Source organism: Muscardinus avellanarius (genome assembly GCF_963383645.1).
Source record: "Muscardinus avellanarius genome assembly, chromosome: 10".
NCBI lineage: Eukaryota > Metazoa > Chordata > Mammalia > Rodentia > Gliridae > Muscardinus > Muscardinus avellanarius.
In genome coordinates, this window is record NC_137796.1 from 27,689,395 (window position 1) to 27,761,483 (window position 72,089).

The window sequence follows — 72,089 nt, forward strand, 5'->3', positions numbered from 1 at the left end:
AGGCATTTGAGATTGCATTTATAGGGTGAGGATCCCTTGTCCAAGATGTATGGGACCAAAATATTTGGACTTTGTCAGACTTTAGAATATTAGCTTATACATAATAAAACATCTTGGAGATGGGACCCAAGTAAAAACAGAAAATTCATTTATGTTTCACATGCACCATGCACATGTAGCTGGAAGGTAATTTTATACTATATTTTTAGTGAGCCTGCATTTTTTGTTTGTGTGTGTGTGTGTGTTTGTGGTCCTGGAGATTGAACCCAAGGACATTCTACCTCTGAGCTACACCTCAAGACCTATTGTTTATTCTTTATTTTTTTGAACCAGGGTCTTACTAAGTTGCAGAGGGCCTCACTAAGTAGCTAAGGCTGGCTGCGAACCTGGGATCCTCCTGTCTCAGCCTCCCAAGTACTGGGATTACAAGCATGCGCCACCATGCCCGGCTGTGAGCCTGCGTTTTTGACTGTGATCCAAAACATGAGGTCACTCAGGTGTGGTGTCATATGCCTGAAATCCTAGAACTGGGGATGCTGAGACAGGAGAGATGCAGTTTCAAGGCCAGCCTCAGCAACTTAGTGAGATCCTGTTTAAAAAAAAAAAAAAAAGTCTCAGAGTGTAACTTGGAGGTAGAATATTCCTGGGTTCAATCCCCAATTCAAAACACAAACAATCAAACAGTGATCTCCCCGAGGAACGTGTGTGTGTATATGTGTGTGTTACTTAAGTGGAGTGCAGTCAGCTGGCCACGAACCTGTGATTCTCCTGTCTCAGCCTCTCAAGTACTAGGATTATACACATGTACCACCATGCCCAGCTCCCCAGCCCTCTTTTATTTTTTATTTTGAGGCAGGGTCTTACTAGGTTGTTGAGGCTGGTCTCAAACCTGTGATCCTCCTGTCTCAGACTCTCAAATACTGGGATCAAAGGCATGTACTACTAAGCCTGGCTCATGATACATATTAAAGATAGTGACACAGACTTTATTCAAAGCGGGCCATGATGCCGGGCGTGGTGGCGCACGCTTGTAATCCCCGTGCTTGGGAGGCAGAGACAGGAGGATCGCGCAGGTTCGAAGCCAGCTGCGTGTGCTGGCTTTAGGAGACCCTGTTTCCAAATAAAAATGTAAAAATAGGTCTTGGAATGTAGCCCGGAGGTAGAAGGGCTTCCAGGAACCCCAGTACCACCAAAAAACAAACAAAAAAAAAAACAAAACAAAAAAAGTGGGCCATGATGATAGGTATTGGGATCACTGCGCTGGAGTTAAACAAGCAGGGAAGAGAGACTGGGCTCAACTCAGACTCTGACAAGGACATGTTGGGATTTATAACAATGAGCTGGCTGGGGGTCAACAGATGGAAAATTCCTAAGGGGAAATATCAGGAATAGGGGATTTCTGGCTGAATATGCTTAATAAAATTATTGTTGAAGTCAGTCAAGGAGATAAGATGCCAAGGTAGTCAAATACCAACTCAACTGATTTAGCAGGATATTTGCTCAAACTTGATTCAAAAAGAACAGAGAGAAAGTTCAAAATCAGGCTAGTCGGAAAGGACTCAGGAGCCTGACTAAAATTTTGGTCAAAAAGCCAGGTATGCTGCCAGGCATGGTGGCGCACGCTTGTAATCCCCGCGCTTGGGAGGCAGAGACAGGAGGATCGCGCAGGTTCGAAGCCAGCCGCGCGGGCTGGCTTAGGAGACCCTGTTTCCAAATTTTAAAAAAATGTAAAAATAGGTCTGGGAGTGTAGCCCGGAGGTAGAAGGGCTTCCACGAACCCCAGTACCACCAAACAAAAAACCAAACAACAACAACAACAACAACAACAAAAGCCAGGTGTGGTGGCACACACTTGTGAGGAGTGCTGGCAAAACTGAGTAGTAGCTGTGGGATTAGACTCTCAAGGAAAGAGTGAAGAGATTCGAAGAGTGTGAAAGTTAGAGATAAAAGTTCTTCCTCCGGAATATGGAGGCACCAAAGCAGTTCTAAATGACAAAGATTATATCTTATTTAGAGATGGTGGCATTCTTTTTTTTGTCATGTCATTAATTTATTTACAAACATCTAGTATGCTGTGAATTCAAGAGTTTGATCCATTTTCCAAAGAGACTTCACGTCTATAAACATTGTTCTTATCTAAGTGGACACATCAAACATCCTTATTTCTTAAGCACTTGGTGTCTTACTATAAAGCAAGGTGCAAGAAATCCAGAACCAAAGTATAAAGACATCATAATCAGTAACCACCACTTGTTTTCCGCTGAAAATGGCAAATTCTTGCCCTGGGCCTTCCTCATGGTGGCTCCGGCGGACCACGGAGGTGGTGAACCTCCGGACACTTTGGCCCAACATGGTGCTGCTGCAGGCTCTGCAAAAAGGCCACCTTGCACCAAGTCTCTTTCCACCGACCTTGCTCCTCGGCGCACAAAGGCAGAAAGGGAGATGGTGGCATTCTTGAAAAGTAGGTAGGCTGAAATAAATCTCAGTTGAGATGGCATCTTGTGAATCTGCCCATTCCACTGAAGTTCTGAAACCTCTCAGCATGTAAATAATTTCCAAGTCTCTTATAATAAACGGAAGATAATCTAGGGACACCCTTTTCCCTAAAACTTAGTTTCCGTGTACTGGTATAAATATTTCCAAATAAAATATATAAATGAAAAACACAACGCAATCTATTTGATATGGTTTCATTGAACTCACTAAAGTGTCGGCAGAGTTGTGTATCTTCTGGAGGCTCTAGGAAAGAATCTATTTCCTAGGCCGCTCCACATTCATATATATTCTTTTTGTTTTTATTTTTTGGTACTGGGACTGAACCCAGGGACATTCTATCTCTGAGCTACACTCTTTTTATTTTTTTTATTTTTTATTTTTTGTGCCATACTGGGGATGGAACCCAGGGGGGATTCTACTTCTGAGCTACACAACCAGCTCTAATTTTTTATTCTTTTTCTTTTTTGTGTGTGTGTGTGGTACTGGGGATGGAACCCAGGGGCATTCTACCTTTGAGTTACAGCCCTAGTCCTGTTTTTTTATTCTTTATATTGAAACAGGGGCTCACTGAGTTGCAAAGGGCCTCACTGAGTAGCTGAGGCTGTCCACGAACCGAGAGCCTCCAGTTTCATCCTCCCAAATGCTGGGATTACAAGTGTACCTGCGCCACCACTCCCAGCTTTATTCTTGGTTTTGAAACAGTATCTCATTAGATTCCTGAGAATCTCCCTAAATTGCTGAGGCTATCCTTGAAACTGAAATCTTCCTGTGTTTGCCTCACAGGTACTTGGATTACCGGCATGCACAAATTGAGCAACTATTTAAAAATCTTATAAAATTTTTCTAATCAACAAAAATGTCTTATAATCACAATCTATTTAACTGTTTTCCTAGTTTGGGATGATAGAGGTTGTTTTACATTTCTGTAATTAAAGATAATGATTTTCATGATGCACATCTTTGGGCCTTTGGGGGGATATATTGAATAAAAAAAGCATTCAAGAAATGGACTTTGTGAATTCAAACACAGAGCGACTCAATCTGTCCCTGTCACTGGAGTCTTATTTTCTCCATCTGCAATAAAGGGGGTCCTCACAATAGCTCCAACCCCATGTTTTTATTAAACAGTTTCATCATACAATTCACTTTTTTTTTTTTTTTTGGCAGTACTGGGGATGGAACCCAGGGGCATTCTACTTTTTTTTATTCTTTATTTTGAACCAGGGTCTCACTGAGTTGCAAAGGGCCTCACCAAGTAGCTGCGGCTGTCAGCGAACCTGGTTCCTCCTGTCTAAGCCTCCCTAATGCTGGGATTACAAGCATACGCCACCATTCCCAGCTACAATTCACCTATTTAAAGTATAAATTCAAGCAAGGTGTGGTGGCACACGCTTGTAATCCCAGTGCTTGTGAGGCTGAGACAGGAGGATTACGTAGGTTTGAGGCCGGCCTCAGCTACTTAGTGAGGCTCTCAGCAACTTAGTGAGATCCTGTTTCCAAATAAAATACAAAATAGGTCTGGGAGTGTAGCCCAAAGGTAGAAAGCCTCTGGGTTCCATCTCTAGCACCAAAAAATGAATGAATGAATGAATGAATGAATGAATGAATAAATAAATAAATAAGTAAGTAAACTGTAAATTCAGTGGTCTTGAGCTGGGCGTGGTGGTGCACGCTTGTAATCCCCATGCTTGGGAGGCTGAGACAGGAGGATCACACAGGTTCAAAGCCAGCCTCAGCTACTTAGTGAGGCTCTCAGCAACTTAGTGAGACCCTGTTTCCAAATAAAGCATAAAATAGGTCTGGGAGTATATCCTGGAGGTAGAAAGCCTCTGGGTTCCACCCCCAGTAATACATAATAATAATAATAATAATAATAATAATAATAATAATAATAATAAATAATAATAATAATAATAAAATAGAGCCGGGCGTGGTGGCGCACGCTTGGGAGGCAGAGACAGGAGGATCGCACAGGTTCAAAGCCAGTCTCGCTGGCTTAAGAGACCCTGTTTCCAAATTAAATATAAAAAATAGGTCTGGGAGTGCAGCCTGGAGGTAGAAGGGTTCCATCCCCAGTACCACACACACAAAAATAATAATAATAAATAAATAGATAGATAAATAAATTCAATGGTCTTTTAAGCTTTGTGAGATTTTTGCAAGATTCAGTGTTATTGAACACAAAAGTTGTCCTTACTAATAATCATTCTTTGTTCATAAAGGTTATTATGTTCTTAGGCTAAATTCTGTTTTGTTTTGTTTACGTTGCCCTGGGCTCAAGAGATCCTTCTGTCTCAACCTCCCTTCCAAGTAGTTTGGACTACAGGCACAAGCCACCCCATCTAGCTCAGGCTATGCTTTTAAGAAGCAGCAATACAGGGTTGAAAACCTGTCAACTTCTCAAACATTTTGGAAATAGGTCTTGTTGAGAAAGGTGGTCCCCTGAGGTCTCTAAAATGTACTTGTTTTAGAGGGAGTGTTTAATGTTGGGTAGAAATTGGGGGCAGAAGAGGAATTGGTAAGAAATTGTTGGCTTCTACATAACCCCAAATTACACTCCCAAAGTACAGCATACTTGGAGTAACTAAGGGGAAGTCAATACTGCTTTGCTGACACTCCCCGCCCTGTAACCCAGCCCCTTTGTATATCCAACTGAAACTCCTTCAGCTCAGGCTGCAAAGATACCATCTCCATTGCCCATGGTAACACCCCCTATGCCGGCTTCATGGCAGGCAGGAAGGAAAGGTAGTGGGTCCCTGCCAACTCTGTGGGGTACCCAACCTACGTACCGACAAACCATAAAAACATACTCTATGTGGCTGTAGGAGGACTGGTTGCGGGCTTCAGGGCTGAGTTAGTGAAGTGTTAGCCAAATCTGGAGTGTGTTGCACCAGAGTGGTGTGTGGGTGAGTCCTCGGGCATCCCGCAGGTGTGGGAGCAGGTTACGTGAATGGGTGGGGTTAAGTGGGGAGGATAACAGGAAGGGGCAGGGAGCGTGGGGGGCGGGGGTCGGAGGTGGGCCAGGGTGGAGGTGAAGGATGGGGCCCCAGCCGGGGTTGGACATAGTAGTCAAATCAATAGTCTGGAATCCTTTTGGGAAGGGGGTCATGGCCTCCTTTAAGAATCTGATATATCTAATGCACAAATAAAAAAAAGTAAATAAAAACAACACACACACACAAAAGAATCTGATGTGTGCTAAGAAAAGAACATGTGCGCGCTAACCCACAAATGTTACACACACTGTGCCAGGGGTTCCTGGAACCCAGGAACCTCGTCCAAGGGCGGAGATTAAGATCTCTGGTCTGAATTAGCTCAGAAACTTGTCAGAAAACAATCCAATGAGCCAGGAGTGATGGTGTGCGCCTATAATCCCAGTAGTTGGGAGGCTGAAACAGGAGGAGCCAAGGTTCTATCCAACTTCAGCAACTAAGTGAGACCTTGTTTCAAAATAAAAAATAAACCGGGCGTGGTGGTGCACACTTGTAATCCCTGCACTTGGGAGGCAGAGACTGGAGGATCACACAGGTTCGAAGCCAGCCTCAGCTACTGAGTGAGACTCTCACAACTTAGTGAGACCCTGTTTCCAAATAAAGTATAAAATAGGTCTGGGTATAACTTGGAGGTAGAAAGCCCCTGGGTTTCCTCCCTGGTACCACAAAAATTAAAATAAATAAATAAATAGACCTTATTTCCAAATAAAAAATTATAAAATAGGTCTGGGAGTGTAGCCCGGAGGTAGAAGGGCTTCCAGGAACCCCAGTACCACCAAAATAAATAAATAAATAAATAAATAAATAAATAAATAAATAAATAACAAATAAATAAATAAAGCCAGCCATGGTGGCGCATGCTTGTAACCCCAGCATTTGGGAGGCTGAGACTGGAGAATCGTGGTTTGCAGACAGCCTCAGCTACTTAACTTAGTCAGGCCCTCCTCAACTTAGTGAGACCCTGTTTCAAAAAAATAATTAATAAAAAAAATAGGGTAGGGGGTGTAGCTCAGAGGTAGAATGCCCCTGGGTTCTATCCCCAGACCCACAAAATAAGAAAGAAAAAAAAAAGAATAAAAAATAGGGCAAGGGGAGTAGCTCAGAGGTAGGATGACCCTGGGTTCCATCCTCAATACACAAAATAATGAAATAAAAAGTAAAATAGATCTGGGGGTATAACTCAGAGATAAAATGTCGGTTCAATCCCCAGTAATATACAACAAAAAAGAAAAGAAAAAGAAAAGAGAGAAACAATCCTATAGTAGTTTTACAATCTTGAGAATGTTTGGTCTTTTAACATGAAAGAAATTTACAGAAGTTGGCAGGTTTAGAAATTAAATTACAGCGCTCACTTATTCCATAAATGCTTTTTTCTTCTAGCTTTTATTTTGAAAATGTCCAAATCTACCAAAAAGTTGGCAAACTCGTGTAATCTTCAATTATAATCACTAGCTGACCCTCCCCAACTCCCAACAGCCTATTTTCCCCTTGAATGATCGAGTGAACTTTATTTTATTCTATTTTTTTGTACTGGAGATTGAACCCAGGGGTGTTCTACCTCTGAGTTACACCTCCAGTCCTATTCTGTTTTTTATTTGGAAACGGGGTCTTGCTAAGTTCCTGAGTCTGGCCTTGGACCTGCAATCCTCCTGTCTCCATCTCCCAAGAACTGGGATTACGGGAATGTGCCAGAACCATAAGAGTAAGTTGCAGATACTAGGAAACTTCATCCCTAAACACTTGGCACATGACTCCTGAAGTCAAGGGATTCTCCTGGATAACTGCAATGTCCTGATCACACAGAGTCTAACACTGGTACAATACTATTGCATAATACATATCCTATATTCAAATCCCTCCAATATATCATTCTGTTATCTATATTCTTTCTCTCCCTCCCTGTTCCTTCCTGCTTTTTGAAATCTAGACTCCAGTCCAGCATCATATATTTCATTTAATTATATCTCTCAGTCTCCTTTTATCAAGAGTACTACTCCGGGCTGTTTTGTTGTTCTTACCTAATAACATTTTTTGTGTGTGTGTGGTACTGGGGTTCCTGGAAACTCTTCTAGCTCCGGGCTACACTCCCAGACCTATTTTATACTTTTTATTTGAAAACAGGGTCTCTTAAGCAAGGCTGGCTTCGAACCTACACGATCCTCCTGTCTCCGCCTCCCAAGCGGGAGGATTACAAGCATGCACCCGGCCTAATAACATTTTTTGAGGAGCCCAGGCTGGCTGTTTTGCTGACTCCCCACCCCCGCCGCCGAATTCGAATTTGTCGGATTGTGTCCTCCTGATTTGATTCGGGTTAAACACTTTAGGCAGGAATACTACATGGGTGAAGTGTTCTCTGTGCAGCTCCTCAGAGGGACATTTGGTGCCTTACGGATGATACATTTGATTGGTTTGTAGGGTGGTGACGTCCGGGTTCCCCTTCGTAGCCAGCAAGTCATCTCTGGGATAGCACTTATTCCCCAAAGACCTCCGACTGTGGCAAACGCCGGGTGAACCAGTGTTGAGCATCCAGCATCTGGTTCTCAGGCTGTTTTTTTTTAATAGGAGAGGGGATAAAAGATAAAACCAGGAAGCAAATCATGTCACACTACGTAGTTGTATGGAGGATGTGCGTAGAGAGTTGAGATAGAGAGGTATCAGTTCTAGATAAAGTGACCTTAAGGTGCGATGTGAAAAGGAAAAAAGAGTTGGCATGGGAAGGTGCAGGCGTCCCCTAGCCAGGCTTGAAAAGAAATGTATGGTGGTTTCAAGAAGGGAAAAGTTAAAGAAGGGAGTCAAATAATAATAGCACGAACAGTCGGTATCTTAATACTGAACACTCTTCTCCGTGTTTCACATTATTTGCCTTGTTTAATATTCCATACCGTCCTGTGAAGTAAATGCTATTTACAGGCTTTATGCCACCCAATCTGCCCTACAGACAGGTTAATTGGCCTAAGGTCTCCGGCTTGTAAGCTTGCAGAGCTGGGATTCAAATCTGGAGAAATCTGGCCTTTGCTCTTAGCTGTATGAAGGAGGAGGAAACAAGGCCTCATCTAGAAAACAGACCGTGAAAAGGGACTGAGGGGATGGTGATGTAACTTGCCCAGTGTGCAGGAGGCCTTGGATTCCATCCCAGGTGCGGAGGGTAGGGAAAAGAAAGGATATTCTTTAAGCCAAGTGTGGTGGTCCAGATCTGTAATCCCAGCCCTTGGGAGGCTGAGACAGGAGAATCGCACAAGTTCGAAGCCAGCTTCAGCTACTGAGTGAGACTCTTGGCAATTTAGTGGGACCCTGTTTCCAAATAAAGTATAAAATAGGTCTGAGTATAGCTCGGAGGTAGAATGCCCCTGGGTTCCATCCTTGGTACCGCAAAAATACATACATACATACATACATACATACATACATACATACATTGAAAAAAATACAAAGGTCTGGGGCTGTATGTGGCTCAGTCGTAGAACCCTCCCGGGTTCAATCGTCAGTAACACACACAAAAAAGAAAAAGGACTGGAGTCAAAGCAACCTGGGCTGAGAGAGGAGCTTCTAATAATAATAATAAAGGATGTGGGGTGGGAAAGCAAAATAAAAGAGGCGCCCAGACCAGCAAAGAGAGAAGAGTGTTCATGTCCAGAAGGCAACAGCAACAAAACGGGCCAGGGGCGTCAGCCGCCCCATCCTCAGTCAACTCCCTGGCCTGCTCTGTGTCTTCAGGTGGGGCTGCCCATCCTCGTGGGCACAAACTTTCGTTCACACCGTATTCTCCGTCTCACAGCATCTCCCTACAATGACTTCTTAGTTACAGAGGGAAAATGAGTAACTTAATAGTGGAGCAACCTGACCCGCTCCAGCCGAACCAAGTGACCCGAAGGGAGGTTCGGAGGCTCTCCCGGAATGTGGGGAAGGGAGTATGGGGGACGGTGAAGGAGGTGGGAGGCGCCTGATGGGGTGAGAACGGAGCCCTCCCGGGGGCCGCGGGGGCGCGCAGGGGCCGGGGCGGGCGCGCGCGCGGCGGGCGTGGGAGGGGCCGGGCGGCGGCGGCGGCGGCGGCGGCGCGGTCCCCCCGCGCGGCAGGGGGCGCTGTGGGCCGGGCGGCCCCGGGCGGGGCGGCGGCCGCTCCTGGCGAGCGCGGCCCCTTTTCCGGGTTCCCTCCGCCTCCTCCTCCTCCTCCTTCTTCGCCGCCGCCGCCGCCGCTGCCCCTTTCCCGGCCGGTGGCCGCCGCTGCCGGGGCCGCCGCCGCCGCCGCCGCCCGGGGCCGCGAGCCGAGCGGAGGCCGCCGCGGAGCGCGAGGCCGCCCGCCCCGCCGGCCGCTCCAGGGCCGGGCGGGCTCCGCCGGCGCCCCCCGCGCCCCCTGCCCGCCGCCCCCGCGGCCCGGCCTGGCGCGGACGCCCGCCGCCGCGCTCCTCCGCCTGCTCCCGCCGCCCGCGGCCCGCCGCCCGCGCCCGCCGCCCCGCGCCGCCGCCCTCTGCGCCCCGCGGCGCCCCCCGGTCCCGCCCGCCATGCCCGGCCCGGCCGCGGGCAGTAGGGCCCGGGTCTACGCCGAGGTGAACAGCCTGAGGAGCCGCGAGTACTGGGACTACGAGGCTCACGTCCCGAGCTGGGGGTAAAGCCGCCCGCGCCCGGCGCAAACCGCACTCGGCCCGCGACCGCCGCCCGCCGCGGCCCGGGAGGGGGCAGGCCCCTCGCCCGGCCCGGCCCGGCCCGCCGCCCCCCGCCCGGCCCCGGCCCTGCACGCCCCTCTTCCCCAGGACTGCTTTTTTGCTGGGGGTGTGGGGAGAAGCGGAGGGTCCCGGGACTCGGCCCTGGAGGCGAGGGAGCAGCCCTGCCTCCCCACACTTTCGGGTTTCTATTGGGGTGGGAAGTCAACAGCTGTCCTCTTGAGCTATTAAAATTCTCAGCCTTTTTAGTTTTCTGAAATGAGGCTGGGTGGGAGGAAATTTTTAAAGGCGTCCAGATTGTCCAGACAGGCACCGGCTCCCCTCAGGGAGTGAAGTGGAAGGCAGGTGTGTGAGCCGCGGGCAGAGGGACGCCCTCTGCGCCCCACGCCCCACCCCGGCATCGGCTCGGAGCGCTGCCTTCCTGCCCCGGTCTCCCCAAGTTAGGAGGGAGCAGCCGGGTTGGGAGCTCCGCAGAGTGAAGGGCGCCCAAGTTTACGTTGTGGCCTTTCATTTAAGGAGTGAGTTGTGGCATGATGTGTGGACACGTCCAGAAGCTTTGATTAATGGAAACGGCCGGACTGTGTGTATCATGGGCATAGGCTTGGTTCATCTTAAGCCCTGGTATTTATGTGTGTCTCTTACCTTTCACAGTAATCAAGATGATTACCAACTGGTTCGGAAACTTGGTCGGGGAAAGTATAGCGAAGTATTTGAGGCCATTAACATCACCAACAATGAGAGAGTGGTGGTAAAAATTCTCAAGGTGAGTGTCCTCTGAGTGGCATGTAACACTTATTTTCCACAGGTCAAAAGGACATAAACATCCCCAGCCACTTTCTAGGATGAGCAGTGCAGGCTCTTAGTCTGTGTATCTGTGGGATGCGCCTCCTCCACTCCGTCCTCCTCCCAACCCATTTTCCTGTGAACTTTCAGCCTGGTCTCAAATCCGAGCTTGTTCAGGAACATCCTTGTTCTAAAGTATAAATTATGAGTTCCCAAAACAATTCCACAAGGGTTCTGTTTGTGACAGAATAGATAGGTATTCAGAAGAAAGAAAGTTCTTTTAATTCCATCAGTCCATGGGCTCCTGAACATGGTGTTTGTTACTCTTGGTGCTCTGAGTTATTCCAGAAAGTTATTTTTAAAAAATGGAGTGGCTTAAAAGATAAAGTTTGAGGTCCAAATGAAGAGAAAAATTCTTCAGTGGATAATCATTTTTATACTTTCCTTTTTTAGCAATAGTTTCAGATAGGATGGTTATAGAGAACCACTAGTGTCAGGAGCCTTGTTCGGTGGCCAGTGAGCCGTTGTTTCTTATCAGCTAGTAAAAATGAAATTTGGAGCAATAGAAGAGTACATTTTTAATCACTAAAATAATAATTGGAACAGAAAACTCTTAAGTGTCTGGTGGAGTGGTTTGATAATGACATGCCTCTTGTTATCTCAGATGAAGACATGATCTTAATGAGCATGAAGAGTTGGATTAATTTTCCTTCAGGTAACTGATTGTGTACATTGTATTATAAGGTGCACTAAAAAGTCATCCTTAGAATCTGATGGCAAAAAAAAAGAATTTGTGCTTTTCTCATTATTGCCAGATCGTTTAAATTGTGTACATGTTATTTAAGGGAAAGCTTGAGAAAAAGAGAGTGATACAAGTACTTTTACATGTACCTGATTTCCACTGTGACCCTCTTGAGGCAGTTCTGTGGAATAAGAATATGGGATTGAAGAGCTCTTATGTGTTGGGGCAGCTGTGCAGGTGGCCATTTAATGTGAGAGGATGTATAGGCGAATGCATTCTGTAAGTCACCTTTCAGAAAAATGACCAGTGCCATCACTCAGTACCATCCAGCCTAGTGACAAGGAGTAGAATTGCAGTACAGAGAATAAGGGATTTTCTGTGCTGTCAGAAACTAGGGATGAAAAGTGGGCAGTTGGCCGGGCGTGGTGGCACACGATTATTCGGGAGTTGGAGATTGGAGGATCACAGTTCACGGACAGCCTCAGCTACTTAGCAAGGCCCTCGCAACTCAGTGAGACTCTGTTTCAAAAATAAAAAGACAAGCCGGACGTGGTGGTGCACGCTTGTAATCCCCGCGCTTGGGAGGCGGAGACAGGAGGATCGCGCTGGTTCGGAGCCAGCCTCGCTGGCTTAAGAGACCCTGTTTCCACATAAAAAAGTTAAAAAATAGGTCTGGGAGTATAGCCCCGTGGGAGTGTATCCCGGAGGTAGAAGGGCTTCCAGGAACCCCAGTACCACCATAATAAAAAATAAAAAGACAAAAAATAGGGCTGGGGGTGTAGCTTGGAGGTACAGTGCCCCTCGGTTCCATCCCCAGGACCTCAGAGGGAAAAAAACAAAACAGTGGGGAGTTGATATTGATGATAGAGAGTTTGAGTCTGTTCTTTCCTGAATGGATTGTACTTAAAAGGTCTCGGTTGTGTGTGCCTGTGTTTTAAACACAATTATTTAAAAGAAATGGAAATGTTGTCTCCTTCAGAAATGTTCCCTGAGGAAACTATATATAATTTCTTTATGTATATAACTATAAATGTTCTTAATATAAGCTCCTTTCATTCTTTCTAAGAAGTGAGCAAAATACACATTGAAGTTAGGAATATCCATATTCCACCACTGTACATTCAAAAGAATGCTGACTGTAAAGCAAGTACAGGAAAAAAAATGCCTACATTTTTGTGCAGTGGCTGCATGTTCCTGTGGTATCTTTGTTAAAAGGAATAGCATTCAAGTATATGTATAAATACCAGTGTGTTTGCTAAGGAGAGCATCACTTTGCTCTAGTAATCCCTGTAAAGAACTTCATAGGTTTAGTTACTGGACAGTGTTTCCTGTGCTCTAGAGATTTCTTAGCGTATGTTTAGGTAGCTCAGCAAGAAGGCTGCTGCAGGTTATCTTTACATTGAAATGACCCTTAGCCAGATAATGCTTGTTTTAGTGTTGGGTTGTAGAATCTTTTTTTCTTTTTCTTCTTAGAACTGGGGAGTGACCCAGGGCCTCACAATGCTAGGCAAGTGCTGTACCATTGAGCTCCATCCTCAGCCGTTTTTATTTTTTTAGTTGAAACAGGGTTTCACTAAGTTGCCAGGGCTGGCCTTACATTTGTAGTCCTCCTGCTTTAGCCTCCAAGTAGCTGGAATTCCCCACCCAGTGCCAGGACCCAGGACAGATTGTAGGCTCTTAATGGTGAGCACAGAATAGGTTTCAATATTCTGGAATGAGACTTGAGAGGCCCCTTTGATGCTCTAGTTAATGAAGTGTTTCTAGTTTCTTTCCATAATGCAGCCTAAATCACTGTGCTTCCACTGATGAAAACTGTACTCCTTTATATTTTTAAAGCCCTGTGTTATTTCTTTCTAGGATTTATTCCTGTTTGAAAGATGGGGCAAGAAACCACAAATAGTATTGTTGTGTGTGTGCTTTTTTTTTTTCTCTAAACTGGATTAAAAGTAGTATTTTTTTTTTAAAGAACAGCATCTACTTGTTCAAGTAAGTATCTTTTGAACTTGTTCAAGTAAGTTGAAGCTATGACTAATATCTGCTGTTGTGGTGTTTAGTCATAGGAAAGTAAGTCCTTAGCAGAGTACCAGATTCTCCTTTTGGAGGAATATAAGAAAAAGTTTCCTTTTCATATACTTGTATTTCAGCTGCAGGAAGGAACTTAATATATCAAAGTGCACAGAGTGACCGAGACAGAGCGCATTCCTGAGGATGGACTGTCAATAACATTTCATGTCAGTTTTTTCCAATTGTGAATTGGTTGGCTGCTGAGCGAGCATGGGAGAATTTTATTTCATTTAATTTTCATCTAAGATTTCTAAGGATTTTATTGATCAAAGTTTTTTAATTTAGGAACTAGTAAGGAAAATTTTACTGTCTTCAAGTGATACTCAGAGTCTAAAATCTTGAAAGATATCTCCCAATCAATAAAAAAGTTATATCTTTTTCTGACTGAGATTGTTTTGAGAAGAAAAAAGAAGAGGGAAAATGGTAAGGGTTTATATAGTGGGCCAGCCAAAAAAAAGCTACATTAGTGTCAAAAGTTTTGTCTTTTGGTTTGAAAAATCAATTTCTCAGTTTCTTTGTAGTGCCTCTTGTAGGAAGGTGTACATAGGAATAAAAGCATTTGGCCATTTGGGGCAGCTTAAGAGCATTTCGTGAACACTCTCTGTGCATGGATTTCAGTGTTTTTTGGGGTCCTTCAGATCTTTCTAATTAAACTGTTACTTCCTGAGTAGAGGTCAAAAGTAATACTACTGTTTAGAAAACAAATGTACAACCCGGGTATGGTGATGCAGGCATGAGAGAGAGGGGGAGAGGGAGAGAGGGGGAGAAGGAGAGAGAAAGAAGGAAAAGAGAAAGCAAATGTACAGTGAATTGAACTGGTGCTATATTGTCTTGGAAATTCTCATATGAAGCTTCCTGTTGGTGGTATTGTTTTGTAAACAACTTGACTATCCATTATTTTTCCCCCAGAAATTTTTGAGCTTAATACACAATGGTATTAAAATTTGTTTTTAATGTGTTTAGCATATTTGCAGATTTATTTATTTATTTATTTATTTTTTGTGGTACTGGGGGTGGAACCCAGAGGCTTTTCTACCTCCAGAGTATACTCCCAGACCTATTTTATATTTTATTTGGAAACAGGGTCTCACTAAGTTGCTGAGAGCCTCACTAAGTAGCTGAGGCTGGCTTCGAACCTGTTCGATCCTCCTGTCTCAGCCTCCCAAGTGTGGGGATTACAAGTGTGTGCCATGACGCCTGGCAGCATATTTGCAGATTTTTAAAAATGTTGTTTTAGTAGGTAGTGTTGATTACAGATCCTTGTTAGCAGCTCCAAGTTAAGCTGGTGATCTTTTTTTTCTTTCTCCCTTGGGTTCTAGATATTGAATTCAGGGGCATGCTACGCCCCCAGCCTTTTTTTTTTTTAATTTTTTTAATTTTTTTATTTTTTGTTTTTAGAGTACTGGGGATGGAACCCCAGGGGCATTCTACCTCCGAGCTACACCCCCAGCCCTATTTTTATTCTTTATTTTGAAACAGGGTCTGAGTTGCGAAGAGCCTTGCTCACTAAATAGCTGAGGCTTTCTGCAAACCATGATCCTTCTGTCTCAGCCTCCTGAATGCTGGGATTGCAAGCATGTGCCACCATGCCTGGCAAAAAATTGTGTGTTTTTTATTTGTTTTTCTTTCTGGTACTAGGGATTGAACCCTACCTAATCTCATGTATGCTAAGCAAGCAGTCTACCACTGAGCTACATATCTACCCTATTTTTTATTTTGAGACAGGATCTCACTGAGTTGCTGAGGCTAGCATCAAACCTGTAATCTTCCTGTCTCGGCCTCCTAAGTACTGGGATTATAGGTGTGTGCCACTGTGCCCAGCAATTGGTAGTCTTTATGTTTGTCAAAATGCTGGTAGAATTCTCTTTTGTTTCTACTTAACTTTCATTTGGGCATGTGTACCAAGATATCTTCCTGAAGCAGCACATTAGTGGTATTTATATTTTTTGTTAGTTCTAGCTTTCACAAATGTCTCATAGTATTAAAGTAATTAAAACAGTATTTTAAGTATTAGTAACATTAAAAATAATATGAATGTTAAAAATTGTGTGAACTAGTCAGTTCTGTTTCTCATATTGAGGTTGAAATGGGTCACAAGAGTATAGATGTAGTGCGCCACCATGCCCATGTGTATTTGACTTGATGGACTATACAGAAAGGATCACAGAATATTTGTTAAAGTCAATTAAGTTATTTCTAATGGTTTTGGTTTACTCTTCTCAAGGTAAGTACTTGCCTTTGATAGGTTGCTAGTTGAAGTGTAGAGTAGATACAGAGCCAGAAAATTTTAGGTAGGAGTTCTGTATGAAGTAGTCAAAGCAACATGTTTACTACACAAGACAAATGCTGCTTTACTCTTAGTTTGAATCCTCTGTAAGCCATGTTTTGATGCTTTTTTTTTTTTTTTTTTTTTTTGGTACTGGCGATGGAACCCAGGGGTATTCTACCTCCGAGCTATGTTCCCAGCCCTCTTTTTATGCTTTACTTTGAAACAGGTCTCACTAAATTGCAGAGGGCATTAAGTGGCTGAGGCTGTCCTCCAACCTGCAATCCTCCTTTCTCAGCCTACCAAATACTGGAATTACAAGCCTGTACCACAGTGTTGTCTCTTGATGCTTTTTTAACCTATTCAGTGCCTCTTAAGTCTCATCGTTGGATTCGGGCTTGCCAGATTTGGGGGCTTGTAGTTTTATCTCTTAATATATTATAGTTTATTCAAGAGTAAACCATGCATGAAAATAATACCTTGATATAGAATGCCCATTCTTATGTGTAGAGCAAGGATCCAGATAGTTTTTAGGGCCTAATTTTAGGATCTGTCATGTCATAGAGTTTTGGGGTTTGCAGTTTTAGCTTTTCTTTTTTCTTTTCTTTCTTTTTTTTTTTTTTTTTTTTTTTGTGGTACTGGGGATGAAACCCAGTGGCATTTTATCTTTGCGACCCCCCCCCCCATGGCCCTATTTTTTTATTCTTTATTTTGAAACAGGATCTCACTGAGTTACAAAGGGCCTCACTAAGTAGCTGAGGCTGCCTATGTGATCCTCCTGTCTCGGCCTCCTAAATGTTGGGATTACAAGTGTGTACCACCATGCCCAGCTCAGTTTTATCTTCTTAATATATTTATTTAGTTTATTCAAGAGTGAACCATGTGTGAAAAGAATATCTTGATACAGAGAACCTATTATGTGTGGAGCAAGGATTCAGATAGTTTTGAGAGCCTGATTTCAGGATCTGTCATGTCATAGTTAGGGTGGTATAGTGTAGGACATTCTGAAGGAGAGCAGATCTGAGTTCTAGAACTAGCTTCTTCATTTATACCCTTGGACTGTTTTCTTATCTGTGAAGTAGGGAATCATGAAATAAATGGGTAAATAAATGATAGTGTTGTAATGATCCAAAAAATGTTTTCTTTCCTGCAAGAATGTGACCCAGGAAGTAGACTACCTGAATCAAATGTCAATTCCAACATTTAGGAGTTCTGTGTCATTAAGCAGTTCTTTAAATTCTCTACACTTCAGTGTCTTCAGTAAAACCGTGTTAAGTATATTAATGTTAAGGATCAAGTATGCTTATGACAGTGCCTGGCACTGTGAAAGCAGCACAGTACAGTGTAATAACAATCTTGCATTTGGACCAAAGTGAAGGGTTTTAGAGGCAGAGCCAGTAGTGGAAAGGGATGTATCATTCACTTGATGAAATTTATTTCATGCTTTGCCTTTTTCTCACAATATTTTTGTTATGGTGAAATACATAAAGCATAGAACTTATTATCCTAACCATCTTTAAGCATAGTGCTTTGTAACATTAGATGCATTCATAATGTTGGGCAGCCATCACCACCATCCACCTGCATAACTCTACTCGTTCTTGCACTGGAGGTCCAACCCAGGGGGTTCTACCTCTGAGCTACACCCCCTGCCCTTTTTATTTTGAAACAGGGTCTTAAATTGCTTGGGTAACTTGAACTTAGGATTCTCCTGTCTTCGCCTCCCAAGTACTTAGATTACAGGCATGCACCACTGTGCCTGGCTAACTCTTCTCATCTCGTAAAACTAAAAGTGTACCCATTAAACAACAACTCCCCAATCTTCCCTCTGCTTAGCTCATGGCAACTGCTCTACTTTGGTCTCTATGGTTTTGACTAGTGTGAATACTTCATAAAAGTGGAATCATAAAGTGATTTATGACTTTATGACTGCCTTATTTCACTTAAGGCTGAATAATATTCTAGTGTATGTATACATCACATCCATTCATCCATCAGTGGGGTTGCTTCCACATATTAGCTGTTGTGAATAATGCTGCTTTGAACATGCATGTATAAATACTTCTTTGAGACCCTGCTTCACTTTTTTTGAGTGTATATTCAGGTGGGATAGCTGGATCATAAAGTAATTCTATTTTTTATATTTTGAGAAACTCGGCACAATGGCTGTACCATTTTACTTTCCCAACAGCATTGTGAGAGGGTTCCTTTTTCTCTACATCCTCACCGGTATTTGTTATCTTCTGGGTCTTTTGATAGCTATCCTCATGGGTGTGAGATGATAGCTCATTATCATTTTGATTTCATGCCTTGCCTTAAATTTTAAAAATTTTTTTTAATCCTGAGAATAAACAGTTACCCTCAAGGAATGGTTTGTGTAATGGGAATGATGAGTCTTAAAAGATTAGCAGAAAAGTTGCTGTGAATAAATAATATTGCTCAGGTAATATTTGGGTTCAGTATAGTGAGTTTCAGAGATGCTACCCAGGTAATAAAATAAATCCCATCATCCAGGCCAAACTTTCTTCCAACCACTGCTATTGTAGTTCAGTGCAGGTGATGAAATTACTCTTAGGCTTGGTTTGGTAGTGGAAACCAAACTCCTAATGTGGAAGTTAGGAGATACATTCCTGTCTGTCTTGAATTTATCAATCCATTTGTGCTTGGAAAGAAATTTAAATGAGCCTGTTTTAATATTTGCTGGAAATTAAAGGTCTGGGAAAATAAATAGGACAGATTGCTGAATTTTTCAGCCTTCATCTCTCTAAGCCTGCCACTAAATTTATATATATATATATTTTTTTTTCGGGGGGCGGTACTGGAGACGGAACCCAGGGGCATTGTACCTATGGGCTACACCCCCAGCCCTATTTTTTTTAGTCTTTTTATTTGTGAAACAGGGTCTCACTGAGTTGTGAAGGGCCTCACTAATTATTTACTTATTTATTTTGCGGTACTGGGGATGGAACCCAGGGTCATTCTATCTCTGAGCTACACCCTCAGCCCTATTTTTTATTCTTTATTTTGAAACTCACTGAGTTGCAAAGGGCTTCACTAAGTAGTGGAGGCTGTCCACGAACCCAGATCCTCCTGTCTCAGCCTCTCAAGTACTGGGATTAATTACAAGCATTTGTCACTACACCCTGGGCTTGTTGAACTAATTTTAAACATCGGATTAAGTGCCTGTTATATCTACTTAGGCACTATTGAATTATTGAACTTTCCACAAGAAGATAAAGCAATAAAGTGGAAAACACCTATAATAAAAATCCAGGAGCCAGGTGTGGTGGAGCACACTTGTAATCCCAGCATTCTGGAGGTGGAGACCGGAGGATCGCAGTTCACAGACAGCCTCAGCTACTTAGTGAGGCCCTTTGCAACTCAGTGAGACCTTATTTCACAAATTTATATTTTATTTAAAAATGTTTGAATGTTGGTAAGTAAAAACAGAAAAAGGCTGGGTGTAGTGGCACTCGCTTGTAATCCCAGTACTTGGGAGGCTGAGACAGGAGGATCTGGGTTCGTGGACAGCCTCCACTGCTTAGTGAAACCCTTTGCAACTCAGTGAGTTTCAAAATAAAGAATAAAAAATAGGGCTGAGGGTGTAGCTCAGAGATAGAATGACCCTGGGTTCCATCCCCAGTACCGCAAAATAAATAAATAAGTAAATAAAAAATAAATAAATATTAAAAAATAAAAGAGGAAAGCCGGGCGTGGTGGTGCACACTTGTAATCCCAGCACTTGGGAGGCTGAGACAGGAGTATCACACAGGTTCGAAGCCAGCTTCAGCTACTTAGTGAGGCTCTCAGCAACTTGGAGACAGGACACCCTGTTTCCAAATAAAGTATAAAATAGGTCTGGGAGTATAGCCCGGAGGTAGAAAGCCTCTGGGTTCCACCAAAAAATAATAAAAAATTAAAAAAGGAAAAAGTACTTTATTCTTGAATTACTTTGAACAAGTTTCTTATTTCCAATAGCTAGAACTAGTCTCCATGTAGGCAGAAACCTGACTGCCTTCCCTGTTTGCCTTTCCTTCTCTCTTCTCTTCCTCTCTCCCTCCTTTTCTTCCTTCTTCCCCTGCTTCTTTATATTGGAGAGTGAATCCAGGGGCATACACCCCCATTTCTTTTTACTTTTTGTTTTGAAACGGGGTCTTGCTAGGTTGTGGAGAGTCTTGGTACATGGCTGAATGTACCATGTACCTCAAAACTGCAATTCTCTTATCTTAACCTCCCAAGTAGGATTACAGGCGAGTGTCACCATGCCTAGCTTCTTTTCTTTTGTCTTCCTCTTTCTCTCTTTTTTTATTTTCAGAGTTAATGTGCAGAAAATTATAAGTATTTCTTTCCCTTTAAATATTTTCCTAGGTGTAAGCTAAAATTAATTTATTATTCAAAGTTGGTTTAGTACGTGTGTGTGTGTGGTACTGGGGATTGAACTCAAGGGCATTCTACCTCTGATCTACACCTCTAGCCGTTGGTTTTTTTTTTTTCCTTTATTTTGAAACAGGGTCTCACCGAGTTGCAAAGGGCCTCACTAAGTACCTGAGGCTGTCCTCAAACTGCAATCCTCCTGTCTCAGCCTTCAGAATGCTGGGATTACAAGCGTGCACCATCATGTCCAGCTGGTTTAGTACCTTTAAAAAACTTTTTACCACTTTACCTTCTAGACTAAATTAAAAAAAATTTTTTTTTTTTTTGGTTCGGAAAACAGCTAAAAGCTATTTAGTTTTGAGTCTTTTATTTATTTGTTTATTTTTTAATTAATTTATTTGGTGGTACTGGGGTTCCTGGAAACCCTTCTACCTCCGGGCAACACTCCAGACCTATTTTATATTTTTATTTGGAAACAGGGTCTCTTAAACCACCGAGGCTGGCTTCGAACCTTGTCTCTGCCTCCCAAGTGCGGGGATTATAAGCGTGCAACACCACGCCTGGCCTTAGTTTGAGTCTTTTAAACAGATATTCCCTGAATTGAAATAAATGAACCCTAGGTGAGAGACTTTTTATAGCATACAAGATAAAATGGTGAGATTTTTGTGGAAACATTTTTTTCATTTTGTATGACGAATGGTAAATGGTTGTAAATTCTAGGCAGGCAGAGGATCTCTATTTCTATAAAATTCATAAATTTTGGTTTTTTTAAGTCCTGACTTTTTCTCTCTTGTTCCATTTGTAGAATTAAAATGGCCCCTTTCACCAGCTCTGTGAGCTATTTGGTGGTTAGCTTCCAAACCTTTCTCAGGTCACAGGAATAAGCAGAGGCTGAAGGGTACCTACCACCTGCTCTTGATGCTCTGGAGGACAGTGTCATGGGCTGTAGGCCACTTTCCTTTTTATAGTTTCTTGGTCTTTTGTCAGCATATGAGGACTCTGACTCTACAGGATACTCTTGGACCACTTCAGAAGTGCCCTGCTATTTCCAGTCTGCTTTGGGTAGTTATTCAACATGGGAAAATTGGGCAGTGCCTCTGTTGCTCTGTGAGTTACCTTTAGATACACTGAAGGATAGTTTAATCTTAACAGGTTGTCCAGAAGCAGCGCACTGGCCTGGCCTGTTGCTGAGTAACAGGAGAGCAACAGAAGGCCTGTGTGAGGCAATGTCATACAGGCAACTTACTGAAGGGCTTGCCCTGTGAGGAGCTAGGGCACTGTTGGGATTAGAGAGGTTCTTGGTGTGTCGGTTGTCTAGCTCGGGGCTTTCTCCCTATTCCCACTCCTTCCAATCTGTAGCTGTTTTCTAGTGGATGACAACTCTAGAATTTTCTTATATTGAAAAGCTTTCAACACATTGGTAGCATTGGCTGAATTTATACATACAGCAGAGCCAGCTTTTGTTTTTCTTTTAACTTCTTGACATAATTTCAGACTTAAAGTTGCAAGAATGCCCATGTAACCCGGCGTGGTGGCGCACGCTTGTAATCCCAACATTTGAGAGGCTGAGACTGGAGGATCGCGGACAGCCTCCGCTACATAATGAGGCCCTCTGCAACTCAGTGAGACTCGGTTTCAAAATAAAGAATAAAAAAATAGGGCAGGGGGTATAGCTCGCTCAGAGGTAGAATGCCCCGGGTTCCACCCCCAGACCTGCCAAAAAAAAAAGAATGCCCATATATCTTTTACCCAAATTTCTCAAATGTTAATATTCCTCAAATATTAACATTCTTCTTTCTCACTTTTGTTATATATATTCTGTATATTTGTGTGTGTGTGTGTGTGTATATAGTATATTTTCTATACTTTGAAGCACTTAAAAGTATGTTGCAGTCATTCCCAGGTATTTTAATGCGTATTTCCTTTAAAATAAGGACAGTTCTTACATAACCTCAAAAGTACCATATTCAAAATCAAAATTAGCTTGTAATCCCAGTACTTGGGAGGCTGAGACAGGAGGATCCCGGTTCATGGACCCTCAACTACTTAGTGAGACCCTCTGCAACTTAATGAGACCCTGTTTCAAAATAAAGAAGAAAAAATCGGACTGGGGATGTAACATGGAGGTAGAATGCCCCTGGGTTCAATCCCCAACATCACAAAGAAAAAGGAAAAAAAATCAGAAATTGAAGCCAGGCATGGTGACACACACCTCTAATCTCAGTACTTGGTAGGCTAAAACAGGAGGATCGCAGATTTAAACCTCAGCAACTTAAGTGCTCCTCCCTGTTTCCAAGTAAAAAAAAAAATAGGGCTGGGAGTTCAATACCCATTAAAATACATACACACACACACACACACACACACACACACACACACACACAAAATTAACATTCAGTGTTACTATCTAACCTGTAACCTTCATTCAAATTTGCCAGTGCCAGTTTTATTTTTAATGTTTTTGATAGCAAAAGAAAGTCATATCATGTGTTGCATTCAGTTGTCATACTGGAACAGTTGCTCAGGCTGTCTCGTGACTGACATTTTTGAACCTTAAGGGCTAGTTATTATGTAGTACTCTGCCCTCCCGTGACTATTTTTGATCAGGTTGTACAGTGCTTCATTTTCCCAAAATACTGAGCTAACTATTATGAAAAGGAGACTAAGGAATATGGTTCCTAAGTGGAAATGACAGGAGACATAGCAGCCCAGCCTGCTGCACTGGGAAGCCTGGCAGAGTGGAGAGGGGTATTGTTCTGGCAGCTGGTTTGAAAGACACAGCTACAGTGCAGTCCCGCAGTGGAGTACGCTGTTATAGTGATGTGGGTCCTCTGTTTCATAGTCTTCTTCCTTCCTGTTTTGTTGATTGTTCCAAGCTGTATCTCAGTGACCAATAGAAAATGGCAGTTTCTTTGGCATATGTATATGTTATATCCCCCGCCCCAACTCCACAACCAGCCTTTTAGATCTTGGTTTATCATTTCATAGCAAACCCATTGGCTTCTGTGCCTGTGCTATTAAAATAGTGTTTTAGTGATTTAAAAAAAAAACAAACAAACTCCTTTTCATTAGGTCCCTCCCCTTAGCCATGCTTGGGAGCAAAAGCATGGCGGTGAGAGGTATGGCCTGCAGACTCACTGACCAGATTTGATTCCTGGCCTTGCTTCACTGTTAGCACTGGTTTTGGCCAAATAGCTCCACTGTGCTGACTACTGTGTGGAGGTTTTTTAAAGCTTAAATTTGGCTTATTATTAACTAAAAATTTGCAAGTAACAATGCTATCATTTGTGGAGCATACTTGATTGTTATACACATCTCTTTTTCAGAACTACTTTTATTCTTCAGATTCTTCAGCACATTTTAGATAGGAAATGGTATGTGTAATGCAAGTATTTCTGATTAAAATCTTTTATTTTTCTATCCAGCAGATTGATAGCTTAGCAGATAGCAGAGGTTTTCAATCACTGCTGCATTGGATCAGTTTTCTCCTTTTCTGGTCCAGCCTCTTTTAGGAATGGGATCTGTTGTGAAACATTATTGGCTCTGCTGATTTCAGATTCTAGATATGAAGGAAATGGGAGTGGTAACAGGGAAAGGAGCCAGCAGCTGGGAAACAAGTTTGTAACTTGATGTCAGTGATCTTCACTCCTGGAAGGCAAAATTACATGGAACTCGTTGGAAGAGCAGGTGTCTCACTGTTTTGTTTTAGTTTTCCCATTTATGAGTTCACGATGCACAGCTGTTACAGATCATATCCCTTTCCATTTGGCAGTTATCTAATAAGCAAGCACTTATTTTTAAAGTATGACTTGGGTGTTCAAAAGTTTTAAGTGCCCTAGAACCACTTAGAGATCTAGACACATAATATACAAGTCTATAAATTGTTGAACTTGATGTTAAAGGTTTTTTATAGGGAAGCCCATTTTATCTCAAGTTTTTCTCTTTTAATTTAGGTATGCTTTCTGACACAGCACAGTGTACAAGATAGTGTACGATCCATATGATTGGCATATATTGTTTTAAAGTTATATTTATTATATTAACTTCAGAAGGAGTCTCACTTCTGGTTACTCTTGTGTATTTAAGCCAGTGAAGAAAAAGAAGATTAAACGAGAGGTTAAGATTCTGGAGAACCTTCGTGGTGGAACAAATATCATTAAGCTGATTGACACTGTAAAGGACCCTGTGGTAGGTGCCTGGTGGCTGGGGAGTGCGCTAGCGGACTGGGGGAGGGGGGTGCTTAATGCACAGAGCCTCAGATAATAATGTACAGTGAGGATGGTGGCATTGTAATTTACTAGTGACAAAAATGATGGCCCAATCATAAGATAGCTGCCACCACTTTTGTGGGATCTTGCAGTACATAGAGAAAAGCCCTGCCCCAGAATTGTTACTTCATTATTTTGATTTATTTTGATTTGCTGAGTAGCTCCCGGCTTTTGTCCCATTTTTGAAAGCTTATTACTGCCAGTTTGTATTATCTTACCTCACTCAAGCCTGATGTTTGAAAATCTGGATTTGCACAAGAAGAGTATCTCCTCGTGGACACTTTTCTTAGCTGAGTGGGTCCTAGCCCACCAACTTGAGGAAGAAGTCTCAGTCTTTCTCATACTAGCCTTTCATTTCACATCTACTATTAAGGCTTTTTAATATGGAGACAGTTTAAAATTTTTTTTAACTAAAATAGTTTTGTTAAAATGCTTAATTTTTAGCCATTTAGTTTTGTGCTGTTTAGTTTTATTTTTGATTGGCTAAGGTTGCAGACCCCCCTCCATGCACATGTACTTTTGTACCACTTCCTGTCTCCTTTCTGTTCTCCCAGCTGTACTTTGGCTATTTCCCTGCTTTCCTCCATGATAGTTTTTAGGTTTAAGAAGTAGGTCTGCTTCTGTCTGCTGAAGACTCTCTTGTAGTAACAGTAGCTCACATGCACTTGACTGCTTATAAGAGGCCAGACACTATTCTAAGTGCTTAACAACTGTGTCACATCATTTCATCCTCACAAGTCCAGGGAGGTACTGTTAATTGTAATTGTCTACATGTACAATAAAAGTAAAGTCTGCAGAAGGTTAAGTAATTTGCCTAACATGGTATTGTTGAGGAATAAGGACTTTTCTTTCAGACCCTGAAAAGACAGGTGATAGTTATGCTGGATAGTATCTGATTTGTCATTAAAAATATATTCCATTCTGCCTAGCACAGTTACACACACATACACCTGTAATCGCAGCTATTCAGGAGGCTGAGATAGGACAATCACACGTTTGAGGCCAGCTTGGGCAACTTAGACCTTGTCTCAAAATTTAAAAAAAAATTTTTAAAGGGCTGGAGGTGTACTTAATGTTAAGAGTGCTTGTATAGTGTTCTGATCTCAGTACTGGGGGTGCTGATGGGGGACCTTCATAGCTCAGATTTATTTAATAATGACTAGCCCTGGACTGCCTAAGATTTGAAACTGGACTACATAAAAATGAGTATGTTAACCATTTTAAAAGAATACCATATAAAGCTGGGCGTGGTGGTGCACACTTTTAATCCCAGCACTTGGGAGGCTGAGACAGGAGGATCGCATAGGTTCGAAGCCAGCCTCAGCTACTTAGTGAAGCTCTCAGCAACTTAGTGAGACCCTGTTTCCAAATAAAGTATAAAATAGGTCTGGTAGTATAGCCCAGGGTAGAAAGCCCCTGGGTTCCACCCCCAGTACCACCAAAAAAAAAAAAAAAAAAAAAATACCATATGTTTAAGCTGGGCATGGTGACACACACTTGTAATCCCAGTACTTGGGAGGCTGAGACAAGAGGATTGCAGGTTCAAGGACAGCCTCAACAAGTAATGAGACTCTTCAAACTAGGGAGATGCTGTTTTAAAATAAAATAGGGTTGAGGATATAGCTAGGAGGTAGAATGCCCCCAGGTTCATTCCCTAGGACCATACACACACACACACACACACACACACACACACACACCCCAAAAACAAAACCAAAAACTTATTACTGCCAGTTAAGCATTATTTTACTTAAGTAAACCTGTCATTTGGAAATCTAGACTTGCACAAGGAAAACATTTTTTACTCATTGTATTAAAGATTATAGTGCTTCTGAAAATCGATCATAAGATTTTGGGGAGCATGTCTGCTTCTAAGATGATATCATCTTTAATGTTCTCTAGTTAAGGCAGCAATTTCACAATATAGCTTATTGATAATTTCACAAATAATTGACTTTTTAGACCCTTGAAAGACCTATAAAAATTCTGTCAAATGCATCTTGCTTAGCCGGGCGTGGTGGCACACACTTGGAATTCCAGCATTCGGGAAGCTGAGACCGGAGGATCACAGTTCGCGGACAGCCTCAGCAACTTAGTGAGGCCCTCCGCAACTCAGTGAGACCCTGTTTCTGGGTTCCATCCCCAGACCCTCCCCCCCCAAAAAAATGCATCTTGCTGGCTAAACCTAGATGAAAATATGTCACTCCTTATGTAGTCGGCAAATTGGAATTCTGCTGAGTTCAAGTCTTCATATAACTATTGACGGGTTTGTCAAGGCCATTGGCAGGTTGTTCAGAGAATATTTTCCTTTAAAAACTTTATTATGAAAAATTTCAGCCATTTATGGAAGTGAAGTGAATAATATCATGAACCACCTGCATATATCACCAGCTTGAGCAGTTAGTCAGCCGTAGCCAGTCTTGTTTCCTCTATGCCCTACCTACTCTCTCTCAACACATACCAACCTGTTATTTGAAGTAAATTGCAGACATTATAAAATCTTAAGAAAATACCTTCTTAACAGGCTGTCCTTTTTCATCTAAGTGGGATTTAGGAATAGACCGCTGTGCCATAAGCAAATTTTTTTTTTATTACTATCTGAATACCTAAAAAGTATTAATATTCTCTCTTGCAGTCAAAGACACCAGCTTTGGTATTTGAATATATCAATAATACAGATTTTAAGGTGCGTATACTTTTTCTTTCTGCCGTGGGGTTGATGGAGGGTGGAGAGGTAGTGATAGTACTGTTGGAACACCAGTACATAGGGGTATCAGGGATGTCAGTGAAAATAGGGGGGGAAAAAAGATTCTTTATAGCACGAATACAGGATGCAGAAAGTGGTTGGGTGCTTGCTTTTGGTGAAGTTTTTACCACCCTTTGCCTTGCTTACTCTAGGAGTAACTGCTAATACCTCAGCTATAACACTTGTTTTAGTTAGTGTGTATTTAGGTGCATGTTAACTTTGATTTTCATAAGAAATATAACATTGCTGACAAGGAAGGATACACTGATAAAAAGCTCTTGTGAAAAAAGTAATATGTGAGACCGTAGTTGTCAAATAATGAGAACACGTTCCTAACACACCGTACAAAGCAAATGAGGCTGAAAACCTAGATAAGAGTCACTGCTGTAGAAGAGGTGTGGTACATGCAGGAATTCCAGTACTTAGGAGGCTGAGGCAGGAGGATTGCAGATTTACAGTCAGCCTCAGCAGCTTATCGAGGCCCTCTGCAATGTAATGGGCCCCTGTTGAAAAAAAGAAAACAGGAAAAAATAGGAGGCCCTATCCTGGGGTATTTATGTTTTTTTTAATTTATTTATTTATTTATTTGTTTATTTATTTATTTGTGGGGGGGTAGTGGGGGTTGAACCCAGGGGCATTCTACTTCCGAGCTACACCTCTAGCCCTATTTTTTATTCTTTATTTTTGAAACAGGGCCTCACTAAGTTGCTGAGGTTGGCTGTGAACCTGTGATCTTCCTGTCTCAGCTTCCCAATTGCTGGGATTACAAGCGTGTGTCACTACCCCTGGCTTTTTCCTATATTTATAATGTGTATTATTTTTAGATTTTGAAATGTCATTTAAAAAACATAGTTTTAAACTTCTTTCATGAGCTGATTGACATTGTTGTTCAGACACTTAAACCTTAACTTCTGATAAGGTTTTTGAAGTTAGGCGTACTAGTATAAACCTTTTTTAGAGCACAGTTTGGAAATCAGTATACAATACAAACCAAAATATTGATGTTGATTTTTTTCAGGGGCATTTAGAGGACTTTTAGGTAATTGTAACTGGCGGTAATCAGAGACTTGTGATTTTGTTGTGATAAAGGCTAAGACAGCCAAGTCAGCCATTAAAGATGCTGGTATAAGGAGTGATGCTTGGGATGAAAATGAAAGCGCCTACCCTCCACATTTTAATCTCTTAGGTAACCACCCCAGAATAAGGCTAGGGAAAATAGTAAAACTAAAAGATATGTTTACTTATAAAACATAAGAACTAAGCTTTATATACAGTATAGTACACGCTCGTATTAATGTGACTCCTTATGGATCATTAGTGACCGCTAAAAAGTGGGATATAAGTCAGGCATGGCAATGTACACCTGTACCTCAGCTACTCAGGAGGCTGAGATGAGAATCCCTCATTGGAGGACAAGCCTGGGCAACATAATGAGGCCCTGTCTCAGAAAAAAGGGGGCTGTACATTTTTTTCATTCAGCAGCCCTGCAGTGCTTAGCTGGTAGAATACTGTGCCATGTGTGAGTTGGAATGTGTATGCCTGTTTGAGGGAACCAGACTGGCTTTTATTAAACCAAACATTTTCCTAATGCAGAAGTTTGAAAGCTGTTCTTAATAGAGAATTATTGTGCAGTTCCCTAAGTTTTAAATACCTATGCTTCATTAATGTATTTTACCAATTGTCTGTCTACGTATGTAAATTTTCACTTCAGCATTTTGTGTTTCTTAAAAGTGGTATCTGCCTGGTTGAGGTAATGACATGCTGTTGATCAGTTACAGGAATTTTAATTGCTTGGGAAAATTAATTGTATTTCTCTGGGGTCTACCCTCAAAGGGATGTTTTGAAGAAAACATACACTCTTGAGTAGGTTTCTTTAAAAAAGATCATGGAAATCAATGTATTTTGAGACTTAAATACCTGAAGAAAAATCATTATTTTATACTCCCAATTTATGAATTTGCTAGAGTAGAGAATACTAGGTAAAAATTTATAATTTCTTCAGTTTTGAAGAGATTGTTCCAGTATCACTACTGAGGCCATTTCCAGTTTTATCTTACATGATTTTCTTTTTCTTTTTCTGGAAGCTTTTAGGGTTTTCTCTTCATTCCCAGTCTTCTGAAATTTCACAGTGATGTCCCTTCCTATGGATCCCTTTCATCTTTTGCTCTGTGTACTTGCTGAGCTTTTTCAATCTAAAAATTCATGTTTTTCCATTTGGGAAGAATATTTTTAATGTTCTTTGATTTTCCTTTGCTTTTTTCTTTGTTCTCACTTTCTAGAACTCATTCAAATGTTAGATTTTATATCTTAGAAGTCCATTTTAGTCTCTGAACTTATAAAAAGTGTCCTTTTCTTTTATGTTTTATATAATATCTTCTGTTTTCTCACTGAGAATATTATATTTTCTCTATTCACACCTTTTCTGTATTTTTCTTCCAGATTTGTGAGTGAGTGAGTGAGTGTGTGTGTGTGGGGGAGGGGGGGTGAATTGTCTGAAATGTCCTGGTTATTGAGTGCTCATATTTTGGAGTAGTGCTCTGCAGATCGGTCAACTCCTGTCTCGAGGACACATGCTTAGCTGCTGGCATCTTAGTAGTCACAAGTTGAGCAGAGCGGACTTTTCATGTCTCCTGTTTTCAGTGTGGTGGTTTAAAGCCATTTTCTCTTGTCAGCTCACTGTTTACTTTCTTTCAGCCATATCCTGAGCCTTTCTGTAGCCCTTCAGTTTGAAGCTGGGCACTTCTGGACCTCCTTTACTGTTGGCAGAACTTTCAGCTCGACATGTTTCTCGCTTTAGAGTGTGCTCTCTCCCGCTCTTAGTTGGTCATTATTCCCCAGTCCTTTTATTGTTATTTTAGGGGAGCTTCAGGTAGAAGCAAGTGTTTGATCAGCCACATTTAAATGGAGATCCCCTTTGAATGTTCAAGCCATGACATTTTAGTCAACTTAAAAGATTATTAAATATCATTTAGCAGATGTGTATTCTGGGAAAGCAAATATTGCTAGGGAAATTACTTTTTTCCCCCCTCAGAATAGACAGGCCACAAATGGCAATCAGTTGGCTTAATGTCCTAATGTTCTTGAGGCTTTTTATTTTTTCCTGTCTGTCTTATTAGGAAAGTTTGTTTTTACTTTTTATCTTTTTCCATAAGAACAGAGTATATTAACAACTGGTTTTAAGATGTCATCCAGAGAGTATCCCTGGCATAATATCAGGGTGAATCAATGGTGATACTCTTGGGTATGTAGCTCAGTGATAGAGCTTTTTTTTCCTAGTATGCATAAGGCCCTGGGTTTAATCTCTAGCACTGAAAAAGTAAAAATTGATGAAGCATGCAGTCCATTTCAGTAAATTTATAGGCATAATTAATCATCAATTTTATGTATATTTTAACTTATAGAATCTTCTAGTATGAATATCAAAGTTACACAAACTTCATAAAATAAATTGGGTAGCTTTTTCTAGTTCTAGTCTCTGAAACTGCATACAAGATAGATAAATCTGGGTGTCTTCAAGGGTGGTAGAAAGACTGAGCCATCTGTTCCTTTTTTTTTTTTTCCTGGTCTGGGGATGAAACCCAGGGGCATTCGACCTCTGAGCCACACCCCCTGTCCTGTTTTTTGTTTTGTTTTGTTTTGGGTTTTTTGGTGGTACTGGGGGTGGAACCCAGAGGCTTTCTACCTCTGGGCTATACTCCCAGAACTATTTTTTTCTATTTTATTTGGAAACAGGGTCTAACTAAGTTGCTGAGAGCCTCACTAAGCAGCTGAGGCTGGCTTCGAACCTGTGTGATCCTCCTGTCTCAGCCGCCCAAGCGCTAGGATTACAAGTGTGTGTCACCACGCCCGGCTCCTGCCCTGATTTTTATTGTTTATTTTGAAACAGGGTCTTACTAAGTTACAGAGTGCCTCATTAAGAAGCTGAGGCTGTCCATGAACCGCAATCCTCCAGCCTCCCAAATGCTGGGATTACAAGCATGTGCCACCACTCCCGGCTTCATCTGTTCCTTTTTAAAGCATACTATAGGTTCAGTATTTATCCAGGTTTTCTATCTCTAGTCTATTGGTGTTTCTAAGGTTATTCACTTTAAATTATATTGGTATAAGCCGGGCGTGGTGGTGCACGCTTGTAATTTCAGCGCTTGGGAGTCTGAAACAGGAGGGTCGCACAGGTTTGAAGCCAGCCTCTGCTACTTAGTGAGGCTCTCAGCAACTTAGTGAGACCCTGTTTCCAAATAAAATATAAAATAGGTCTGGGAGTATAGCCCAGAGGTAGAAAAGCCCCTGGGTCTCACCCCCAGTACCAATAAATGAATGAATGAATGAATGAATGAATGAATGGGTATAAAGGTATTGGTAGAATTCCTTTAAGACTTAAACACTTAATATATACCTAGTTAGGCTTTTCTTTACATTTTAAATATTATCTGTGCCTTTTCTTCCTTTGTGTTTGTGGGTTTGGGGATGAAACCCAGGGGCATTCTACCTCCAAGCTACACCCCTAACCCTGTTTTTATTCTTTTTTGGAAACATAGTCTCACTGAGTTGCAAAGGGCCTCACTAAGTAGCTGAGACTGTCCACCAAACCGGGATCCTAGTCTCAGCCTCCCCAATGCTGGGATTACAAGTGTGTGCCACCACACCCGGCTCTTTCCTTCCTCTTTTAAAAAAAATAGATTTCTCTTACCAATCATTTCAAAGAATTTTTTGATTTGTTGCTCACATTTCTTTTGTTACTTTTTCTATTTCATTCTTGGACTTCCACTGTTTTCCCTGATTTCTTAAGTTGAAGTCAACTCACTGATGTGTTTTTATATTTCTTGATTGATAATATATGTGCTTATGTTTCTACAACCTGAAGCATCACTTTAGATGCATTCTGTGGTTGTAGAGATCACCCCTAGGTAGTTTTCAACTTAGAAATACAGCTTCTAACTTTGAGGATTATATTTTCTTCCCAAACTTTTTTTTTTTTTTTTTTTTTTTTGGTGGGCTTTGGGATGGAACCCAGGGGTATTTGACCTTCGAGCTACACCCCCTGCCCTATTTTTTATTCTTTATTTTGAAACAGGGTCTCACTAAGTTGCAGAGGGCCTCACCAAGTAGCCTGAGGCTGTCCGCGAACCGCGATCCTCCTGTCTCAGCCTTCCAAATGCTGGGATTACAAGCGTGCGCCACCAGGCCTGGCTTTCCAGACTTTTTACTTCAAAAAATTTTTGCTGAATCATCTTGAAGTTGCAGGTGCCATCTTGAAACTTCAGTCCTAAATATGCTTGCCTATATATCCATAATACTGTTAGTACATCAAGAAACTTAATATTCAGAGTATAAGTTCATCTAAGAGTCCATATCAAAAAAAATTCTAATAATCATTGCCCCAGTAATATCCTTTGTAACTGTATTTATGAATATGATCCATTTGGGGTTTCAAAAAATTCTTTTTATTGTTGATTTGTAATTTGATGACATTGTCCAGAGAACATGATCTATTTCAGGTTGAGCATCCCTAGTCCAAAAATCTGAAATACTTCAAGATTTAAAACTTGTTGAGAAGCTGGGCGTGGTGGCACACACTTGTAATCCCAGCATTTGGGAGGCTGAGACTGGAGGATCACGTTTTGCAAACAGCCTCAGCTACTTAGTGAGGCCCTTTGCAACTCAGTGAGACCCAGTTTCAAAATAAAGAATAAAAAATAGAACTGGGGGTGTAGCTTGGAGGTTGAATGCCCCTGGGTTTCACACCCCCAGACCCACCCCCCCAAAAAAATTGTTGAGATATGATCATGACATTAATGACATGATTGCACAAGTAGAAGATCAAAAACCACACCATAAAATTTTGTTTCATGAACAAAATTATATAAAATATTTGTAAAATTACCTCCAGGCTCTGTATAAAGCCTAGATGAAGCGTAAGTGAATTGCATAATTAGATTTGGGTCCCATCACCAAGACATCTCATGAGATGCAAATACTACAACACTTTTGATCCCAAGCATTCCAAATAAGGAGTACTTAACTGTATAATGTTGATTATTTGAAATTTAGTTCAGGCTTGGTGGCAACTACCTATAATCTCAGTACTTGGAAGGCTGAGACAGGAGGATCACAGGTTCAAAGCCAGTTTTGGCAACCTAGTGAGGCTCTCAGCAACCTAGTAAGACCATTATTCCAAGTAAAATAAAAAAGCAAATGCCAGGCGTGGTGGTGCATGCTTGTAATTCCAACATTTGGGAGACTGAGACAGGAGGATCCCGATTTGTGGATAGCCTCAGCTACTTAGGTCCTTTACAACTCAGTGAGACCCTGTTTCAAAATAAAGAATAAAAAATAGGGCTGGGGTATACTTCAGAGGTAGAATGCCCCAGGGTTCTACCCCCAGTACACCACCAAAAAAAAAAAAAAAAAAAAAAAATCAACCTGAGGGTATAGCCCAAAGGTAGAATTCCTATGAGTTCAATACTCAGTACCATAAAAAAAAATTGTTGATTTGCTTTGTGACTTTGGTCCATGATCATTTTTTATACCACACTTGCTATTTATTTAGTTCAGAATCTTCATACCCTGAGTCATTTTTCCATTATATATTAATCAGAAGAACAAATGGACTATAATTATAGATCATTAACATCGTTTTGCTATTTCCTTGTAAAGCTAAGAAAATATGGAACATTTTCAGGAGATTTGTTGTAGTGCATTTGTCCCATGAAAAATTTAGTTCTTGCCGGGCGTGGTGGCGCAGCTTGTAATCCCCGCGCTGGGCAGGTAGACAGGAGGATCACGCAGGTTCGAAGCCAGCCACGCGCGCTGGCTTAGGAGACCCTGTTTCCAAATAAAAATGTAAAAATAGGTCTGGGAGTGTAGCCCGGAGGTAGAAGGGCTTCCAGGAACCCCAGTACCACCAAAAAAAAAAAAAAAAAAAAAAAAAAAAAAAAAAATTAGTTCTTTAAATTTCTAGAAATGTTGGCCTTGGTTTTGGATCTTGGGAGTTACATGTTAGCTAACAATATCTAACCTTGGTGACTATAGCCTTAAACTTTTCACTTTACATCTATCTCCCCACTTTTTCTTCTCCCTACATAGGGAGCTCTAGAATTTCTAGACATAAATTGAGTCGTGTATATGAGGGGATGCTCACGCTCTGTGCTGGCCAAGTGTTCATGAAGCGTGGAAGGCTCCTGAATGGCAGTCATGGGGATGGGGTGTGGGGTCTGGCTGGTTGGGATGCAGCGGTACCACCTGGTGTTTGAAGAGCTCTGTGTGCACAGAAGTGTGGCCCACTGGTGGGCATTCCGTGGCTGCTGTGGCTTTGGAGCCAGGAGGCTCTATGCCTGATGATCAGGTTGCAGTGTCTTCCACTCACTCCTCAGACATTGGGAGTTTATTGAAAGGCCCATGAAATTTCCACCTTGGACCCTTTAGAGTAGTCCTGTGAAAGAATGATTTCTGATGAAACACCATTGTGTTTAAGGCTTTGTAGCCAAACTAAGACTGGTAAGTAGTTTCTTCCCTTCATGAACTTCTTGGAACCGTAGGCTTGTTTTGTTTTTGATAAGTCACTTACTTGCCAAAATGCGAGCAAAGCTAACTTTCTGCCAGTGTTTTCCATTTTCTGGTTAATAATTTTGTCTACACCTGGAGGGAAAGTATAGGTCTTGTCAAGTTTCCCTCTCTACTTTGTCATGGATTCTTTTTTCTTGGAAGACAGTTTCTGTCTTATTCCATTGACTGTGGTATACATTATAAAAACATGCAGGCAGAGGATCACCATGCCTAATGAGGAATAAAGCATGTGCTGTTCTTCCTATGAAGGCTTAGAATATGGTTAGAGAAGCCGGGTATGGTGGAGCATATTTGTAATCACAGTACTTTTTTTTTTTGGCTGTACTGGGGAAGGAACATCCTCAGCACTACCTTATTCTTTATTTTGAAACAAGGTCTCACTAAGTTACAGAAGCCCTTACAAGTTGCTGAGACTGGCTGGGAACCTGTCTTAGCCTTCAAGTATTGGGATTACAAGTGTGTGCCACCATCACACTTGGGAGGCTAAGGCAGGTTCATGGCCGGCCTCAGTAACTTGTGAGGCCCTTCACAACTTGGTGAGACCTGTTTCAAAATAAAGAATAAAATAGGGTGTAGCTTGGCGGGAGAATGCCCCTGGATTCAATTCCCAGTACCCCCCCACACACACACACAAACACACACACTATGGTTAGAGTTTAGGATGGATAAGGTGGGTATAGTGCCTGTTGTAGAGTGGACCCATGGCATACTTAGGGTGGAGAGAGTTCAATGCCATGATTTGGCAAGTTGGTGACCACTATTAGCTGCAGGACCCAGTTCCTTCATCAATATGTGTGGCACCTCACACAGGGAGTGTGGAGATGGACCCTTGGAGTGAAGCAGCCTCATGTTTACAACAGAGAATTTACCTTGCGAAGTTCGTGCTTCTGCCAGTATGAAAGTGAGAAGTGTTGATTCAGGGTGCTCCTTTTTTAGTGTCCTGTGACTGCCCCACCTGGAGAGCAAATGGCTTGAGGGGTTCAAAGAAGGAAGAGACCATTGTGTCTGGTGAAGAAAGCAAATGGGGTGGAAATGACATGGATTGGGTTTGACCTGGTAGGTGGAAGGGAGGCAGCAATCTCAGTCTTTGGATGGCCAAAGAAAGGGATTCCTGGAGGCCAAGCTGAAACTGGGAGGTTTGAATCTTAGGCCCAGGGGGCTAATTGTTGCAAATATCCTTTGTTTCCTACCCAGAAGCTCCTGAAAAAGAAGGGTGAGCGGCTGGCAGTCATCCAGGACTTTGTAATATGTTAAGTCCAAGCACTTTAATATAGCTGATGTCATTTGTATTAAACTGATATTGTTGGAATAGCTAGAAATGTTGGCAGTCTAAGAACATTTTTATGTCTTATGCTGTTTACACAGATGCTTGGTATAGATACCCATGATAGGAGAGGAAAGCCTTTCACAGATAAAACTCCAAATAAAATAGTCCATATTGGTTTTCTGGAAATAAAATATTTCAGCCCTCTCAAAAGCTTAGAGGATTTGATCTTTGCTCTTTCATGGGCTGTTGACTTGATTTTTGGTTTACCAGTATCTGTGTGAGATCTCCTTCACACCCAAGATGGTATCTCCAGCCTGCATCTGCATATTCCTGCTGTGGGTTGGTGTGAGAGCTGGCCAAGAAGTCCGTCTTACAGAACAAGAGATAGTAGGACACAAACCTGAGGTTTGGTTGTTCTGGAGCTGAAACTCTTCTGAGCAGAAGTAGTGGCTTGTTTGTGTCACTGTGCTTGAGTGCAGTTCACGCCCAACCAGGGTCAGCCACCATCACTGGGGCAGAATCAAGACGCCGCCTGCATACTGGCCTTTGCTTGTTCATTCCCTGAGCTAGTAGCTGTCTGAGGTCAATGAGGTCACATGTTCTTATCAGCTGGAAGGGAGAGTGCCCCTACCTAAAAAGGGGAATAAAAGTGGAAATGTGACCTTTACCTCTACACACACACACCCACGCATGCATGCACTCACATGCTCATACACACACACACACCAACAGTTTTTTTATTAGTTTCTTTGATGTCATTTTTGCAGATACAAAAAATATGGATGTGTGGTCCTATTTTCCCCCTTTATAGAGACACATTTTATACACTGTTGTTTATTTCTTGGTGAGATTCCCTATCATTGAGTGTTCCAGTAGAAGAACAAGAGAAGTTTAATAAAGGTGTTTGATTAATGGTATAGAAAGTGCTGCTTAGATTGATAGGAAAAGAGATTTACTTGAAATTGTTCAAATATCAAAGGTAATGGTATAGTTTCTGACAAGGGGTTATGCTTTTATTGAACTTTGACTCTTAAAAATTGAAAGATTTTTTAAGTCTCAAATAGATAGGCCTTTGGATTATCAATAATGAAAGTTTTCATTCATATGTCTGTTTGGCCAGTGATCATGTTTGGCACTTCATCTTTTTCTTTTTAAAACCTCACTCTATCGCCCCTTTTTCTTACCCTGAAATATGAGTTACTATTTGTTAAGCATATTTTTCTGGCCTGGAATTGGTTTGAGGGGAGGGTTTGAATTATTGAAAAGTATCTTGCATGTCCAGATGTTAGAACACCTCATTTTCTTCATGTTTCTTTCACAAGCTGTCTGCTTGTCTTAACACTGAAATTCTTTTGAACTCTGCTGTCCTCTCAGAACTCAGTTCTCCATGGTATACTATGATGCTGGAGTAGGGTTTGTTTGATTGGTGTGCGGCAAGAATATGAGGACAGTTGTACAATTAGACTTCACAATAATGTAATTGTGATAATATGGGGCATTATAATAATAGCAATGATCCAAGTCGGTTTAGCTGTTTTCCTCCACTGGAATTCTCTTTGTTTGTTTGTTTGTTTCTTTGCTTGTTTGTTTGTTTTCCTCTTGTCTTTTCTGAAAATTAAAATATTGGACTCCTTATCTTTACCATTTGTTCCAAATCAGGTATTAAAAGTCAGTGGGAAGCTGGGCATGGTGGCATATGCTCATAATCCCAGTACTGGGAGGCTGAGACAGGAGGATTCAGGTTAGAAGCAAGCCTCAGATACTTAGTGAAACCCTCTGGAACTTAGACCCTGTTAAGCCGGGCATGGTGGCGCACACCTGTAATCCCAGCATTCGGGAGGCTAAGACCGGAGGAGTGCGGTTCATGCACAGCCTCAGCTACTTAGTAATGCCCTTTGCAACTCAGTGAGACCCTGTTTCAAAATAAAGAATGAATCCAGGTGCAAAATAAAGAATGAATCCACACACTTGTAATCCCTACGCTTGGGAGGCTGAGACAGACAGGAGGATCACACAGGTTTGAAGCTAGCCTCAATAAAGAATGAAAAATAGGGCTGAGGGTATAGCTCGGAGGTCGAATGTCCCTGGGTTCCATCCCCAGACCCGCAAAAAATAGAAAGGGAGAGAGGGGAAGGGAAAGGAAGGACAGGACAAATCAGGCTGGGGGTAGAGTTTGGTGGTAGAATGCCCCTGGGCACAATCGCCAGCACCCAAAAAAAAAGTCAGTGGGATCCCTTAGTCACTTAAGCAATAAGGAAGTTTAGAGAGAATGGCCAGCACTTGTGATAACAAGATGCAGTGAGACTCAATTAACTTTATGCTTTCTGAAATCTGTTTCAGCAACTCTACCAGATCCTGACAGACTTTGATATCCGGTTTTATATGTATGAACTACTTAAAGTAAGTAGCATTCACAAACAATGAACTTTTTCAGGCTCTTTCATTTAAGGAGAAGCTTTTAAGGGCCGAGAGAACTCAAGCCAACTATTTGATATCCAGAGAATGCAGAGCAGCTTAACTTACGCTGCGGCCCTCACCAGGGGCTCTCACATAGAACCTCATCATGAGTTCGCCAGTGGAACTAGGAAGTACTGCCAACTCAAGGGGTACCAGAGTCATTGTACCAAAGACTGAACCTCTCATAGCTTTTGTTGGCCCTGGAATTTTCTCTGCCACATAATTCATATGTATTATTAGTTTTCTCTAGAACAACCCCAAACTTAATGACTCTTAAAAAATAATTTTTCCCTTCTAAAAATTTCATGAGTTAACTGAGTGATTCTTTAGGTCGGGTCAGCTTGACTCGTGCAGGATGGCCCAGGACAGCCTCATCCACATAGCTGGGGTCTCAGCTGGGCAGTTGAGCCAGCTGAGGTCTCATCCTCCAGGAGGTTAGTCCCGGTGGCTTCCCATGGTGGTGTCTAGGTTCCCACAGTGAGAGGAGCAGCCTCAGTGAATAGGCACTTTGCAACCTTCTGCTTGGGCCATGTTTGCTAATATCCTATTGGCCAAAGCAAACAGTGAAGCCCTAGTTTCAAGGGGTGGAGAAATAATACTACTATAGACAATTTGCAGCTCTCTCTTTCTGACTTTCAACATCTGCTTCTTATATGAGACTGCCTACCCTTCCCCTCAGCTTTGACTAGTTAATGCAGGGAGAATTGTGAGTGAACCCTTCTAAGTGACTTAATCCCAAACACTGAAATTTTTTTTTTCTTGCAATACTGGGGATTGAACCCAGAAGCATTCTACCCCTGAGCTATACTCCTAGCCCTACTTTTTATTCTTTATTTTCAAATAGGGTCTCACTAAGTTGTGGAAGACCTCACTAAATTGCTGAGGCTGACCGCAAACTTGCAGTCCTTCTGTCTCAGCCTCCTAAATACTAGGATTACAAGTATGTGCCACCATGCCTGGCTAAACACTGAAATTTTAAAGCACTGCTGCTTGACAAAAGAGTGCTCTTTTTTACTTTGTCTAGGTAAACACAAAGGTAAAAATTTTTAACTTTTGTAAAATGGTGTGAAACAATGGGGTCCTAACCTTAGGGTCATAGATCATTAAGAACCTGGTATGCTGGACATGGTGACACATACTTTTAATCCCAGAACTTGGGGGACTAAGACAGGAGAATTGCAGGTTTGCAGCCCGTCTCGGCAACTTAGCAAGATCTTCATTAACTCAATGAGACTCTTTTTCCAAATAAAAAATAAAATAGGGTTGGAGGTGTAGCTCAGAGGTAGAATGCCCTTGGATTCAATACCTAGTACCTTAAAAAAAAAAACCTGGTGTCAGGCATGGTGGTGCACAACTGTGATGCTAGTACTTGGGAGGCTGAGACAGGAGGATCACAGGTTTGAGGACAGCCTCAGCCTCAGTAGCGAAACTCTCAGGAACTTAGTGAGACCCTATTTCAAAATAAAAATTTTTAAAAGCCGGGCGTGGTGGCGCACACTTGTAATCCCAGCATTTGGGAGGCTGAGACCGGAGGTTCGTGGACAGCCTCAGCTACTTAGGCCCTCCGCAACTTAGTGAGACCCTGTTTCAAAATAAAGAATAAAAATAGGGCTGGGGGTGTAGCTCGGAGGTTGAATGCCCCTGGGTTCCATCCCCAACCCGCAAAAAAAATAAATAAATAAAAATGAAAAGAGCTAGGGGTATAGCTCAGAGGTAGAGTGCCCCTGGGTACAATTCCCAGTACCACCACCAAAATGGGGGGAGGGGGGGTGGAAGGGTGGCTTAGTAGTAGAATGCGTCTGGGTTCAATCCTTCATACCAAAGCCGCGTGTGGTGGCGCACACTTGTAATCCCAGCATTAGGGAGGCTAAGACCACAGGATCGTGGTTCACGGACAGCCTCTGCTACTTAGTGAGGCCCTCCACAACATAGTGAGACCTTGTTTCAAAATAAAGAATAAAAAAAAATAGGGCAGGGGATGTAGCTTGGGGGTAGAATGTCCCTGGGTTCCATCCCCAGACCCACAAAACAAAACAAAAAATAACCCCTCCATACTAAAAGGAAAGAGCCTGATGGACTGTGATCTCTCCTCAAAAGCACATCTATAAATATATTGGATTGCATACAGTTTTATGTCAGACTCTGAAATAAGATAGAGATGTCAGGATGCAGTTTTGATGGCATTGGGAAGAGTTGCTTGAACAAAATAATTTGAATCAAGGCTGGATATTAGGTAATGGGAGTTTGAAAAACCAGCTCTGTGGAAAGAATGTTTCACTTATGAGCACTTGACAAACCACCTGGCATTCAAGAGAACCACAGTGGTGGCTTTGAGGACCCCTTTCAGGTCCGTGGGGTCTTTGTCAGCAAGCTCAGCAAGACGGAGGAGGTGGAGCTTGGTTGACTCCACTTTCCTCCATGTCCTCCACAGGCTGATCATGTGGGTGTCCCTCAGTGCCTTGTGTCTGTCCCGTTTTCTAGAAGTAGTAGCAGGTACATTTCTTTCTGCTAATGAGGCATAGAATCCCAGATGAAACTTGAAAAATACCTTTGATACTTAATGGTCAGAAACTATACCAGATTTTAAACTGAAATAATTCCCCAAGGAATTTAAAAAGCATGTCAGTAACCCCACAGGGAGTCTACCTACTGAGCTGGGCCAGAGGATTAGTGGCCGTACTAGATTCAGCCTCACTTTCATCAGGGATTTTTTGTATCCCAGTTATTGTGGTCCTCATTAGTATATTCCTTTGGCAAAGACTAGGCATATTAGCGGAATCAGTGCTGCTAAATTTTCTCTTTGGGGGAAAAAAGGAGTGGAGAAGAGGAAACATTTAACTTCACTGAGAATGTAGAAGTTGATGCTGAGGGCTTTGCATGATTCATGACCCCTGGTTTCATAAGTTACTGTCTCAAAGGCACTTTGGAATTTTGCTACCACTGTTATGAAACCAAAAAAAAAATTGAATTGAAGTAGAATGTAAGTGATATGAGTAAATCTTAAATGTGCATAATAGTGAATTTTAGATATATCTAACCTTCACTCAAATGTACACAGAACTATACTATTTCATATGGTAGCTGCTGCTCATAAGTAGCTATTTAGATTAACTAAAATGAAGAATTCAGTTCCAGGCTAGAGATATAACTCGGTGATAGAGCACTTGCCTAGCATGCATGAGGCCCTGGTTTAATCCCCAGCATTGAGGGTGGAGTGCCAGTTTTGTAGTTACATCTCAAGTACTCAGTGGCCTCATGTGGCTTCCGGCTGGGCTGCTGCTTCATACAGTGCAGGTGGAGACTGTTTACCTTGTTGCAGATTAGACAGGACTAGTAGAGGATGTGATCAGCTTCCTGAAGGGTTCTCTTGTGCACCTTCCTTGAGTATTCCTTCCTCTGGGGGTTATATTCTTACTTCTGCCACTACAGTTTAGTATTGTTTGTTCTTGATCTTCAAATAAAAAACATTATATTTTTTACTCTTATGTTAGAAGAAAGCAAAATTCGATACAGACCAAGGCATTCCTGGAATGCTGTTCCTCAGGATCATTCTCTGGCTTACTTATTCCTCCACTGTAAAGATGCCTAGCGCAGCTTTCTTCCTAGTCTAGTTCAAAACCATTGATTTTTGTGCACTTAAAACCTTAGGTATATCAGTTATCTTATAGGAAGTAATTGTTCCCTCTGAGTAAGAATATAATAATGACATTGCTTAAAAGCTAGCAGGCTCATGATTTATATTTAAGGAAAATATTAATGCTTTTTAATCTTAAAAACCTTCTTGGGTCACTGTCTAAAAGACTAGTCATGTTGAAAGATGTTTGTCATTCTTCATGTCCATGTGGATCCTGGTATATGATTTTAACCACTGTGAGAGGTGGCTCCAGTGAGGTCCCCAAATGCTGTTTATCATTACCCTTTTTAAAGAAGCCTTCAACGTAGCACTGTATAACTCCTTTCTACCAGCTGCCACTCATCACGTGCATGGAGATCAAGGGGCACCTTCCAAAGCATGTTTTTTTCCTCTTTCTTTACAGGGAGTAAGCTTCCCCTTGGGGAGACTGTATTAAAGTCAAGGTGTCACAAACAAATAATAAGAATGTGCTGGCATTGGGGTGGTAGAGGGTTTGCTTACTTTTCTCTGTGCTTTCTTACCTAATAGGCTCTGGATTACTGCCACAGCAAGGGAATCATGCACAGGGATGTGAAACCTCACAATGTCATGATAGATCACCAACAAAAAAAGGTACCATTACAGCTAGGCAGCAACAAGCCTTGACTAGAAGGCTTAGGGCAGACCTAGACACTGCCCCTCGCCCAGGTGGTTTCTGTAGACACGCTGCTTCCTTTGGCCGATGTGTGATGCTGTCATTTTTCCAGTATCTAGTGTTGGGTCTACCAGGAAAGTGGACAGATGATTCTGATTGTAGTCACTTGTTTTATCTTGGTCTTAGTTTTCTGAAGGGCCTCAGAAAGAAACCACAACTGGTGCTTTCTGCTTCACTTCTTAATGACCCTCAAACCAATCTGCCTAGCCCAAATATACTTGGGGCCCTCCTCCCACTCTGGTTGTCCCTGATTGGTGAGTAAATGGATCAGGTAGTATTAGATTAATGAGAATCCAGCGATGCTTCAGTCCTGGAGTGGGTGTGTGTTCCAGTCCTCCCAGTTCTTTGTTCCTGGAGCTTATGGTGAAAACCGTGCATGACAGGGCAGTATGTTTCATGTGTAAAGAGTGAGGAGGCAGAAAAAAGATTGGGCTCTATTGGCCTAGAGATAGCCATTAAAAAAAAAAAAGAAAAAAAAAAAAGCATTCTGTGCTCTGCTCCAGAAATGACCTCTTTTGCTGTTACTGAAAGTGTAGTAATTAGCCAGGCATGGTGGCGCACGCTTGTGATCCTAATACTTTGGAGGCTGAAACAGGAGGATTGTAAGTTCATGGCCAGCCTCCGCTACTTAGGCCCTCCACAACTTGGTGAGACCCTGTTTTAAATTAAAGAATAAAAAATAGAGCTGGAGTGTAGCTCTGAGATGGGTTCCATCCCCAGTACCTCAAAAAAAAAAAAGTTTGATTATTTAACTCATTCACCTGCTCACACTTTTTGTGTTGACAGTTCTTAGCAGAAATGTGATGTGACCTTGTCCCCAGCACGGGCATCTAGAAAAACTCCTTTTACGTGTTTTATTCTGTCACGTTTGTAGCTGCGACTGATAGATTGGGGCCTGGCAGAGTTCTACCATCCAGCTCAGGAGTACAACGTGCGCGTAGCCTCGAGGTACTTCAAGGGACCAGAGCTCCTTGTGGACTATCAGGTAAACTTGTTAGCAGAGCTGCTCTGGCCTATTTTTATAATTCTTCAGGGCTTTTTCTGTCTTATTTACAAAGTTTGAGTACATTCAAAACCAAGTCACTATTTTACCCTTAAATGCTAATTACAGATTTTTTCTCAACTACTTACTTTAGGGGGAAGGGACAGCTTTTAATTCTAAAATATCTATAAAAGTAAAGTGAAGACTAGAAACTCAGAAAAGAAAAATGGGTTACTAACACCTTAGGCTGACTAGTTGTCCTTCTTTCCTCAGATGTATGATTACAGCTTAGACATGTGGAGTTTGGGCTGTATGTTAGCAAGTATGATCTTTCGAAAGGAACCCTTCTTCCATGGACAAGACAACTATGACCAGGTAAGCAGATACCATCTGACTTTTACTTATTTGGAGATGAATGCTAACAAAATAGCATCCTTAAGAATACTCTTTTGAACCACTATATGTCTATACATAAGCTTTTCTTTAAGATAAAGAGTTTATCAGACTTTTGGCCTCATTTATAAGGTTCCCAATATTAGAGAGACAGATAATGCTATCCATGCTGAACTTCCAAAGTAAATCTGTGATGTAGTCAGCCACCTCGTGTCAAAAAACCTGGATTCTGGTGATTAAATTGTGATGTTCTCAAAATTGCTAGCTTCTAGGAGATTACTGTTATGAATTATATTCTCCCTTTAAAGGCAGTTTGGAAAATTTACATTTTATGTGAGCCTTGTGTCCTTGACTCTCTTTACCTGAGCTAGACTCAGGTCTTTCTAGTTCCTGGAGATTGCGTGGTGTGGAGTCTTCCAGTTCCGTGGCCCAAGTCTTCCCCACAGGTTCTCAGTGAGTTCTGTGCTTGGTGATTTGGTCAGCTTGTTTTGTGTTTCAGCTTGTTCGCATTGCCAAGGTTCTGGGTACAGACGAGCTGTATGGTTATCTGAAGAAGTATCATATAGACCTAGATCCACACTTCAATGATATCCTGGGACAGTAAGTAAGAGAGAGAGAAAGAAAGAGGGCTTGGCCTTGCCCCATTTCAGAAGTGGGAAGGTTAGCCAAATTCACTTTCTTTCCCCTTTCTAATCATACCAAATTTGAAATATCTTTTCTTTCTGTGTTTTTTCTTTTCTTTTTTGTTTGCAGTACTCGGGCCTTTTCACATGCTAGACATGTGTTCTACCACTGAGCTACATCTGTAGCCCTTTTTATTTTGAGATAGGGTTGTTCAAGCTGGCCTTGAACTTGCTGTCCTCCTGCCTCAGTGTCCTGAGTGGCTGGGATTAGCTTATTTTTAGTTACTTGAACACTATGTGTGTCTTCTGATCTATTTTTCTTCTCGATGAGTTAGCCTGATCATCAATAGAATATGGAAAACAATATTACGGAAAACTTTATGGTCTAATGACAAATTTTGCAAAGCTATGGTCCTTCTTTAAATAAAAAATTAATAGGTTCTAGCCAGAAAAGGCAAAGCCTTCCCCAGAATTGAGGAAAATCTAAAGCTAAAAAATAATCCAGAAAGGTTCCACAAATTCAAAATCAGATGTTTTAACAACTTCTGTGTGTCTAATCACAGAACACTGTTTTGCCTCAGGATGCTGTTGTGAAATAACTATGGGAGTTAGTGGATACCAATAAAAATGAGACTTAACAAGCTTATAATCCATGCAGAATCCTAAGGTTATGTTTGCTTCGTCTTTAATAGAGGAGGATTCTTATTGAACTTGGTCTCATAATGCTAATGCTTCACTTTTCTTCTCAGACATTCACGGAAACGCTGGGAAAACTTTATCCATAGTGAGAACAGACACCTTGTTAGCCCTGAAGCCCTAGATCTTCTGGACAAACTTCTGCGATACGACCATCAACAGAGACTGACTGCCAAAGAAGCCATGGAGCACCCATACTTCTGTGAGTCTCCTTTATTAAAGGAAAAAGTCAGCTGTGCTGATACATTCCTGTAATTCCAGTACTTGGGAGGCTGAGGCAGGAGAGTCACAGGTTCAAGGCCAGCCTTGGCAACTTAGCAAGACCTTGTTTCAAAATGAAAAATAATATAGGACTGTGTAGCTCAGTGGTTGAAGCCACTGGGTTCAATCCCCAGTACAAAAAAAAGGAAAAAAAAAAAAATTTTTCGCCCTCTGAATTTGAGGCCAGTTAAGAGAATTCTAGGTATTTGTGTTGGATTATTCTTGTAATTTGACCTCATTCATTCTAGTCATTGAGACAGCTTTGCAGATCAGCTTCTTGATCCCCAGAGGCATCTGTCAAGAGAATTCAAGCTCCCTGTTTCAAAATAAAAGGGTAAAATAGGGCTGGGGAGCCGGGTGTGGTGGCACATGCTTGTGATTCCAGTGTTTGGGAGGCTGAGACAGAAGGATTGGGGTTCATGGACAGCCTCAGCTACTTAGTGAGGTCCTTTGCAACTCAAACCTTGTTTCAAAATAAAGAATAAAAAATAACCGGGCATGGTGGCGTACACTTGTACTCCCTGCGCTTGGGAGGCGGAGACAGGAGGATCGCGCTGGTTCAGAGCCAGCCTCACTGGCTTAAGAGACCCTGTTTCCACATAAAAAAGTTAAAAAATAGGAGTCTGGGAGTGTAGCCCGGAGGTAGAAGGGCTTCCAGGAACCCTAATACCACCAAAAAAAATAAATAAATAAAAAATAGAGCCGGGCGTGGTGGTGCACGCTTGTAATCCGGCGTGGTGGTGCACACTTGTAATCCTAGCATTTGGGAGGCTGAAACTGGAGGATCGCTGTTTGCAGACAGCCTCGGCTACTTAGTGAGGCCCTTTGCAACCTAGTGAGACCCGGTTTCAAAATAAAGAAGAAAGAAATGGGGTTGGGATGTAACTCAGAGATAGAATGTCCCTGGGTTTCATCCCCAGTACTGCCAAAAAAAAAAAAAAAACCAAGAAAAAAAAATACGGCTGGGGATGTAGCTAAGAGGTTAATGCCTCTGAGTTTCATCTCTAGTATCCTAGTGGGGGAAAGTAATTAATTAAAATTAAGTAGTAAGATAGCCAGAGAGAGAGAGAGAGAGAGAGAGAGAGTGTGAGTGTGTGTGTGTGTGTGTGTGTGTGTGTGTGTGTGTGTGTTTTGCAGTACTGGGGATGGAACCCAGGGGCATCTACCTCTGAGATATATCTGCAGCCTTTTTTTTTTTAATTTGCAGTACTGGGGATGGAACCATGGAACACAGGGGCATTCTACCTCCAAGCTACACCCCCAGCCCTATTTTTTTTATTCTTTATTTTGAAACAGGGTCTCTGAGTTGCAAACAGCCTCACTAAGTAGTAACTGAGGCTGTCTGTGAATCGCAATCCTCCCGTCTCAGCCTCCCAAACGCTGGGATTACAAGCATGCACCACCACATCTGGCTTTCTTATTCTTTATTTTGAAACAGGATTTCACTAAATTGTGGAGAGCCTCACTAGGTAGCTGAGGCTGTCTGCGAACCTACAATCCTCTGTCTCAGCCACCCAAGTACTGTGATTACAAGTGTGCACCACCATGTCCAAGCGCCATAGTATATTTTTAAAGAAGACAGTAAAGAACTAAGGGGAGCTTGAGGAAAGAGCGGAAAGGGCATCCCTGGGGTGAACTGGACTGCTGAACTCATATTTCCTCCTCAGAGGCACATGTGTTCAGTCTGTGTGCATGTGGATGTTCCCACCAATGAGGTAGTGTTTTAAATACACTTTGCCTGTGTCGTTAGCTGTTTGATGGTTTGGTCCAGTCGGAAAATACCGGAGAGTTGGGAATAAGAGACCAGGGACTTCTCTCAGTTCATCTGAATCAAGATGAAGACTCTTATCCCTTAAAATTTTTGTCTGTTGTTAAACCATTATGCTATCTTTATTTCTCCTTTTTAACCTTTGAAGTTTAACTAAATTCCCTGAAGGATCCATCATTGTGGTCTTGAACTGTGGGCCACAAACATAAGGAGATGGCAAATTCAGAACATCTTATTACCCTTCGACCTTCTAGGCTCCAGACAGATAGAACTCAGATATCCTCTTTCTAATTTCTGATACAGGAAGCTGTTCTTAATATTTGAGATAGATCAAATTAAGAATACTAGCCGGGCGTGGTGGCACACCCTTAAAATCCCAGTACTTGGGAGGCTGAAACAGGAGTATCTGGGTTCATGGCCTGCTGCCTCAGCTACTTTGTGAGTCCTTCTGCAACTTAGTGAGACCCTGTTTCAAAATAAAGAATAAAAAAATATTGAGCTGGGGATGTAGCTCAGAGGTAGCATGCCCCTGGGTTCAATCCCCAGCACCACAAAAAAAAATTAAGAATACTAATTTATTTTATGTAATTCATGGACTGACAACTTTTCTGAATACACTGTATACATCAGTTTAAAAAGTTTAAACTGCTGTTGCTTAAAACTGATAGACTTCGCCGGGCATGGTGGCACATGCTTATAATCCCAGCGCTTGGGAGGCTGGGACAGGAAGATCATGCAGGTTTACAGCCATCCTTAGCTACTTAGTGAGGCTTTCAGCAACTTAGTGACACCCTGTCTCCAAATAAAGTATAAGATAGTTCTGGGAGTGTATCCTGGAGGTAGAAAAGCCCTGGGTTCCACCCTGAATACCACCAAAAAAAAAAAAAAAAAAAAAAAAAAAAAAAAAAAAATTATAGACTTCTATTGGTTCTGTTTGTTCACTTTTCCCCTTTAAGCGCTTCTCGTTGCATGTACTTTAAAGAAATTAGAGGGTTGAATGTGATGTTTGGTATTCAAAGAAAATAACACATAAAATTAATGGGAATTTTGAACAGTGGGAAATTATGGTTTCTGTGCCTCTCAGCAGTTGAGTGTGTACTCCGAGAGTATAGAAAAGTTGACTGCAAGAAAATTCCTTAATCCTTTTTCAGTGTCTGGTTCTTATATGGCCTGAGTTCTGTGGCTTCTGTCTCCCTCTGTTTCCTCCTGACCTGGCTTGCCTGAGAGTGCATCTGTCTGGGTTGCCACGGCACTCTGCCTGGGCAGCCCTGACTCATGACTTCCGTGCTGCTTTCTTGCAGACCCTGTGGTGAAGGAGCAGTCCCAGCCTTGTGCAGAGAACGCTGTGCTTTCCAGTGGGCTCACAGCAGCACGATGAAGACTGGAAAGCGACGGGTAATGCGGCATTGATGCTTGCCAATAAAACCAACAACCAAACACAAATCTTGAAGGAAACTACAGTGTGATAAAAAGAAATTCTAATCATTCCTTCTAAAGGCAAAGAAGAGTAAAGACCTAACAGTGTCAAAAGAGAAAGAAACTCCCCAGTACTAGTCTACAGGGGCTGCCGGGTGGCAGCGTGACGATGCTCATAGTTCAGGTTCTGAGGGCCCTCCCTCTGGAATGCATGGGAGATGAGACACTCGGAGTTGTTGTACATTTACCTACGCTTAACAGGACACCTGTTGAATTAACCTGTTCGGTCAACAAGCTCTGATATCTGACTTCCTATCTATTCCATTGTGGTCTGGTTTCCTTTTGTGAGAATTCAGGCTCAAGTTTTAGCAAAACGTCAGCAGTCTATACTGACACACCAGCCTCCTTTACAAAAAAGAGATATTAAAACAGTGACAGTATTTTTTTTTTAAGCTCTTTTACAAATTCATGTTTTATGTATTTTTTTATGACATGAGCTCTCCAGGAAATGTACCTCATTCCTGCAGTTTTCCTCTAAGTATATTCATTTTGGAGCAAACTGCAGTCACTCGTAGTCCTCTTTGTCAGGACACATCACTTTAAACGTTGAGATGCCATCAGCAGGTCCATCGGTCTCATCAGAAGTTCCATGCTAAGTGCATAACTTGGAGCTCACGGTAGCCTTTGTTGATTTGCCTAACCATAGAATCTTGTTGCTGGTTTTTTGTTTGTTTGTTTGTTTGTTTATTCCCTCCCCTTTTGCAGCTTTGAAGGAAAACCTCACTCACCATTTCCCAGCACATCCCTGTGTGAGCACCTGCTTTATGCACCTCTCTAGAGCAAGGACCTTTTCCCCCCACAACCATAACTAAAGCTGGAAAGTCAGTTTTCAGGCAGGCTGGGGAGAGAGAAAGTGTCCTATTAGGATTTATTCAGGAAAAACTTATTTTGGAAAAATATTATTTCCACTCACCCCTCATCCCTCTTTTTATTCCCAAGACAAGTGATTACCAGCTGTAATCAGGGTAATATGCATTTTAAGCTCTGATATGTGATGGCAAAGATGGATCTTTCTCATGTGCAAGTACTGATGCATGGGCAAGGCCATCCCATAACTCGAGCAGCTGAGAGGAGAGGGAAGCTTGCGGAAGGAAATGGAGCTCCTGGAGCAGGTGTTAGAGCTCCATATCCACTAAGCTTCACGTTAGCAAAGAAAGCTAGATTTGTGCTTAAAAAAATAGAAGTGATTTCATTTTGGGGGCTCGTCACCAGTGTGGTTTGCCGCAGTCTCCTGCCGTCCCGGTGCAGGGCCTTGCCACAGCCGTGGGGACCTGACTGCCTAGAGCAGAGCTGGGGTGTCCTCCACCACACTGCACTTAGTTTCTTTATTAACTACTTAACTATGCCATACATTTTTATAAAGTTAGATTGTTTGTTTGAAACATCTGTTTACATTCCATATTCCAATAAAATCGTATTGGTATTGGTAGCAGGTCCTATCTCTAAATGTAGAATCTATTTTTATTGTTTGGTCTGTGGGAACTTAAAATGCAAATGAAACTCTTCTCTGTGTTATAGAGTTGAGTTTATAGATTTAAAAATAAAGTCCTAAAGCCAGGAAGTACATTCAGTTAAGGTTCTCATGCCAATACTGCCTGCATTGCACATTCTGTATATTAATGTATACATTTGTTCTACCTGAAAATCAAAAACAAGACACAAGCTCTCGGAGAAACCTCTATCAATATGTCAGGTAGCAAAACTCAGTGTTTTGGATCATCGAAGGCCTCTCATGCCCTATCGGCAGCCTGAACCATTGGTTGTCAAGGAGCTGTGCCACTGTCTTTCCTGCGCCCCAGCCCTTTCCTCCTTGATCCCCACACCTCTCCGCTGCCTTTCTTTGCATTTTTTAGTTGCCTGTGTGGACCAGGCAGGAAAACCCTCTGGAGGGTCTTGGTAGAGGAGTAAACCCACTTCTTTCCCAGGGGTCCTCTCAAGGCAGTGGAGAAGGGCCTGTGCCTCTGCTTTCCCTCCTCTGGCTGTGCTTTAGGCGATGGGGCACAGCTGATTCCTGTCCTGAGTCTGTGGCTGCAGCTTTGACACCGCAGCGATTATACGGTTTGCTTTCACAGCACCTGTACTTCTTACCTCTCTTCATGCCTTAGACTTTGCGCATGCCTGGGTTCAGAGTGTTCACGCCCTTCTGGGTCTGGACTTGACACCTAGGCTGCTCTTTTCCAAACTGAAGTGAATCTAACCCAGACCTTCTCTCTCACCTGTCTCCAAGTCCGCTTTGTGTCCAGATGGACCTAGCTCCCTGAGATATTAGTGTTTAGCTGGGTTAGAAGGCGGGCTTGGAGAACTTCTAAAGGATGTGTGTGCATATCTGTGCGTGTGTGTGCGCGTGTGTAGGAATTGGGGTCTAGTCTTCTATTTAGACGAAACCATGATAAATTTATCCATCCAGTATCCTTTCAGTTAGTTAGCATATTCTTTCTTAAGCTCATCTCAGCAATTTTCATTTGTTCACTTCATTACCTTTTAACAGGTTATAAGTGCCTATGACAAGGACTTAATTATTTCCTAAAGAAAAGCAAAAAAACATGGGGAACAGGGTAGTGTTATGTGTCATCTCAGGTACTGCCTGTGTGCAGGAACACAGCTGGTGGGGTGAGAGCAGAAGGCTCCTGTGCGGAGTCCAGGTCAGGGCATCGCCGCTGGTGGCCACAAGGGAGACGAACTGCCAGCGCGGCTCAGCTGAGTCCCACGGTGAGAGCAGACCTGAGAGGTGCTAAGTGGCATCTCCAGGTTCGCATCAGCTGACTGCTCTTCCCTTGGTGGGGTGCTGGGCAGCTGGAAGGGAGAAGCCAGTGACAGGCGACAGGCATTCCCGGGGCTTCTTAGCCAGAGAAGGGCTGGTACGCTTTCTCCTCGCGAGGTCCTTGAAAGGCAGGTGTTCAGCCCAGTCTCCTCACAGGCGCTCCTACCACATCTGTGCTCACCAGGCTGAGGCCGGTATATTCCTTTGCAGAAAGGAAAGTACTCAGTGTTAGAGGAGACAAAGAGCTGTGCTTCCTGAGCTTGAAAAGAGTGGCTGGGGAGGAGCAAAGGGAAGGATCAAGGTAGATGTATGCGTCTTGCATACTTCTTAAGAGGATGAAGTGAGGGGGCGCCAGTTCCTGTTGTGAGTATGCGCTGGGGAGGCGGCTGGCCCTGGCTCGGGCCCAGGGCGCCTGGACAGTGGTGCTCTTGAGGCGGGTGCTGAGTCCTGGAGAGCTGGCGTGGAGGGTCTAGCAGCCTGTGCTACTCAGGGACGTGGTTTAGGTTCTCCCAAGTGCTGTGTCGATGTAGATGGAAGCAAAGCTACTTGGGGATACAAAAATTAGAAAAATGTTTATATATGCATTTAAATAAACCTAAGAGAGCACGGTTAACAGTTTCCTTAATGCCAGTTCAGATTAAATGGTTCATTTAGAAAATCTGCCCTCCTGCAGATAAATGAGTGGATAATAACCGGTGAGAATCAGAGTGGCTTAAATATAAACCCCTCTGAAAGTAAGAGCAGGGTCTTAATGAGCACATAAATCCAAGTTTGAATGAGCTTAATAAAACTGAAGAATGTCCTGCCTTTAAAAACTGAACGCCAGGGAGGGATGGTGAAGAGGGGAGGTGGCAAGGAAGCATCTGCCAAGGAAACCAGGAGTGACATGCTTTTGAGCTGTATGGATTTGTTAATGAAAACACCCCCAACCAGGAATTGTAGAGGCTGGGAAAATGTGTTGCGATTATACAGGTGATGCATACTTTTGTGTCAAGACTCAACAATGTGCTACAAATGTGATACTAACCCTGAACTGCATGTATTGGGGATTGTTTAAACAACAACAACTTTGAATCAATAAATTAACAGTTTTTCACTTGCTGGCTCTTCTTGCTGTAAATGGTGACTAAGAGTTTGTGACAGAAATCTTGATCCAGTGGAAAGCTTGGATAATCTTCAAGAACCATGGAGCCTCTTTTTGCAGGAGAGCATCGCTGCTGGGTTGTGGCCCTTTACACATGACTACTTCAGACCAGGTGGCCACCTCCGTATCTCTGATGACTGACGTGTGACTCCTGCTGCTGCCCTTAGAGGGAAGAAAAATGCCATGTTAAATCCTGTTATTCTAATCAATAAAAATGTTGACAACACCCAGCCTTCCCAAGTGGGAGACAGACCATTGCTATGAGGACCTTAACTCGAATTTCCTGTCTCTTGGGGAAGGGTGGGGTGAACCTTGACCTGCAAAGCTTTGTATAGTAGTTGCAGGTCACACCTTGGTGTGAAGACTGCTGCAGAAATGTGGCAGGATCATTCTGTTTCTTTGTGTCTGAATTGCATCACTCTGGCATGTTTCTTGGGGTTGGCCTGTTTTATTGCCTGACTCCTGTAGCCCAGGGTTGTGCACTGGTGACAGTCTCCCCACCACCAGTCCTTGCAACACAAGCATGCACATGTGGGTGCGGCAGCTGTTCACCAGATGATGGTGTCTTACTGGTGTGCTTTTTTTCCTCATGGACCTCTCTGGGGAATTGGCCCCTGCAAAATCAGTTGGAGGGCATAAAGGGAACAACAGTAATTTTTTAATATGAGCATGTAGCCATTCTCAAATACTGATCACTGGAACCCTTCCTTTACCCAAAGAAAGTCTTTGTGATATAACCGTGCCACAGATTCCCAAGTACAAAGTACTGTGCCTCCGAATTGTGAAATGGTCCTGGGAGACACTTCTACAGAGAGTTTTGCTGCTGGCAAATCTCACTACCCACCTTACTCTGCTGGACATGGAAGGATTTCAGATCATGCCAAACAGCCAGCTGTTTTCAAAGGAGAGTTTTAAAAAATGAGCTCACTTGTTTATTAGTGGGCTCAGCTCTTCCCCTTATCTCAAGCCATCTTCTGATTCTCGGTCCCCAGATGTCCTCTGTAAATTGGGCCTGGTCTGAGGGGGATCTAAGTTGAGCTGCTGAACCTGTAGGTTGGCTTGTACAGACTGGTCACGGAGCTTCTACACCAGCATTCTGGATACGAGGGACAGGGTAGGAAAGTCCTGAGCTCTTCCCTTCATTTCCAGAAAGCCAAGCTAAAAACTCTTGTGGTCAGAAGAGCAGGAAGAGGGTACTGTTGGGAACCTGAGGTCATACCGCAGGTTCTCACTAGCTGTTCCACAAAGTGGCTTGGGAGTCAAGTTTGCCTTCTGCCCCAAGCTCTCTGCCAGAGAAGGAAGCCCCACACAGATGGAGGCCTGCCCCTCACTCAGCCAGATGATTAATGCCGTCTTTCCCCTCCTCCCATCTCTCCCCAGGTCTGTTGCGGTTCCTCCCACTTTTCCATAAGCAGAACAAGAACCAAATCAAACGTCTTAGCGTGTGTAAAGATCACGTTCCGTGAGCAGACACAAAACGGTGGCAGGTTTGGTGAGCGCGAACTGAAGGGCAGCCCACCACCGTATATCAAACCTCACTTCCGAATGTAAAAGGTTCACATGCCTTTGGCTTCCTGTTGACTTCCTCCCGACCCAGAAAGCATGGGAAATGTGAAGGGTATGCAGAATGGCTGCTGGTTACTGTTGCTCCCGCGCTCCGTGACTCCGTGGCCACCTGGCTTTCAGCAAGCCACGTTAACTTGCTGACCACAGACTCCACAGTGGGGGAATGGGGCAATATATGGCATGACGGGCAGTTACATATTATTTTAAAAGTATATATTATTGAATAAAAGGTTTTAAAAGAAATGTATGGAGAGTTTTCAGTATGGAAGGTGCCATTAACCATGACCTGTGGCCACAGGACTAACATAGAAGGACATTTGTGCCAGCTTCTAACCAGAGGAAAGCAGAGGAGGTCCCTAGGTGAGGAGGGCCGGTTCCACAGGCCCCGCGGAGATGTGAGGTGCCGCAAGTTGTGATGTTAGCCACCCTGGGAGTGGGCAGGTCAGGGCTAGTGAAGTCCTCAGGGGAATGGGAGAGCTGGGCCTCACCTTAAACACCTTTCCACCGGCCAGTGGCTACCTCTGACCTTCCAATTTGGGTAAATGTCGCCTCCACCGAACTCAGGAAGATGCCTTAGCCCCTTCTTTGCTGTTCCTTTACTCCTGTCTCTACATTTCATTCTGTCTCCTAATCCTGTCCCTCCCCATACCCACTTCTGAAAAAGGCCTCATTCTGGAGGGAGGCGGCGGAGTGGGCTAGATAGGGGAGGGTCGGGCTCCCAGTGCTGCTCCCGGCCGGCCGTGTTCTGAGCTCACTCCCCGAGCTAAGGAAAGCAAAGGAGCCTTTCCGGCTCCCCGAGTCCTCGCCTCCCAGGACAGCCGTGCTGGGGAAGTGGTGCCCCAGCCTTGCCTCTGCCAGCCCGCTTGCCCCCCACTGCTGCAGAGCGATGGCCGGGGTGGGCCGGGCCCGGGCAGGCGGCAGCCTGCTCGCTCCATATAACACCTCGCCTCCCTCTGCCGCTGGTTCCGAACAGTACTGTGAACCCAAGCGTGGACGCGCACATTTTTTAAGTAACCGTAGGAGAGAGCAAAGAGGCCTCTGTCGGGGCCACTTCGGCGTCGGAGTGTCCTTTGGACCAGCTTCTGTCACAACCAAACAGTTCTTTAGGCGTGCCAGCTGGAAACTACCCGCCCGGACCCTAGCGAGGGAGGCCCTGCAGGCCACCGCGGAAGACAGAGACCCGTGGCACACACGTGGACGTGGTGCTTCCTGTCCATCTCTGACCTGGCTTTCTCAAGCCATCTCCTACCGGGCCCTTTTTGCCTCAGGCACTACAGATTTCTCTTGGTGCTCCAGATACCTGCGATGGCATCAAAATACCTCATTCGAATGTGTGTGTTTACCTGCACAGCAAGTATGCATCACCTCCACATGGACGTGTTGGTGTTTAAGGACCTTTCCAGACGGAGGTCTAAATAGATAAGTCATTAGTTGTCACATAGAGTTTGGAGCGCTGGCTTCATCCTCAGCTTCCCCTGTTGCTCTCTAACCATGGCTCCTTAACCACGGTGCAAGTCTTGTATTCCAGAAATCTCTGAAGCACATCAAATCACCTTGGATTTCGTGCATGATTCCAATTGGGAGGGAGGTTTTCGCTTAAATGGTTTTGACTTTGAGAAGAGGACAAAAAGCTGCTAACCCAAGAACCATCTATAGTTTATTCAGAACATGCTTGGAGAATCACAACATCAGTCCACATCTTTTAAGAGTCCTCTTTGTATTTTCCTGGTGTAGAATTTATTACATTTTTCTGATGACCAGAATAATATATGTAGTGGTAAAAATTTTTAATGCTACAGAAATCCCCCCAACTTTACACACACAAAAGCTCTCTTTCTCCCATGGAGGTAACCCCTGTTTGGAATAAATCCTCTCAATTTTTTTCTATGCATTTACTAACATTTTAGAATTAAAATTATTTTCCTGGTAATGGAAAATATAATCAAACTAAATTCTTTTTCTGAAACGATTTTTCACTCAATTGCAAAAATCTTAGCTGTACAGATCTACCTCACCCCTTTGCATGGTTACTTGTTATGATATTCCATTGTGTAATGTATCATAGGTGAAGCCATTCTTTCTTTTTTGACTCTGAGTTGTTTCTAGTTTTTCAGTTTTTCTGCAGGGAGCAAATCTGCACATAGGTTTCTTGGATGCAATGTATGTGAGAGAAAATCTTAAAAGAGTTACTCTGCCATGTATTATTTTTGGAAATGTTATGATTCTGAGAAAACAATTTTCTATCCCTTTTCATACTAGTGCAGGCTGGAACCACAATGATAGCCATGAATTCTTGTGAGGCCCTGTCAGGCACTTGGGACGTGGCATCTAGGGTCTGGGAGCCTTCTGGGGGCCTACAGACATATTTGAGACCTGAAAAAAACAAAGTGATGGCTCTACAATAAAGTTGGAAATAAAAATTTAAAAATGGAATTGAATGCCTTTTTTTTTTTTTCTTTTTTCTTTTATACTGGAGATTGAGCTCAGGGGTGAAACAAGAGTCTTGCTAAATTGCTTGCTCAAAAACTCGCTAAATTGCCGAGGCTGTCCTTAAATGTGTAGTCCTCCTGTCTCAGCCTCTCAAGTATTGAGATTACAAATGTGCACTACTGTACCCACTGGAATAAGATGTATTAAAGTGTATAATCCTGTGAATTCATTAGGGGCTAAAGATAGTATTTGCTTTAAAAATATTCTTTTCATGATAGTAAAGAGTCACAATCACAATCAGATTATTTCAGCCAGGCGTGGTGGCACACGCTTGTAATCCCAGCACTTGGGAGGCTGAGAGACAGGAGGATCACACGGGTTCGAAGCCAGCCTTAGCTACTTAGTGAGGCTCTCAGCAACTTAGTGAGACCCTGTTTCCAAATAAAATATAAAATAGGTCTGGGAGTATAGCCCAGAGGTAGAAAGCCTCTGGGTTCCACCCTCAATACCACACACACAAAAAAAATCAAATTATTTCAGAAAAAAAATTCTAAAGATTATTTTAAACTTACAGGAAAAATATCTTAAATATGAAAATAATTGTATTTTAATGTTTCAAAATGCCACAAAGCCTTCAAAAATATGCACACCAAGGTTCAGCAAGTGTGTGTGTGTGTATATGTGTGTGTGTGTGTGTGTGTGTGTGTGTGTGTGTGTGTGTGTGTGTGTTACTGGGGATGGAACCCAGGGCCTTCTACCTCCAGGCTACATTCCCCAACCTATTTTATATTGGAAACAGGATCTCACTAAGTTGCTGAGAACCTCACTAAGTAGCTGAGGCTGGCTTCAAACCTGGACAATCCTGTCTCAACCTCCCAAGTATTGAGATTACAAGCATGCACCACCATTCCCAGCTCCAGCAAATGTTTTTAAACAGTCCTGGCTAAAAGGGGCCAGGTGGCAGAATAGTATGAGCAATCCTTTCCAGATATTATTCTTCAGGCTATTAAAATAATGTGCCTATCTAAAAAGAAAAAAAAAAAAAAAAAACAAGCCAGGCTTGGTGGTACACACTTACAATCCCAGCATTTGGGAGACTGAGACCGGAGGATCGCGGTTCGAAGACAGCCTCAGCTACTTAGGCCCTTTGCAACTCAGTGACACCCTGTTTCAAAATAAAGAATAAAAAATAGGGCTGAGGGTGTAGCTCAGAGGTAGAATGCCCATGGGTTCCATTCCCAGTACCGCAAAAAATAAAATACATCATCCTAAGTGAAGAAGCCAAACTCAAAAGGCTATATATTGAATGATTCCATTTATATGACATTTCAGAAAAGGCAAAATAAGAGAGAGAACAAATCCATAGTTGCCTAGGGCAAAGGATGACCACAAAGGGTTAGTATGAGGTCATGTAGGGGCTGCTGCAACTATTCTGTGGCTTAAATGTGGTCATGGTTATATGACTTGGTGCCTTTGTCAAAACTACACCAAAAAGAGTATGTGTTGCTGTTTGTAAATGAAAACTCAGTCTTAAATAACAATAATGCCCAGGGCAACGGTCCCACTGGGACTTCACTCTTAGATTAGTAGGAACCTGGTCTGCCCACCACTGACACTTCTGATAGGGCTGATGCTGCCTTGGATATAAGCCCTGGGACCCAGGTTCTGTTGTCCTCTGTCTGCCAGGGGTAAACACGAGGGGTTGGGGCACTCTTTCATCTCTGCTCTCAGCTAAGGGGCATAGGCCAGCTCACAGAGAGGCTTCTCCCACCACCACCTCCCCCAGCAGGGAGAGGTGGGGAGTGAGCTCAGCCTTGCAGAGAGTGGTACCTCTGGCCCTTGTGTGTTCCCAGGGCAGATGCTCCAGGTTTGGGCTGACATGAAGTTGCTATCCCTGGGTATTAGCATCTGACCAGGGATTTTGTGCACCAAAAGGGATGCTTACAGTTACAGATATCTTAAATAATGTCCTGGTTATTAAAGCTATACATTTAAAAACTAATTTGTATCTTTAAATCAGTTTACAAGTCTTGTCTTTATGGCTACAAGCTAGTTGACTTTATAAATTCGAACGCTTTTGCTTAATCTTTGATGGTCAACTAAATTCAGAACTTAATGAGTTAAACAGTAAATGTTTCTTACACACTCAATCTAGTTAACTTATGCATTTCAAACACAATCATGTTCGGTCAGTTTGATTTGCATAAGCAATTCTAAGAGCTAATATAGAACATTTAAAATCAGACAAAATCTTCCTAAGCATTCAAATACCTAACAAACCTAAATTGGAATCTTTTAAACATTCATCATTTACTAGCTTAATTAAATGTTCTAAGACATTATAAAATTAAAATGACATCTAATTTCAAAATCCTTTAAGCATTTCAGTTTAAGTTCAAAGTATCAGATCCTCTAATACATTAGGTACTCTTAAGTATTTCAAATATCTTTTTTTTAATTTTTTATTGGTACATTATATTCATACATCATACTGGGATAAAAAAAAAACTTGTGTGGACATACATGTACACATCACCCATTTAGCCCCTACCCAATTCCCACCACATTCCCTCCCCATCCCTCCTTCCCTTGCTTGGCTTAGTGGTTGACTTCAATATGTCTAAGTACATTGTGTGTTTTAGAGAATTTTAGTATATGTGCTACCAAAGCGAGCACATGTTTAGAGAATTTCCATCTTCCCCCCTCCCATCCCTCATTTAGGTTGTCTTGTTTGCTCCTTTATAGGATTTTCTTTTTCATCTAGAGTTCCTCCTATGACCCATTTCTCCCTAACTCTCACATATTAGGGAAAGCATCTGATTTCTTGGTTTTTGTGACTGACTAATCTCACTTAGCATAATGTCCTCCAGTTCCATCCATTTCCCTGAAAATGATGTAATTGAGTTTTTTTAATGGCTGAGTAAAATTCCATTGTGTACATATCCCACAGTTTTGTAATTCATTCATCTGTTGATGGACATCTTGGCTGGTTCCACAGTTTGGCTATGGTGAATTGTACAGCTATGAACATAGATACACATGCATTAGTTTGGTAGTTTGGTGCAGATACCAGCAAAAGCCACGCCCTCTCGGCATCTGCATTATCACAGTCCATAGGCAGAATCTCAAAGTGAGAAATAAGCCCCAAGAGAAGGTGTGGTCGCTGCCAAAAGCATTCTCCACTTTTAGATATTCTTGCATAACTATTATTCTTCTAATATTCTTTTAACTCTCTATACGAATTGCTCCGGTGATGTGAGATCAGGACTATGAAAGAAATTGAGTCCGTGGAAATAAATTCTCTAATAATTTGTCTAAACGCCCTTGGCTCTGCTCAATAGTAATGAAAAAACTGACCAGAACTCAGATGCTGTGATAAGCATTCCAGCCGCAGCAATCACAAATGGTCTCCGACCCTCACTCCTATCACTAGCTTAGGTTAAGCCATTAACTCCGGTAACCGGTAGCTCAGTTTAAGGTAACTCTGTTTATCCTTGAGATCCTGCCTAGAGACAGAGAAGATAAAACTGTGTGTGACTTCAAAGCAATTTAGTTGATGAACAACTTAGTTGCCCAAATACAATAGAACCGAAGAAAAAAGATTGTTGACTTTTACGCCCAGTATGAGCATTCCCGGAGACAGAGAGACTGGCCGCATGGTTAGGAATGAATATGACAAAATAAAGGACAGACATTCTAAATATATATGTATGAAGGAAAGGAAATACCATAAGAATAAGAAAAGCATTTTTGCATGGAGAAGAGCTTATCATAAGAACATCCCAACTGAGAAAGAAAGGAATTAGAAGGCTAGAAGCAGGTTGCAGAGGGTTTGTGACAGGGAAATGGATTATTAAAGATAAATAGGCTTTTAATAGGCTTGTTGTCTAAAGAAGAGTGTTTAGCAGTTAAGGAAATACACCTGACAATTAAAACCAAGAACTTTGTAGTGTTGCTTGTGGTATTTTGTCTTCCAAACTGTGTTGTGAGTTTGCTTAAGCTTTCAGATTTAGGAGATAAGATGCCAACACCTGAAGAAACCCTATCACATCCACCTGAATCACCACATCTCCCCACACTTGCTATATGGACTGAGCACAAAAGATGGAAAGTTCCAAGAAAATTAAAGAAGATTCCCCGAGAAGCCTCCAAGCCTTGGGCGTGCCCGTTTCTTCTGGAAGATTGCCCTTTGGAACTGCTTGTCTGCAAGATCAGGGAGAAGGTCCGGAGTTAATCTCTTGAAAGCCAGAAGCCAGCTGAAAACCGGACTAGTTTTTTTACCTTTGTTTACGTGTCATTCACTCTTGTTTCACAGTGATTGCATTCACTTCCTTTTCTCTTATTATTAACTTTACTGGTGAAGGGTATAAATTTTTCGGGGTTCTTGTAATAAAGTGTCATTGGCTCAAGAAGCCTTTGTCCACCTCAGGTTCTTTCCAAAGCGTCGTACCTAAAAACTTAAGGAATTCATAGAGGGGAAAGAATCGCTGCAGATAAGTTTCTGCAGAACTTCACCTGCCTTTTGCCCCATCTTTCTGAGGATTTGACCGGGAGCGGACAATAACGACCCGACTGAGTTTAGTCTGCAACAGTTTGGTTTATTTTCTTTTGGGTAGATACCCAGAAGTGGTATTGCTGGATCAAATGGTAGATTTGTTCCCATTCTTCTGAGGATTCTCCATACTGTTATCCAAAGTGGTTGCACTAATTTGCAATCCCACCAACAATGTTTTAGAGTTCCTACTTCTCCATATCCTCGCCAGCATCTGTTGTTTGTGTTTTGAATGATTGCCATTCTAGTTGGAGTTAGGTGAAATCTCAGGGTAGTTTTGATTTGCCTCTCTCTGATTGCCAGTGATGTTGAGCATTTTTTCATGCATTTATTGGCCATTTGAATTTATTCTTTCATGAAGTGTCTATTTAGTTCGTTTACCCATTTTGTTATTGGATGCTTTGTTTTCTTAGTGTTGAGTTTCTTGAGTTCTCTGTATATTCTATATACTAGTCCTCTATCGGTGGTGTAGGTGGCAAAAATCTTCTCCCATTCTGTTGGCTCTCGGTTGAGGTTCTTGACAATTTCCTTTGCTGAACAGAAGCTCTTCAGTTTTGTGCAATCCCACATATTGATTTGCCTTTTTTTTTTTTTTTGGTGGTACTGGGGTTCCTGGAAGCCCTTCTACCTCCGGGCTACACTCCCAGACCTATTTTTACATTTTTATTTGGAAACAGGGTCTCCTAAGCCAGCGCTCACAGCTGGCTTCGAACCTGCGTGATCCTCCTGTCTCTGCCTCCCAAGCGCGGGGATTACAAGCATGCACCACCACGCCCGGCTTGATTTGCCTTTTAATTTGCTGTGCTTTTGGGGGTCTTGTTGAGAAAGTGTTTATCTGTGCCTATGTGTTGCAGTGTTGGACCTATGCCCTCTTCAAGGAGCTTCAAGGTCTCTGGTTTAATTTCCAAGTCTTTGATCCATCTTGAATCGACTCTTGTGCAGGGTAAGAAAGTGGGATTACTTCCAATTTTCTGCATATGGTTAACCTCAACTGGCTGAAAGTGTGTGGACTTGTTTCTGGGTCTTCTATTCTGCTCCATTGGTCTATGTATCTGTTTTTGTGCCAGTACCATGCTGTTTTTATTATAATGGCTTTGTAGTATAGTTTAAAGTCAGGTATTGTGATTCCTCCTGCATGTTTTTTGTTGCTGAGAACTACTTTGGCTATTCTGGGCTTTTTGTTATCCCAAATAAATTTAAGGACTGATTTTTCTATGTCTGTGAGGAATGATCTTGGTAGTTTAATGGGCACTGTGTTGAATCTGTAGATCATTTTGAAAGGATGCCCATTTTAATGATATTTATTCTGCCTATCCATAAACATGGCAGATATTTCCATCTTCTAAGATCTTCTTCGACTTCCGCCGCCACAATGCGGGCTGGTTTCTTTTCTGGTCTCTTGTTGTTCTTCTAGTCTTCTTTTTCTCCATCCCTTGTATTTACAATTTTTATTTCTCTGCTGATAGTGTTTTCTGGCTATGAAAAGCACTGATTTTGTGGCAAAAGAGATAGAGTTTTAGCAGGACTCTCAAACGCTGCTTTTCTCGGTTGCCATCTTCCTGAAAGTTTTTCTCAAATATCTTAAATAGCAACGTCACTATAATCAGAAACTTATTCCTCAGTTTGACACAGATTACTGAGTTTGGATTACTTCCTCAATGTCTGTGTAGTTTGACATACCACCAGCATGCCCTCTGCTTTAGCTTAGGACTTCCATATGTTAATGATCAGGTTCTGGGCCACAGAACTGATACTACCTCTGTGACAGTTGTGCCCAAACTGTAAGTTAACAATCTAACCCAGCCAGTAGCTTTGGGATTCCCTTGCCTTGTGTCTTTTGTATTGCTTTCTCTTTTTCTCTTTTCTTTTCCTTTCTTTTCTTTCTTTCTTTCTTTCTTTCTTTCTTTCTTTCTTTCTTTCTTTTTTTGTGGTTCTAAGGATGGAACTCAGACATTTTACCTCTGAGCCACACCCCCAGCCCTGTTTTTTATTCTTTATTTAGACATAGTGTCTCACTGAGTTGCAAAGGACCTCACTAAGTAGCTGAGGCTGTCTTTGAACCCGAATCCTCTGGTCTCAGCCTCCCAAATGCTGTGATTACAAGTGTGAGCCACCATGCCCAGCTTGCCCAAGTTTTAATTGCCTGATTTTCATCAGTTGAGCCTCTGAACCCACTGGCCAGATTGGTGTCACTATCCTACCTTGCTGAAACCAGCCCCCTTTTTATTGATTGCCTTTTTTATCTGACTAATTTCCAATTTTATAAGTCATTTACAGCGGCCACTCATTAGTGAGGTTGCTCATATTTTGTTCTCCGATGTCTTCATGTTGATAGGAATGCAATGTACAAGAACTATAGCACTTAACGCATATGTCTGCAGGAGATGTGTGGCTATAGGGTAGGTCTACATGACTTTTGCCATAAACATTAAGTCTGAGGTGACCATTTGGCTCTCCAATCACCCATTCATCCTTCAATGCCTATTATGACATCAGAAGAAAGAAGAAGACACAATCTGTACCTAGAGGGAGTGTGCCCAAACCAAGCCACAATGGAGCAAACCCTCTAACTTATGTTGTCCCACCCTTTGGTCAAATAATTTTTACCATAGCCGAGGCTGTGATCACAATAAACCTCAGACTCTGACTCACAGAAAGACTGAACACAGTTCATACAGTTACTGAAAAGGAGTAGCTAGGAGGAGCCAGCACTTTCATGTCCTCCCTGTGTTCAATCTCCAGTAACACACACACACAAACACACACACACACACACACACACACACACACACACACAAAGAGTTTTTAAGGCCACACCCATTGAAGTTGTTTTCATTTCAACTGAGGCAATTGTGTGGTTAATGAGGGTTATGAGAATAGCCCAGTATGATAAGAGACTTCTCAGTACATTTGTGGACAGTATTTGGGGTAGGCGTGCCCTGATTCTGAGAATCATCTTTATTGACTGGACAGGTTTGAAGCTGCTAACACCCAGAGAGACAGAGCCTATTCTATCCTACACAGGCCAGGAGCCCCAAATCCATAACATGGATGCACTGACTCACATACATCCCCATTAAAAATGCAGGCATTTGGGTGGACACTCAGGATACATCTATGAGCAAGACAGACCAAGTTCTTTCTCCAAAAAGCTCTAAACTGAATGATGGGAGGGACAGATAAAAAGTGAAGATCTAGACTATCAAGTGGTAGAGGACTACTATGACAAAATAAAGCAGTGGGAAAGTGAGAAGCACGGGTTCAAGACCGGCTTCAGCAATGTAGTGCAACCTTGTTTCAAAAAGAAAAAAAGCGGGTATAGTGGTGCACGCTTGTAATCCCAGCATCCCAGAGGCTAAGACAGGAGGATCGCGTTTCTCAGACAACCTCAGCTACTTAGTGAGGCCCTTTGCAACTCAGTGAGACCCTATTTCAAAATAAAGAATAAAAAATAGGGCTGGGGATACAGCTTGGAGGTAGAATGCCCCTGGGTTCCATCTCCAGTACTGAAAGAAAAGGGACTGGAGGATTAACTCAGAGGTATAATGCCCTTGGATTCAATCCTCAGTAATACACAATCACACACACACACACACACACACACACACACACACACACACGTGTGCACAAAAAGAGTAGAAGAAGAGAAGTTGAGGGGGGTCCTAGATCAGATTGGGTTGTCAAAGAAGTCCTCTCTCACAAGATAGTATTGTGGGCCGGGCGTGGTGGCGCACGCTTGTAATCCCAGCATTCGGGAGGCTGAGACTGGAGGATCACGGTTCGCGGACAGCCTCAGCTACCTAGTGAGGCCCTCTGCAACTCAGTGAGACCCGGTTTCAAAATAAAAAATAAAAAATAGTGCAGGGGGTGTAGCTCGGAGGTCAACTGCCCCTGAGTTCCACTCCCAGACCTGCAAAAAAAAAAAAAAAAAAAAAAAGATAGTATTGTGGCTTGAATAGTGTTAACCCAAAACTCACATCTACTTCAGAATGTGACCTTACTTGGAAACAGGGGTTTTTGTTTAAGTAATTAATTAAGGGTCTCAAAATTTTACTGGAGCCTGCCATGGTGGCGTACACTTGTAATCCCAGTACTTGGGAGGCTGAGTCAGGAGGTTTGAAGGCAGCCTCAGCAATTTAGTGAAACTCTCAGCAACTTAGTGAGACCCTGTTTCAAAATAAAGAACAAAACATCAGGCTGAGGGCGAAGCTCAGAGGTAGAATGCTCCTGGGTTCAATCCCCAGTACTGGGGTGGGGGGGAGCTCTCTGTTTAAGTGCTCATACCTCTCCCTTCCTCAGACCAAAACCTTGGATGAGGCAGAGCTCCTGGTTTTCTCTCAGCCACGGCAGGGACTCCTGTAGCTCTACCTTTAGAATACCTCCCAGTCTAATCACAGCGCTACCTGCCGGCCCCACCAGGCCCAAGCCGCCAGCATCTCTCCCTGCTCCTGCAGCCGTCTTTTCTATTCTAGCTCTCACCTCCGCCGTCGGACAGTCCAGCCCCCAGGGGGCTCCTCTTGGTGACTCTGTGCCCTAATGGCCACCCATTTTGCCAAGTGTAAGACCCAAGTCTGTTCCCTGACCTCCTCCATCCTCAGGTTCCCTGAGGCCTCTCTGACGGTCCCTCACACCGTCCTCGCGCCCTTGGCCAGCGTTACACCTTTCTCTTGCCTTCCCCTCTGCCAGGCTGTCCCGCTGGGCTGGGCTGGCTGGCCCCTGCCCTTGCTCAGAGCCCACTCAGACGCTGCTTGGCTTTGCTTCTGAGGGCACTGTAACAAATTCCAATAATTGGCAGGGCTCAAAACAACAAAAAAGTCTTCGCTCACAAATCTGGATGCTAGATGTCCAAAGTGGGGTTGGCGGGTAGAGGAGCTAGAGGAGCATCCTTTCTGGTCTCTTCCAGCTTCTTGGGGCCCCAGGAGCTCCTTGGCTGTGACAGTGTCGCTCTTAACTCTGCCTCCATCCCTACATGGCTGTCCTCTCTGTGCCTCTGTGACCTTTCCCCCTCTTATCAGGACACTAGTCCTGGATTTAGGGACCACACTGAATCCAGTATTTTTTTGTGTGTGTGTGTATGGTACTAGCGATAGAACCTCAGGACCTTCTACCTCTGGGCTATGCCCCCAGACCTATTTTAAATTTTATTTGGAAACAGGGTCTCACTAAGTTGCTGAGAGTTTCACTAAACTGTTGAGGCTGGCTTCAAACCTGTCTCAGCCTCCCAAGTACTGGGATTGCAAGCATGTGCCACCATGCCGGCTCAGATAGAGCTTTTATTTTATGCAAATTAATGTACTCATCTACATAGTAAACCCAACAAACACATAAGGTTAATAATACTTCGTTTTTTAAAGCCAGGTGTGGTGGCACATGCTTGTAATCCCAGTACTTGGGAGGCTGAGACAGGAGGAGTGATGCCAGGTTTGTAGCCAGCCCCAGCTATTTAGTAAGGCCCTCCTCAGGGGGTGCAGCTGGGAGGTAGAATGCCCTTGGGTTCCATCCCCAATACCACAAAAAATAAAATAAAAATAAAAAAATGTTCGACATCATCAATAACCAAGAAAATACAATAAATGAGATATTCAGAATATCAACAAAAATCTGCTATCTGAGATGTAGATATGAAGCTGGGCATGATGGCATACACTTGTAATACAAGTAATCCCAGTAATTGGGAGGCTGAGACTTGAGGATCACAGGTTTGTGGCCAGCCTCAGCTACTTAGTGAGGCCCTCTGCAACTTAGTAAGACCGTGTTTCAAAATAAAGAACAAAAAATAGGGCTGAGGCGTAGCTCAGAGTTAGAATGTCCCTGGGTTCAATCCCTAGTACTGCAAAAAAAAAGATAAATTTTATTATATTAAATATATATTTATATATTTATACAGTATATGTTTATACATAATATGTTATTATATTAAAAGAAAATAAAAATGTAAGATAATATAAAATAACTATATTTACAAAGCAATTTAACCAAAAATACATAATGCCTCAAGGAGAAAATTTTAAACATTAATAAAGGCTTAGAAAATGGTCTTGATAAAAGTGGAGTGATAATGCCTGTTTTTGGAAGGGATATTATAAATATGTTAATTCCTCCCAAGGAAATTTATAGCTACAATGTAATCCCAATCAGATATTTTTTAGAAACTCAGTAAACTTACTGTAAAATCTAAATGAAAGAACAAAAATCCATGATTAGCCAAATTAGCCTTTGAAAAAAAGATAGGGGTTCCCTGTCACATGCTAAAATACACTACAAAGCCATACTAAAAAAAAAAAAAAAATCTGGATTATATTAGTATAAGAACTGTGTGTGTGTGTGTGTGTGTGTGTGTGTGTGTGTGTTACTGGGGATTAAACCCAGGGGTGTTCTACCTCTGAGCTACACACCCAGACCTATTTTATATTTTATTTGAAAAACAGTTACCAACATGCTATCCTCGAACCTGTGATCCTCTTGTCTCAACCTCCCAAATCCTGGGATTAGAGGTACACACCACCTCACCTGGCTGGCATAAGGACTTTAAAATAGACCAGTGAGCTGAGCATGGTGGTGCACACTTATAATCCCAGCATTTGGGAGGCTGAGACCAGAGGATTGCGTTTCGCGGCCAGCCTCAGCTATTTAGTGAGGCCCTCGGCAACTCGGTGAGACCCTGTTTCAAAATAAAGAATAAAAAATAGGGCAGGGGGTATAGCTCGGAAGTCAAATGCCCCTGGGTTCCTCCCCAGACCCGCAGAAAAAGTAAATAAATAAAAATAAAAAATAGAATAGTGGACCAAAATAGATAGATCAGGAAGAGGCACATGTATATATGAAAATTTAATATACAGTAAAGATGGCTTTATAAGCCCTTAAGGAAAGAATAGTTCACATATGCCATTGGTACAACTGCCGGGCATTAAAGAGAACATTAAACTGATTTCCAACCCCATACCATTTACCAGAAGGATTAAAGCACGAATATGAGCGATAACACTTCCATAAACCTGTAAGAACAAATCCTAAGGTAAAAAAAAAGTTGACTCACTTGATTAAAATAAAAATGCTCTGTTTTCTGTTCAGTGAGAACATTGTGGATAAGACTAACAAATGACAGATTGGGAAAAATGTATGCAGTGTCTAAAACCAATAAAGGATTAATAACAAGATGCTATTTACTCTTACAAAACGAAAAGAAAAAAAAAAATCTCAATTTGGGTGTGGTGACACCTGCCTGTAATTCCAGTACTTCAGAGGCTGAGGTAGGAGTCTCACTGGTTTGAGGCCAGCTTTAGCACCTTAGGGAGACTCTGTTTCAAAATAAAAATAAAAAGGGCTAGGGGATATACCTCGGTGGTACAATGCCCCTGGATTCAATTCCCAGCACAAAAAAAAAGAAAAGAAAAAAAGGAACCTTACCTTAATAGGGACTTAGACTAAGGATACAAACAGGCAATTTAAAAATAAAGAAATTTAAATGCCTATGAAAAGATGATCCAGCATATTAGTAGTCAGAAAAGTGATAAAACAGACTCGTTTTATATGGATTGAACTTGCAAGCTTTTGAAAGAATAATGCTTAGTGTTGCGGTCTTGATGGCAGTGTAATCCCATCTACATTTAGTTGATTAGAACCATTTAGTACTTAGTCAAATTAAATACACACACATAATTACCTAGAGATTCTGGTACTGGATGTGTATGCAAAAAAATTCTCACATAGGTCCTTAACTGGACGCATATAAAGATGTTGTTCTGGAGGAGCAGACAGGTAAAACGTGGTAGAAGCTGGCAGCACCAGGCTGCAGTTCCACACAGTGGATTAGATGCACACTGGTCAACAGGTGGGTCTTAAAAACCATACTGCTGAATTATGTGTCTGTGTATATTTTAAAACAGAACTCCTGAATATCTGCATATATTTATACAGGTTGCCCAGTATGTGTGAGGCCCTGGGTTTAATCCCCAGCAATGCAAAAAATTTTTCTTTTCTTATATATTTACAAAGGGATGAAGTCATGTGAAGTGTTTGAATAATCATCATCACATCTATTGTTATTTCTGTTTCTAATATGTTGTGTCTTTCCTCCCTCTTCTCTCTCTCTCTCTCTCTCTCTCTCTCTCTCTCTCTCTCTCTCTCTCATTCTCTTTGGTACTGGGGATTAGACCCAGGGCACCTACCTCCGAGCTACACCCCCAGTCTTACTTTTTAAAAATTCTTTGAAAACCTGAAACAGGGTCTCACTAAGTTGCAGAGGACCTCAGTAAATATCTGAGCCTGGCTGCGAACCTGCAATCCTACTGTCTCAGCCTCTTAAATCCTGGGATTGCAAACGTGTGCCACCATGCTTGGCTGTCTTCTTTCTTCTTAATTGAATATTTTCACTGAGGATATTTTGAACAAGTCAATATCAATCAAGGTATAAATTGCTTTCTGAACTGGGTGTGGTGACACACTATCTATCTATCTATCTATTTATTTATTTATTATTTATTTTGCAGGACTGGGGATGAAACCCAGGGGCATTCTACCTCTGAGCTATACCCCCAGCCATATATATATATTTGTGTGTGTGTGTGTGTGTGTGTGTGTGTGTGTGTGTGTGTGTGTGTGTGGTACTGGGTTCCTGGAAACCCTTCTACCTCCTGGCTACACTCCCAGACCTATTTTATATTTTTATTTGGAAACAGGGTCTCTTAAGCCAACGTGGCTGGCTTCCTGTCTCTGCCTCCCAAGCATGGGGATTACAAGCGTGCACCACCACGCCCAGCTCCCAGCCCTACTTTTAATTCTTGATTTTGAAACCGTGTCTCACTGAGTTGCAAAGGGCCTCACTAAGTAGCTGAGGCTGGCCGTGAACCTCAATTCTCCTGTCTCAGCCTCCCAAATGCTAGGATTACAAGCGTGCGCCACCACACCTGGCTGTGGTACACACTTATAATCCCAGTACTTGGGAGGTTGAGACAGAAGGATCTCAGGTTTGTGGCCAGCCTCAGCAACTTAGTGAGGCTCTGTTAGAAAAGGGAGAGGGGTTAGAGGTATAGCTTTCAGGTAAAATGCCCTTGAGTTCAATCCCAGTTCTACACACACACACACACACACACACACACACTAAATGTCTCCAACATTTGGGATTTCCTTTCATACTTAAACTATCACAGCTTATTTTATGTTTTTCTGAAAATATTTTAAGTTGGTTGGTCTGTGTGTATGTGTGTGTATGAGAGAGAGAGAGAGAGAGAGAGAGAGAGAGAGAGAGAGAGAGAGAGAGAGAGAGAGAGAGGATTTTTACCTTGAGCATTCTACCTCTGAGCTACACCCCTAGCTGAGGGCCTAAGTTGCTGAGGCTGACCTCAAACCTACCATTCTCCTGTTTCAGACTGCTAAGTACTGGGATCACAAGCATGTACCACCTTGTCCAGTTTATATTATTACCCTAATGTTCAGGCTTTCTTGTTTTCTAAATTTTTTTTTTGTTTTGTTTTTTGTGGGTCTTTTTGGGGGGGGGGATTGGACCTAGGGGCATTCTACCACTGAGTTACACACCCAGCCCTTTATTTTTATTTTTTGGTACTGGAAATTGAACCCAGAGGCATCCTACCTCCAAGCTGTATCCCAGCTCAATTTTATTTTTTATTTGGAAACAGAGTCTCACTAGGTTGCTGAGAGCCTTGCTAAAATGCCCAGGCTGGCTTTGAACCTGCAATCCTCCTGTCTCAGCCTCCCAAGCACTGAGATTACAAACGTGCACCACCATGCCTGACTTTTTATTTTTTATTCTTTGCGGTACTGGGATGGAACCCATAGGCATTCTACCTCCAAGATACACTCCCAGCCATATTTTTTATTCTTTATTTTGAAACAGGGTCTCACTGAGTTGCAAAGGGCCTCACTGAGTTGCTGAGGCTGGCCACAACCACGATCCTCCTGTCTTAGCCTCCCAAATGCTGGAATTACAAGTGTGTACCATACCTGGCTTTCTTTTTATTTTGAAACGCTTTTGCTAAATTGCTTCAAATCTTTGATCCTGCTGTTTCATCTCCCAAGTACTGGGATTACAGGCATACACCATCACGACCCACTTAATCAGTGTATGATTATGATTATGATTATTATTAATTTTGGTGGTACTAGGGTTCCTGAAAGCCTTTCTACCTCTGGGCTACACTGCCAGACCTATTTTTTATATTTTTATTTGGACACAGGGTCTCTTAAACCAGCGCGGCTGGCTTCGAACCTGTGCGATCCTCCTGTCTCTGCCTCCCAAGCAGGGATTACAAGCGTGGGCCACCACGCCCGGCTATCAGTGTATTTTTAAGGCAATACATTTTATTTTTGAGGGGTTTTAAAAATGTTTTTACTAGAAGCTGGGTTGGTGGCGCACACTTGTAATTCCAGCATTTGGGAGGCTGAGACTGGAGGATCATGGTTCACAGACAGTCTC

General features: G+C 42.5%; 1 protein-coding gene and 1 pseudogene across 2 annotated transcripts; one reads left to right on the forward strand and one right to left on the reverse strand.

Moving 5' to 3' along the window:
- Window positions 1-2,159: 2,159 nt before the first annotated feature.
- LOC308268111 (cytochrome c oxidase subunit 7C, mitochondrial-like) lies at window positions 2,160-2,352 on the reverse strand (annotated as a pseudogene). The gene has a single exon. The product of its transcript is annotated as a cytochrome c oxidase subunit 7C, mitochondrial-like (transcript).
- A 7,636-nt stretch (window positions 2,353-9,988) lies between these two features.
- CSNK2A2 (casein kinase 2 alpha 2) lies at window positions 9,989-49,106 on the forward strand (the record flags this gene model as incomplete). Its single annotated transcript, XM_080704653.1, has 11 exons — window positions 9,989-10,092; window positions 10,799-10,910; window positions 24,463-24,564; window positions 27,280-27,330; window positions 38,561-38,620; window positions 42,840-42,923; window positions 43,880-43,990; window positions 44,261-44,362; window positions 44,880-44,980; window positions 45,753-45,901; window positions 49,030-49,106. The coding sequence occupies 11 exons, from the start codon at window positions 9,989-9,991 to the stop codon at window positions 49,104-49,106; spliced, it is 1,053 nt and encodes a 350-aa protein (XP_080560779.1).
- Between the last annotated feature and the right edge of the window lie 22,983 nt (window positions 49,107-72,089).